Source organism: Megascapheus bottae, chromosome 7 (genome assembly GCF_031878675.1).
Source record: "Megascapheus bottae isolate mThoBot1 chromosome 7, mThoBot2.hap1, whole genome shotgun sequence".
NCBI classification, from domain to species: domain Eukaryota; kingdom Metazoa; phylum Chordata; class Mammalia; order Rodentia; family Geomyidae; genus Megascapheus; species Megascapheus bottae.
Window position 1 is genome coordinate 34,146,225 of NC_143515.1, and position 72,089 is coordinate 34,218,313.

General features: G+C 42.2%; 1 long non-coding RNA gene across 1 annotated transcript; it reads right to left on the reverse strand.

Annotated features, from left to right (window-relative positions):
- Positions 1-1,664: 1,664 nt before the first annotated feature.
- Positions 1,665-11,263, reverse strand: LOC150060594 (uncharacterized). Its single transcript, XR_016536135.1, has 2 exons — positions 11,083-11,263; positions 1,665-1,775 (listed from the first exon to the last, which is right to left on the reverse strand). It is a non-coding gene; the product is annotated as an uncharacterized LOC150060594 (long non-coding RNA).
- Between the last annotated feature and the right edge of the window lie 60,826 nt (positions 11,264-72,089).

Genomic DNA, 72,089 nt, shown 5'->3' on the forward strand with positions numbered 1-72,089 from the left:
AACGTATCAGCATCTCTGTTTTATAGGTGATGAAACTGAGACTCAGAAGTGAAGTGATTCACTCAAGTTCACGCGGTCTTCCTCGCCCGATGCAATTCTCATGGGTAGCTATTGAGCATCACTATGTACAAACACCTTGCCTGTGTCTTGAAGGGTCGAGAGCCATAGCCAGCCTTGCCTATCTAGCCTCCCTAGCCCATGTCCACTGGGCATGCTCCCTGGAGAGCCACTAATTGTGCTTCTGGATACCTGAGACAGTAACTCTGTCTCCAGTACAGGGAAGGGTTCTGAGATGTGGACAGTCGTCTGGAAAGAGTTGGCCACCATGACACAAAGAGCTTAGTGACAAGGCTCAGGGAACAGGCTTGGCCCTCTGAGCTTGAATCCTGAACCACCTCCCCACCCCCACACCACTTTCTAGCTGTGTAACTCAGAGCATGTGACTCTCTGTCCTCTCTCACATGGGGGAGATCTCCCGCTTATTCTGGCAGTATTAGCACAGGCTCAAATGATTGAATCTCAGAGGACTCGGTATACCTTTAAAACTCAGTATCTGTCTTGTGTCTCCCAGAATAGACACATTGCCATCTGGGTACCCTTGGACAAGGTGTCCACCTTTCTGAGCCTTTAGATCCCCTTCTGAGAGGTGACCAGAATTTATGAAGGCAACAGATGTTCCTAAAGTTTCCTCAAGAGTCCATTGCCACTTTTAACTTTTTAAAAATCCTTTCCTGCATAGTCTTAACAGAGAGGACAATAGAATGGTGGCTGGGATAAGGAGTAGCCTTGAATTCAAGGAAAAGAGAGCCAGGTAGGAGAAGTTGGTTCAAGGCCCTTGAGTCAATTTCTAGAAGGAAATCGCGTTCATGCATGATGCACAATGGTGGAGTCTCAGGCCCAAGTGTTCAGAGGCTTCTGCAGCTGGAATGTAGTAAGGGTGAGTCACTAGCAGAAAAAAAAAATGGGAAAACGAATGTTCCCTTTGTCCTCCTCCCTGCCTCATGTGCAGGGATGTTGAGCAGGATCAAAGCCGTCCACGCCTCCTGATGTTGGTACAAGAGGGGAAAGGGCTGCTGTGGGACGGACTCATCGGAGGACTTGCACACCTATGCATGCACACGCTCTCCCCACCACCTGGCAATAGCTTTAATGAGCCCCTTGCAAAGCTTCAGCCCTTTAAACAGGATCCTATCCATCCACGTCAGGAAGAAAGCATTAATAAGTTGCCCTGGGCACTTGGTAATGATTGTGAGCAACTGTGAGCCAGGGTACAGCAGGGCACTGCAACTTGAAAGGGGACATTTCCCAAAGGGAGGTGATAGGTCTTGATAATTGTTATAATAACAGCTCAGCGGGCCTGGGTTGGCTCCTTTCATCCCGTGAAGTCATAAATGGTTTTCTCCACCAGAGAAAGGACAGGGCCTCCACCCACCACAAACACCCTCTTGCCTGTACTTACCCAGCTGGGATCTGCCCAGCTGGGATGTTGGAGCTCAGGAAATTTCAGGATCGTTAAAACAGGTGAGCTAATCCTGCCTGTGTGCATCTTTCTCCCAGGATGGGAGTGGAAATTCCACAGGGCTTCAGGAATTCTCTGCCAGGAAGTCAGTCCCAATGTTTTGGCCATTTCCCTTCATTGTCCTGCACACAAAAAAGAGTCTATAGTGTAGTTAATGCTTTATTTGCTGTGTGGGTGACGAGCAAATTTACGGCTGACGTATTTCACTCTTGCAAATGCATTACCACTGGGGAAGTTGACAGTCCTGTGTGGAGCCCTGAAACGTCAGAAAAAGAGTTGTTTTATCTAACAAAGCCAGCAGCTAAAGAGCACTCAGAGTCCAACAGCAGACTTTGCGGATCTGATTGGACCCAATATTGGTTGACAACTTTTGTCCTTTACCTATTTGCATTGTCTTTTCTTTTCCTTTGTCTCTTCCTCCTCCTCCTCCTCCTCCTCATTGTCCTCCTCCTCCTCCTTCTTTGTCATCATCATCATCATTGTCATTGTCATCATCTTGTGCCAGTATAGGGCCTTGAACACAGGGTGCTGCTGTCCCTTAGCTTTTTCACTCAAGGCTAGTGCTCTACCACTTTAGCCACGCCTCCACTTCTGCTTTTTGGTGGTTAATTGGAGATAAGAGTCTCATGGATTTTTTTTTTCCCACAAGCTGGCTTTGAACCTTTATCCTCAAATCTAAGCCTTCTGAGTAACTAAAACTACAGGTGAGAGTCACCTTTGTTAAAGTGTTCAAGAATCTCATAGAAGCATCTTTAGCTTTTAGGATAGTTTCACACTTTCCCTCCAGGATGTCCTACCCTCACCTTAGGTCAAGCTTCTAGGCTTTTTTCTGCAGCCATGTCATATTTGTATTTTTCCCCTTAGGCTAACTATGAGGGATGTATCCTAGCGATCAAAGCCCACAAGGAGGGAATGCTAGCAGGACAGTCTCATTCTTCCAGCCCAGTATCTGTAGTCCTGTTTCCTTAGACACAGCCTTAGGATAAGAGCAGCCAACCCAAACTTCATTAGGAGTGAGTGCGTCTTCCTGGGTCACAGCTGCTAGGTCATGTGACTGTTTCTCCAGCACAACCATATGCAGTCACTGTGGCCCAAGGACTGTGCTCCCTGCCTTAGTTCCTTCTTTCTGTACCAAAATTCTGGAAATAGTGTACTTTATGAGGAGTAGGAAGCCCATTCCACTCCTGGTTTTGGATTCTTCTTGCTGGCAGGGACTTCACAGAGCACTGAGATAGCACAGGTAACACATGGTAAGAGGGGCACATGCAAGAGAAAGAGCCAAACTGGCATTGATAACAGACCTACTCTTGACGTAACTCACTTGTCTACTCATCCATGAGTGTATGCATCCATTCATGGGGGCCGAACCCTCCAACCCTCATGACTGTGACCTAATCACCTCCTAAAGGCCTCACCCAATTCCATCCCCTAATGCTTCATGATGGGGATTACATTTCAACAGGATTTTGGGTTGGGACATTCGAATCATGGCTCCATGGCCCCACGGCCAATGAGTGGCCATGGCTTATGAAGGATCCAGTGCAAAGGGATGTGCCAACTCTTGTCAATCCTTAAAGGCTCAGATCACATGCCACTTCCAACCAGGAAGCCATCTGGGGTCACTTTGGTCCATATGACACCCTGGATTCCTCTGGTCCTAGGTGTGACTGGAAGTAGGCCCAAGCCTGATTAGGGCTTACCCCGTGCTCTCATCCCATTCTCCAGAGATGAGTCTGGCCAGCACAGGAAGCATTTTGAAGAAGTCTGTTCAGAGACCAAGACCCTGTTGTAGCTTAGAGTCCTTCCCAATGGAAGCCTGAAATGATGCTTCAAGAAGGGTCCTCAGACGTTGTTTGAACTTGGTATAGGATGTTCAAAGACTTCCAGGCCAAGATTTGGGACAGATAGAAGCAACTGGGTTCTCTTACTGCTGGCTTGGGAGGTTAAATGCCAAAAGAAAGCTACTTGAGAAATGCCAGTGTTTTTGTAAAGTCTTCTCCATGACTAACACATCCCCACTGTGTCTCTTAATTCTCGTTGGGTCTCTTGTTTGCCTCTTGTTTGTCTCTTGGTCTCAGTCTTCCCTACTTTGGGCTTAAGGCAGGACTGCAGAAAGACTTGCACTAACAGTTCTTCCATATCAACCAGATAAATATGTAGGCATAGCTTTGAAGAAAGAGTTACTACCAACTACCCTAACCAAGACCCAGATCTGTGCATCACCACAGCACGTATTGCTTCATTGACTCACAGCTTCTCATTGTCCAGGTCCAGACTGGAAAATTCCTGTCAGCCTCAGCCAAAAACTTATTAATAATATTATTAATAATAATTATTTGATGCTACTAGAGTTTGAACTCAGGGGCTCATGTCTGTTAGTCAGGCTCTCTACCATTTGAGCCATTCTTATAGTCCTTTTGGTGCTTTAGTTATTATTTTAGATAGAGTCTTGAGCTTTTCCCTGGGTTGGTTTTAGACTTCAATTATCCTATCTATACCTCTGGAGTAGCTAGGATTTCAGGCATAAAACACCACATTTAGTGTATTTGTAGACATAGGATTTTGATAACTTTCCCCCAAGCTGTCCTCAAACCAACTCCTGATTTCTCCCTCTGGAATAGCTGGGATCACAGGTATAAACTACCATGCTTGGCTATAATCTGATCTTGAAACAATAACCTTCCCCATATTTCTGGATCTTACTGAAGTGAAACACTCCACCCAGAGATTATCTTGCATCTGTGATTATCTATATTATGAAGCCAAAGAAGAAAATAGTTGCCTCCCAGAAGATGGACATCAGCAGGTCCAACAGAACAGAAATAACTCTGTTCTTCCTCTTGGCAGGGCAGAGAATCCAGCTGGCAGTGTTCTCAGCCCCCTGCCACTGAAGCCAAAGCTTCCACCTCCCAGGTAGCCATGGGTAGTGAAGGAACCACGAGAGGCAATGGAGCGGAGTGGTCAGATGGTAGGCCTCAGCACCACTAACTTGAAGGTCAAAGATCAGGATGGGGGTGTCTAGGTCAAGAGGGTCACAGTCAGGGAGGACCCCTGTTCCCAGATCCAAGCATCTCATCTCTGCTTCCTGGATTGGGCACACCTTGCCTCTCGCTCTGGGGATCATCCTTCTGCCTGGGGAGTTTTCGCACACAATGGTTGGCAGACTCTGGCTTTTATTTTCATCACTGTTTTAAAGGTGAATGGCATTTGTCACATTCCTTCCTGGCTGGCTTTGATGTGGGGTGATTTCCCACTCCCTAATGACAGGTGAGAAGCTGGCCAGTTAACACCCAGCACCTCTAGGCGGTTGTGCTATCCCCACTGGATCTGGTTCCCACAGCTGCTGCTTGTTTTGAGTATCTATTTTGGGGGGGGGAACCTTAATTAAGATCCTCTTTAATGATGGAGAAGAAGCTCTCCAGCGATTACCTCCACACGTTTACAGCTCTCCCAGGCTCCTTCCCTGTCCCTCCTCCTCCACTCCCACATGGAGCTCTGCAGAGGAGGAAGCATGTTGGGAGGGCTTTGGGCTCCAGGCAGAGAACCTGTAGGCAGATCTCCCCGCGATGCTTAAGTTACTGTAATGAATCACGTGCAGGAACATTGTAAAGCCTAAACAAATTGTAAAATTACAGTGTAGCACAGAGCCTGGCACACACAAGTAGCTCAGTGTTTGATGAGTAAAGTGAAAACAAAGATTTAGTGTATAGGTGTTTAGTATTAAACAAGAAATGCTGATGCTGAGACACTTGAAATGCATTCACTTGCAGCAACCAGAACTCTCAGAGCTAAGCATGTATATATTCATCATTCCAGAGAGGCCTGGCTTGATCATAATGGGTCAAGGACACCACAGTGGACAAAGCTCTGCTCCAAGCCCTGCCATCCTTGCTTCTGCTGAAATTCTGCCCTGGCTCCATGTTTCTTTTTTGGACTCTTACTTTCTTGTCTGCAAAACACTATGCAATGGCATAGTTGAGTAGACAGCAGCAATGAGAGCTTTAAACAGTCAAGCTGGGCACTGGTGGCTCACATTTGTAATCCTAGAGACTCAAGGGGGCTAAGATTTGAAGACTGAAGTTCAAAGCCAGCCCAGGTGGGAAAGTCCATGAATTCTTATCTCCAACTACTTCAAAGCCAGAAGTGGAACTGTGGCTCAAGTGGTGGAGTGCGAGTAAAAACAAAAACAAAGCTAAAGGATAGCATCTAGGCTCTGAGTTCAAGCCCCGGTACTGGCATTTACAACAAAAGGGAAATCATTCAAGGTTAACTCAAGTTCAAATTTTCCTTCTGAAGGAAGAAAGGGCTGTACCTTCAGGGTAAAAGGGCCTTGGTCTGGGTTGCAGCCACATGAGACATGTGGCGGGTTTCCATCTGTCCACAGTTCTCCCTGGCCCCAGGAATCCTGATGTTCCTCCTGTTTTCTTCAAGACAACCTTCCTTCCTCTACCTCCAACTGCAATCCAACATTCACTGCTGTTCATTTTATCTCTCCAAGGTTTCTCACTTCACCAAGCCACAGCTTATCTCTCCAAGTACAGTCTTCCTGCTTCATGAAGGAAGCACTGGAATTCTAGAAAAAATGTTGAGGCCAGGAAGCCCCATAGCTCAGCTGGTCAACCTCTTTCTGATAAAGGCTGAGCTTGGGCTCTCCAAGGCTAAGAAAATGGCTTAAGGTTACCCATATGCTAACTGAGGTTCTATGGAAGATTTGCCAGTGTCCAATCCTATCCTCTTTCCAGAAAACCTCATGGCGGTACTTCACAGGATGGCTTAGACCTTCAGAAGGTAGAGAGTGCCACACAGCCTTCACCTAGAGATTCTGATGGCCAGTCCTGGTCATGAAGTGGCACTCTACAGAGCTGTTCTCCCTGAATCTCAGTGTCCTCACTTTTAAACAAGAGAGTTACAATGGGGAAAACATTGGAGTCCTTTGACAGAGTTGTTTCCTGGAAATACAGAGGGTAGCAGAGTTCCAGAGGTCCCCTCTAGCCCCTGTACTTGTGCCTCACAGATAGACCGGAGTACCATTTGCTCTATTTATCTTTTGTCAGGCTGACTCTTCCTAGATTAACTAGTTAGATTTAGGAACAGGAACAGGTAGGATACAGACTGGAAGCCTGAAATCTGGGTTTTGCTCCCTTTCTGGACACTCACTGAGATCCAGCAGTGGGAAAACTATTGGACATTCTGAGTCTGTTTTCTTGTTTGTAAAATTGAGATAATAATTAGCCTCCAGCGATCCACGTCCTTGTGGTTGAGAGAGGCAGATAAGTGTCAGCCTGCCCTGCTGACATAAAGGGCTATTATGACTAACCCCAAAGATCAAGTAAAAGGATGAGAACACTGAGAGGGGAAGCCAGCACAAAGTGTACATGGCCAAGGAGGCTAGAAAGAATGGGACTGAGCTTTCGGGGGGTTAAGGTGAGGTGTGGGGTTGGGAGACCTGAGAGGCAGACCAAGGATGCTCTTTGGAGTAGGGGCTGAGTAGGTAGCAAGGAACTTCTTTGGAACTTAAGTGCTTTGTACTTCAGTGGCTGAATATGATACAAGTCCTTTAGTCTGTATCAAGAAGAAATTGACAGTCTAGCACCTGACACTCAGGCTTGTCATCCTAGCTACTCCAGAAGCTGAGATCTGAGGATCATAGCTCTAACCCAGCCCGTGGAGATGAATCTTAAGGGCTCATATCTTGAACTAACCAGAAAAAAGCCAGTGAGGGTGTGTCTCAAGATTTAGAATGCCAGCCTTGAGCAGAAAAAGCTAAGCAAGTGTGCTAGGCCTTGAGTTCAACTCCTACTATTTGCACAAAAGAAGGAAAGGAAAATTATGTACATATTAAAGAGCTGTCAACCTATTTATTTAACTTAGCCCTTAGGAGCAAAGATCTTAATTTCAAAAGGGGTTGGCAGTGCTTTACAATTTAAGTGTTCTTTGCCTCCATGATATATATATATATATATATATACATATATATATATGTATGTATTTTGTCTGGCTTCTTCCCAGTTCCTCTGAGGAGGGGTGCTTTGTTATCTTGGAGACTTTCAACACCCCTGCAAGGCACAGAGGCAGGCGAGGCAGCTGGGATCCTTATCAGGGGTGGGGAACAGGGTTAGGGAGGGGCCATGCCAGCTTGGCTCCATGTCCCACAGGCCTGCAGTCTAGATTTTCTGGGGCAGCTTGATTTCAATACTTAGTCTCAGTACATAGCTGGCTCTACCATCTCATGATTGCCAGAAAGATGGACTTTAGATCAAGTACTTTATCGGCAAAGTCATGAGTTTTTGGCAGCTGTCTCTTGGCTTATAATCATGGTTAATCATGTCATGCTGGCCTCCTCACAGTTAACTGGCAAGCATTTCACAGGTGGTTTATCTTGGAAGGTACAGCAGGAAGGAGACTTTGCTTACACTTAAAAAATAGGGAGGGGGGTAGGTAGGTGTTTGTATTTGCTTTAAAATGTTCCCAGGTTAAAGTCATGTGCGTGGTATTTCAATGGCCCATAGGTACCTTCTGAGGAGAACTTTGGTCCTGTTTGGTCATCTCCAGAGTGGAGTGTGTTCCTGTGAGGCCTCTTGGATTTTTACAAGAGAATGCCCAACACTGACTTGCTTGACATCTGGCAGTACCATTCTGGGCTTCTCCCCCAACACTCTTGTTACCTGGACTAGCTTTAGTTGGTGTGTTAGCCATGATAACTTATGGTCCCCCAGCACTCGACCTCTTCTAGAGTTAGAGGACGTTGCTTGGGATTCTACGGACCATACATACAGCTGGCATGAGGCCCCTGTCACTAGCTCCTCCATAACTACATTGTACATTAATCAGACTTCCCTGAACCTGGCTGAGAAATGTAAGAAACAAAGCTCATGGCTGCATGGCTGCCAAGAAGCAGTGAACAAGAGCTTGCCATCTTCTCCATTGTCTTTTCTGGGAGGGAGAAGGGGAGGTGGAGGAGGAGGTGGGGGCAGGGAGGGAGACATTAGGAATGTGTGTGTTTCTCCTGGACTAGTGGTTTGCTTTAATCTTGAGGATCCTGGGAATTGTGCAGCTGATCAGGTTTCATCTTGGCACTGGCTGTTAGAAATTTTAGAGCCAAATTTGTGGCCCACCCCTAACAAATGGATCAAAGTTTATGGTATGTTTATTTTGTATTAGTCCCATCCTTGGCTCTACTTTATGGCTTTACCCTTGCTTGTTCATTTTTTTTTAACTTTACTCTTTCTCACCTGCTTCTAATTTATGTCATCTTGCTGAATTTTATGCATCTTTGTAAGCTGCCTTAAATCCCTTTGTGAAACAAAGAGGTGTATGCACAGACAAACACACAAACACTCTATCTCATTACTAGACAACATCATCATAATTTTTGGCTTGGGAAATAAGTCTGCACAGCTCCTAATGTCCCCCAGGCTCTCTCTTCTATAAGACTAGCCAAGTAGATAAACTGTGTACAAAGCCAAGCATGGGAAGTATGGGAAGACACACAAGCAAATAAATAACTACAATGTGCATCAGTGTTGTTACGAAAAGGAGAGCAGGATTAGGACAGAGAGAGCCTGGTCAAGGAATAGCAATGAAAGGACACATTTGAGCAGGGCCCAAGCAAGAGCGGGACTTGGAATGTCTATGGCAGGAGAGTATCAGGCTAGGGAATGGGGTGACTTGGCAAAGCTTCTGCAGAGAATGGGGAGAGAAACTTAAAGCGGCCAGAGTGGCTGGAGCTTAGTGAGTGAATGGGAGAGTGGTAGGGGACAGGGAGCAGGGACTGGACTTGGTAAGACCTCACTGGCTGCAATCAAGATGTGGTATTACTTGCTGAGCCCTGCAATCCTAGCTACTCAAGAAGGTGCTGGGAATCACAGTTCAAAGCCAGCCCAGGCAGACAAATCCAAAAGACACTTCACTCTAATTAATCAGCAAAACATCCAAAGTAGAGGTGTGGTGCAAGTGATAGAGCATTAACTTAGAGTAAGCAAGAGCATGAGGTTCTGACTTTAAGCCCCAGTATTGGCATGTGTGCATGTGTACTGCGCGCACACACACACACACACACACACACACACACCCCTGATGTTTCTTATATGAAAGGCTTGATAGGTTTGGGTAAAGGCATGATGTGATTGGACTCCTGTACAATCACTGTGACCTTCAGGGGACAAAGATGAAATAAAATTGGGGGTCAGTAAGATACTACAGTAGTCCAAAGGGCAACCAGTTAAGAATTCCAACAATGATGACAGACAAAATGTAAGCAGTGGTCAGAATCTGGATCTTTCTCCATTATCACCCAGGAGAAATCTGTTCTGTCCATTCAAGTTGTCTGCACGCAATCTGTGCCTTTCATAACTCAGTTTGTACAGCCAGGCTGTTGCCCACACCTCCTCCCAAGTTAACTGCTCTGCATGACATGTGCCCATGGGTCCTTACCCTCTCACTTCCATGGCCCATTCTCCTGCACCTCTTCCCACTTGGCACAGAGTGTACCGTAGCCTTACAGACTTCCCTTGCATTGGAAAAATTTTAGTTTGGTGCTTCAGGCTTGTTTGGGTTCTACTCAGTCTCAGAAATGGCTCTATAATTTGCAGGGCTCAGTGCAAGATAAGAATGTAGGTTCTTAATCAGAAAGAACGACATTGCCCCATTTGTAAGAAAATGGAAAGACTTGGAAAAAATCATATTAAATGAAGTAAGCCAGACCCAAAAGGAACATAGGCTCAATGGTTTCTGTTATTTGTAATAATTAGTACAAACCTTAAACTCTCCCAGCAGAGGATTACAATAACTCAAACCCTAGATACATAAGGCCATATAGGATGAGGCCAAATTAATGGACCTTCAGGATATGAAAACAAGAGCTTAATTATGAGTGACTGTTGTTCTTAATATACTATGATTTTTCTCTCTTCTCTTGTGTTGCCCTTTGGTTAATCTCATACTGTTACAGTATCTGACTTTGTTATCTGGTATGTAATAGACGTGTTCATTTGAAATAGGGGGAAAAAGATGAGGGAGGGGGTAGGGAAGGGAAATGGGGACAAAAACATGAGAAGGGGTCTCAATGTGTGAGAAGTAATGCACCTTCTATCTGGTGAATAAAACTATAACCTCTCTATATATTAAAATAAAAAAAGAAAAAAAAGAATGTAGCTTCTTAGTAAAGTGATTATAGGAGAAGTAAAGATTGTGACAGTATTGTGTGAAGCTCAGCGTGGGGCCCTTCTGAGCAGGGGACCTTGCGTTCACACACCTATGAGTCCATCCTTGTTTACTCTACATGCTGGATATGCATGTTAGCATCAAAGACCACACACTGATAGTGCCCACATGCACATTCTTTCTGGCACCCCAGACCCAACTGTTAGCCTAACCTATTGACCTCGACACTTTGTCATTTTTGCAGACAACTTAAAAGCAATAAGTTCAAGCCTGAGCTCATACTCTTCTCCCAAACCTGCTTCTCCTCCTGTATTCTCTATCTTGATGAATAGCAACATAATCCTCAGAGTTGCCCAAACCAGAAACCCGTGAGTCATCCCTGACTCTTCCTGCTGCCTTACCCCCTCTATCCAGCAGGTCCTCAGGTTTCTGTGACTATAACTCCATTATCTCTGGAATCCATCTCCTCTTCTCAGCCTCTGGCCACTGCCTGAGTTCAGGGGTTCAGCAGCTTCTGCTTCCTGTAATGCAATGATCTTTTTACTTCTGGCTTTCCAGCGCCCATGCGCCCTTGTCTACTTGGTCACCACAGGAATATCTCTAGAACAGGAAACCCACTTATCTCATTTCTGTTTCTATAGCTCCCAAATTTGCAGAGTGAAGTTGCATTCTGGCATTGCACTCTGGTTCTTCATAATAGGGGCACTGCTAACCAATGTTTCCTGAGGTCAGCCCAAGTGACACCTTTTCCTGCCTGCAAATGAAGCCAAGAGTCCATTTAACTCTGTCTCCACCCTGACAGGCCACACAGTTTTTCAGCACATCCCTCTTCATATCCTGTTCTCCCTGTGCCTGCTGCTGCTGCTGCCCTGGTGGGCCTTGTTGCACTGTTGGGGTGTCTAGATTCAGGGTGCAACTTGAATTTCTTCTACTTTTCAAAAAGCCTGTAAAATGACTGCTAAAAACAAAGTTAGAAAGATCTATAGCAGCAGTGACAATGAGAGAAGGCTGCCATGAGGAAAAGAAAGTACTTGTAGAAGTTTCTGGAAGAATTTGAGATGGCTGATGGGATACAGATAATGGAGGAGGTAATGGCCAGTAAGGAGGAACTCTTGAAAGTGATGTGAGATCCTTCCCTACAAAATCTCAATGGACCCACATCTAGAAGCAAGGAAGAGATAACCAAGGGGGGAATATGGTGGGACGGGCCTAGTTGGCAAATTCAACATACGTGAACTGAAAACTGGGTCTCCTTTATTCTTGGTGAGAGAAGCAGACTCATTTTGAATTGGTTCTTACCAATGGACTAAAGCTTGGAGGAGGATAAGGATATACTCCTGTGAATTCTGGGCAGTACTGCAAGTAGGAAGGATGAAATTAATCTCTAGGGTAGTGAAAACCCCTCAGAACTCCAGTACCTATAGTTCCTCCTCTTGCTCCTCTCTTTCCTCCTCCTCTTCCTTCTTCACTTTGCTAAAGACACATAATGCACCTGGGGTATCCAAGTAGAAGCCACCTGTAAGGTACATCAGAAGCTGCTCAGGGGCTTACCCCTAGCCACTCATCCTAGAGGTTGGCCAAAGTGGTCTTAGTACCTAGACTACCATTAGAAAGTTCATGAGCTTTTCACTAAAAACTCTGACCTGATCTGACCCCAGCAAGGTCACTCTGGAAGGAAATACCGGAATAGTATGTGGCAAATCAGTCTCCACCCCAAGCCAACTGGGGCCTGGCAGCCATTGCTCACTAAGCTTTCCTAGAGGAAATGGTGATGGCCTAGAAAGATATTCATTCATCCATAAGACACAAAGAAAGACATTTCTACACAGAGATGTCAAATACCTGAAAGGAGAAAGCAGAGATACAAACTAGAAAATGAACCATAGAAATTGACCTAGGTAAAGGAAAGAACTAGGATATAATAGAATAGTCCCCAAAAATGTGTTAGCAGTGGGATTTTGAAATCTAATGAAAATGTTATGGAAAAATATAATAAGGAAAAAGGAAACACATCTGGGCAGTAAAAAATATGGAAAGAAAACAATCAAAAGCATATTAAAATATTCCTCATGTTTTGGAGGTAGAGTTTACATATAGATATACATATTTTGTTTAGGTTTACTTGCTAAAAGGAATAGTCAGTCAATAAAAGGATAATAAATAGTTGAATAGAAATAGCATGTAGGATTTTGAAACTATGAGAGAATAAGAGGAACAAAAACTTTATTCAGCAAAACTTAGGAAAAGGAAAATAGAATATTTTTTGATTGTTAATTTTTTCATTGTAATTCATAGAGGGGTTACAGTTATATTATCCAGATAAAAGGTGTATTTCTTCAGACACATTGATACCCCTTCTCATGTTTTTGTCCACTTTTCCCTCCCCACCCCCTCTCCTCATCTTGTTTTCCCCCTTCCCTTTCCTATTTCAAATAAACAAATAAACGTATATACAATATACCAGATAACAATGTAACATACTGTAACAATATGAGAACAACCAAGGGACAACAAAAGAGATTTTCATCTCTTTTGTTATTTCTATATTATTCTATATTATTTCTCATCTCTATGTTATTTCTCATAACATAGTACATTAAGAATAACAATCACACATTATATAGCTCTTATTTCCATATCCTGGAGGTTCTTTCTTGTAGCCTCATCCTATATGGCCTTATGTTTCTAGATTTTAAAAGAGCTATTATAATCCTCTGCTAGGAGAGTCCAAGGTTTGTACTAATTATTACAAATGAGGGAAACCATTGAGCCTATGTTCCTTTGGGTCTGGCTTACTTCACTTAATATTATTTTTTCCAAGTCTTTCCATTTCCTTACAAATGGGGTGATGTCATTTTTTTTCTGATGGCAGCATAGAATTTCATTGTGTATAAATACCACACATCTTGTTGATCCAATCATCTACCGAGGGACATCTGGGATGATTCTATATCTTGACTATGGTAGATAGTGCTGCAATGAACATTGTTGTGCTAGTGGCTTTAGTATGTTCTTGTTTCTGGACGATTGGGTAAATGTCAAGTGGTGGAATTGCTGGGCAATAGAGGAGCTCTATGTTTAGTCTTTCCATAGTGGTTGAACGAGATTACACTGCCACCAACAGTGTAGTAGTGATCCCTCCTAGGCACATTCCCATCAGCATCTTGTTATTAGAGGAAATAGAATATTTTAAAGCTATAGATAAAATATCAAGAATGAGATAAAATATAAATATGACAGAAATAAATGTGACCAAGGTAAATTTCTAAAGACAAAGAATTTTGGCTGTTTATAAAAGCCTAAATTCACAATTCAGAATTGTGCTGTCTATTTGAGAAACACATAAACAAAACTGGCACAAGATGTTCAAAATAATGATGCAGGTGTGTATGTATGTATAAAAGAAAAAGAGAATGAGAATTAGAAAAAATGATTTCAGAATAATTCAGGGCAAAATTCCAATGGTTTAAAAATTTATATTTGTAATTGAATTGACTAATGTATATCTATAAAAGTTATAACCAACTAAAATACAATATTATTGAAACTTTATATATTCAAGGAGGGATATAGAAAGACAGAAATAGCTAAAAATGTAAGAACTTAATGAAATCACAATTAATAGTGGAATATTTTAGCACAATTCTCCCACAATGGATCTGACATGCAAAAATACTTAGATAATACAGACACTGAGTTTGATTTAATATATACAATAAATCTTAATATTCAACACATGAGAAAAATTTCAAATACCTCTGAATTATTTGTAAAAATTAATCACGCATAGATATATAAACAACCTCATAAATTCCAAAATCCATCATAATTCAATAAAAATAGGAAAAATAAAATGGAAAAGTAACATGAGAATAGTCACTTGGAAACAACATTTGAAAATTACTTTCTACTTGAAAATTCATAACAATGAAAATAGAATATATCAAGAATTATGTGGTGAAACCAAAGCTATATTCAGAGTAGAATACATTGCTTTAATTAAATAATAAATACAAATGGAAAAGAGTTGATTGAGAATTTTACTCCAGGATCTATGAAAAAACAACCAACAAAAAATTCAAAGAAAGTAGAAGGAAGAAATTAGAATATATTCCTTATAGAAGGAAAACTAAAATCAACAAAGAAAATTTAAATGAAGCTGTGTAGACCTATGATGTCAATAAATATTTATTACATGTACACAATTTGCTCAGCTATTGCACAAAATAACAGAAAATATTCAGATGAAAAAATATATGTAATCCTTCTGGGTGTTGAGTTTATTTGAAAATAAATATTTTAAGAGATCAGCATCTTTCAAAACTGGCAAGAAAAAAGGAATAAAAAGAATGAGTAAGTCAGGGCTTGGTAGTAATCTTAGCAACTTGGGTGGCAGAGACCATGAGAATGTGATTCAAGGCTGCTAGGATTTGGAGTGAGGAGCCTCAGGGAGTAGAGGAAAGAGGCTCTCAAGACTCCATCTTAACCAGTGATGGGCACAGTGGTCCATCTCAGCTATGGGGGAAACTCAGTGGCTGGGCATCGTGGTGCTTGTTTGTCATCCCAGAGACATGGGGAAACACAAATAGAAGAATCATAGTCTAGGAAGGCCTTGGCATAAGTGAGATCATAACTCAAAAATAACCAGTGCAAAAGGGGGGTGAAAGTATGGTTTAAGGGGGTGTAGAGCCTGCCTAACAAGTGCAAGGCCCTGAACTCAATATCACCAAAGAATTAATAGGAAAGTAGTTATAACTAATTAGGTAAAAAATTTAAAGTTACTATTTATACATTTGTGTTGGTTAATGAATGGAGAAAGCAGATTTAAAATGGCCAGGGGAGAATGTGCAAAAGCAATAAAATATTTAGCACATGCGCGTGCACACACACACACACACACACACACACGCCTTTAGACTAGATGATTTATGACTTCTACCCTGTTTCCAAAGGGCAAATATTTCTTATCTGTCCTTAGAGATTATGTCCTCAGTAATTTATGCAAATCATTAGCCCTGATAGTAAAATCTAAAAGATAACACCAAACTGTAGGCTAATTTACAGAAGTATATAAATCCTGAGTAAATGACTGGCATTTCAGTATAACCATATATTAAAAGATAAAAACAAAACAAAAACATATGACTAGTATTTTAAGTCTGAGATTGGCTCAGTATTAGAAGTTCATGTGTTTAGGGTTGGTGAGGTAGCTCAGTGATTAAATATTTGGCATCTACAAGTCCCTGGGTTTATCCCCTGACACACCCCAAAATACCTTAATTTAGGTAATTATATTAAAAGAAAAAATATAATCACAAAAGATGCTAAAATATCACTTGGCAAAATTCAAATTTTGTCCCTTGTAAGAACTCTTCATTAGCCAGGAAAATGAGACCTTAGTGATATAGTATTATTTATCATAAAGTAACTTGAGCCATATCATTAGTGTGAAACACGAAGAACAGTACTCAGATGCTCAACATTGCGATTTCAGTTCATCATTGTCCAAAAGGTTCCAGCAAAGTAATGAGAACCAATAAGCACAGATAACACATGAAAAGGAGTTCAATCCTTAGTATTGGCACATAAGAAAAAAAATAAAAATAAAAAGAATCATGGTAACGTACATGCTTGACTACAAAATAATTAGTAACAATTATACAGGGAATGTTTGAGGCATAAAAACAAGTAAATTTTCTTAAAACATGTAGAAAAATATTTGGTTAAATAAAGAGACATACGTTTTTGGGTGAGTATATTTAATGGTGTAAAAATGACACTTCCCAAAATGTTGTTAATTTTGTTTAATTCCAATAAAAATGCTAAGGGGATTTTAACATTCTAGCATGGAAAATCAGTTCCACTTTTTGTAAAAAAGAATAATATTCATAGAGAGTTTTGTCTACAAGCTGTTAAAAATACTCGGAAGCCACAATAATGAAAATTGTTTAATAGAGATGAAGAACAGATGTTAATGGGAGAGAATAAAAAATAAAAAAGAAATAGGTGCATGTACATATGTATTGAAATGAAAAAGGGTTTAAAGGATGTAATCATATTAGCAAGGGGAGGATTGAAACTAAAGGGAGTTAGATTATTTGGATACATATTTGAGAAAGTAATGTTTATTACTTGGTACTATAAACAATAATTCAGACTAATTAATTAAATGTAAAGCATTCCACTGTATTGGGGAAAATTTACATAATCTTTTCAATTTGAAAACCTTCTAAGAATTACTTAAAATGTAACATTATAAAATAAGAGTCTGTTAAGTCTAATTTTATTAATAAGCTCTACAACCAAATTCCTACATAGAAGTAGAAGATAAATAAATACAAAACTGGTAATAATATTTTTGTATATAGGCCACTAATATCCCCAATATGTAAATATCATTTACAAAATATTGATAACTTATAGAAATAGGAGAGATTACAGAGTCGCTTATACAAACAATACATGTTAAGAAAAGATGCACTACAAATCAACAAGTTCAAATTCGAATATACACATATATTTGATAGAAAAACAATCCTACTATTGGTGTGGGTTCAGGAATAAACTGCTGTAAATCATTAAGAAAGATTAAGCGTCCAATGCTTATTCCTTTGCCCAGCAATTCTATCCCTTGAAACTTAACCTATGAAAATATTTACGTAAGTTTCCCAAACACATATTTAAAAGATACCTATTGTGGAATAGTTTGCAGTGAAAAATTAGAAACAACCTGAAGGCTCATGAGTTGGATGAAGACTGATTAAACTAATTGTGGTAAATTAAAACACCAAATCATACCAAATATGCATCAGGAGGTTGAAGAATGGTGAGGGAAAAATTCACACTCTAGTTTTGTAGCCCATAGGCTCCACATTATTGGGCTAGCAAGAAAAAATGGAGGTGGTTCAGGTTTAGTTCATTCATTGTATAGATGAGGAATCTGATGCACTGCTTATGCTTATACATCTTGTATCTGAAGTACTTGAGCAATAACTCTGGCTGCAAAGTTTTCGTCCTTCTGGATGGAAAATCTGAATCTGTAACCTGCTTATTATAAAGCAGCCAAAGAGAGGAAATGGTAGAGTCAGAAGAGGCAGAGTTTAATGTACTTAAAAAACACATTAGGATGGGGGAGGGAGGGAAATGGGTACCAAGACATGTGAAAGGGTATCAATGTATGTGAATTAATGCACCTTCTATCTGGCAAATATCATGTAACCCTTTTACTAATTACCATAAAAAAAGTTAAAAAAAAACAAAAAAAACCACATTAGGATTAACTGAAGATGGATGAATTAGTTGCCCTTTCTCCAAGGTGTGAGGTCAGGGCCTCTGATGGGAAGTGCTCTAGATCAAGGGGTTAATAAGGCTTCCAGTCATTGGGTCTCATGAGTCTGTGGTTCCACTCATTAGCCTCACTTCTATCCTTTGGAGAAACACAGATTCAGTCTTATGCTCCTCCCCTTTCATATCCACTGGCTTTGGAGGGAACTCTAATTCACTGAGTCTTTTTTTCCTCAGCCTCTACATTTCCAGTTTCTCTTGCCCCCTTTTGTGAAATGACTTCATATGTCTTCTTGACTCTTCCACCTTCAGTTCATCTTCCATTGGTCATTTTTGTTTTTAATCTCCAATCAAGGAATCAAGAAATCCAACTGACTAATTTTGTCTTGGTTTGGTCATTGTAGAATAGAATGAGGTTTTGACTTTTTGCTCTTGGAGAATACAGTCCCTACTTGTTAAGAGCTGAGCAGTTTCTTTTTCTTTCTTTTTTTTTTTTGCCAGTCCTGGGCTTAACTCAGGGCCTGAGCACTGTCCTTGGATTTTTCCCAAGGCTAGAGCTCTACCACTTGAGCCTCAGCACCACTTCCGGCTTTTTTCTAAGTATGTGGTACAAAGGAGTTGAACCCAGGTCTTCGTGCATGCTAGGCAAGCACTCTACCACTAGGCCAAACTCCTGGCCCGAGCTGAGCAGTTTCTTCTGCAGCAGTTTTCACAGTTAAGTCCAGTTAGACTCATGGAAGAAATGAATTATTGTCAAAATTATTTTCAGATTACATGCTGCACAACTCTAGGGGGCTCTATTTACAACATATTGTAGGTTTATATGTTTCTTCTGCTAATGTTCCAGCAGATGGCAGTAAAGTGTCTGAGGAAGGGGGTACTTTTTCTAAGTCATGTAAAGACTCAGGGGCTAGCTGTGCCCTGGCTCAGTTAACCCAAGCAATGGGTATTTTTAACAGGAACGTAACTGCCTGCATGGTGGACCCCCCCCCCATTATTCATCTTTCTCCTATTTTTTCTTAACAAACTCTAAGTTTTGTGCGATATTTATCCCTTTCCCATGTGACTTGGGGGAAGGTAATAGTTACTCCTTCAAGAGAAGATCTGAATTATTTCTCAATCTCAAACTATTGACTTCAGGGGCCCAGAATTTTTGTTGTTGTTGGGAAAGCTATTCTTGACAAATACATAGGGACAGAATTTTCCTAGCTGAGAACCAACCAATCTAATATAAGAAATTACTGCTAACTCACACTTAGACTTCCTGTATATTTGTATTTTTGATTTTAATATACCTGAAGAAGAAACATTTCACTACTCCCACTTACTTTTATTATTGCTGATTTTAACCCAAGTTACAATTGGTCAAAAGACCTTCTAATCCCAATTTTGTCATCTAAATTATTAGTTATTCTTTAAAATTTGGCATAGTTTAATTTAATACGCATATCATAAATACTTCTGTTAGAGGTGCTGAGTAAAAATATTGTAACAGTAACCTTTAGAAATGGTTGTTTAGCCAGTAATAAGGTCACCTGGTTTACTAAAAGCCAATTCATATTTTTCTGTCTTTTGAGAATCCCCATGAAATAGTTCATTAAAGCAAACAAAACAAAAACAAACCATGTGTCCCCTGATCTAGAAGTCAAATATCCAAGTGGAAATTCATAGGTTACATAGTGAGTGAGGTTTATTCCTTGAGAACCATGGTGATTCAATGTACCAAAACTCCCTGTCCATTAGTGCATTCTGGTCATCCTGGTAAGAGATGTCACACTAATCAGTTTGTAATTTCCCCAGGCCGTCCATCTTGCCTAAGTGAAAGACTTTAAACATGTGTCTTTGTATTTTCTGACCTACATCTAGATCTCTCTGACACTCAAGTATTATCAATAATGCCTTGGTAACCATATTGGTAATAATATTTGATGCTCTGAGGCTTGATTTAATTGAAAGTCATCTTTTAGGTCTGTTTAAATGAAAGGGACCTACTTACTCAACTAAATGCCACAGATTCAAAGGAGTGTCTACCAAACACACTGATGATGGATTTGGATTAAGAAATAGTCATAAAGAATTGTCAGACTCCATCTCAGCATCCAAAACAAATAGCCTGGATGTTTGGCAAATGAAGGGGAAAAAGAAGCCTTGGTATCCTCATGGGCACTAGAAGGGATGCCACCGGGACAGAAAAACAGAGGAGTTCATCTGACAGCCTTCAGGATTTTGAGATGTACTTCCTTTTCTTTTTTCCCTCACCGACCCCTCCCCTCCCTTATTCCTCTGCCTCCAATCAGAGAGACTTGGCTGATAGGGAACTATCAGTGCTGCTATGATTTAAATATTTTCCCCCCTCCAAATCAATGTTGAAATTTAATCCCCATTATGAGATATTAAAGAGGTGGATTCAAGTGAGACCTGTAAGAGGTGATTAAGGCTGTGCCCTCATGGATAATTTGCTTGTGTGATTAATGGATTAATGAATTAATGGCCTAATGGGTTATCTGAAGAGTGGGTCTGCTACAAAAGCCAGTTTGACTAGGTCTCTTAATTTACTCCCTCTCTATTGTCAGGTGATGCCTGGCACTGCCTTGAGACTCTGCCAAGCATTAAGGCCATAACCTGACATGACCTCTTGACCTTGGATAGGAACTGAGAGCAAAAATAGACTTCTTTACAACTTAGTCTGTGGTATTATAGTATGAGTAATAGAAAAAAAAGACCAGGACAGCAGGTAAATGATCTAGTAATAGCAAGGCCCACTGAACGACCAGATGTGATCATCTGCAACAGATGCTGGCACCAGGAAATGAGCCAGCACCAACAGAAAGAGCAAGATCAAGAGGACCCAAGTAGGAGCTGCATTAACCCCAGGTTTGGTGCAGAGGCTGGAAGGGAAAGGACTGCTGGTAGAAGCCACCATCAGGATGTTTCAGTCCCTTTGACTTCCTGTATCACAAAGGAATATGGACTTCTCAGTCTGTGCTATCTGCTGCAGGGAGGGAAAGGATCTGCAGTTACTCTCTGTTGTACACTTTGGCTCCTTACATGGCTCTCACAGATATCTCTTTTCTTCCTGGGGAAACCATTCACTTTTCTAAGTTTTACTCTTTTCTGGAAATCAAGATAGACCTTGTACAGAGTGCTTGCTGCCTCGTTAGCTTCTGTCAATCTTCAGTCATCTGCTCTGACACTTCCTCTGTATGTAGAGGCAGTGATGAGAAGAGAAAGGCAAGACATTTCAAGCGTGATTCTTTTTATTGTCAGGGTGATGTATAGAGGTTACATACATAAGGTAGTGAGTGCATTTCTTCTTGAACATTGTTATGTGCTCCCACGTTTTTCTCCCCCTTCCCTCCCTTGTGCCCCACAACCTCCACACCCTCCACACCACCCACCCTGACAAGTTGTAAAGTTCATTTTCAACATGATCTTTAAACCAAAAATAGATCCTGGTGTTTAGGTCGCCTGATGAGGAAGTTTGAGGCTGGTAGAGAACTATGCTTTCCAAGGTTCCACTGATTTCTTTTGTTGCTGGAAATTGGTTCCTGGATTCCTTCTTTGGCAATGGCCCTTTGGATTAAACAAAATAAGGCCAAAGGATTTCCAAAGAGTTAAGTTTCTCTGCATGACAATTTTAACAGACCATCCTGGTGCAGTGGGGAGGTGTGGAGTGAGTTGCACCTCTGCAAACAGATTTACTTCCTCTAAAGAAATGCCTCTTTCATAACTACTGGATTAGGCTGTCCTACAAGGTAGACCATTGCTTGTTCTTGGGAGGTGTTTCTCTGCTGTCTTTACATTTTGGGTCACGAATCTTGGAGGAGACTCTGAAGAAGCCACAAACTTGTGCCAACCTGGGCAACCTGGTGCAGGAAAGATGACAAAAACTGGCTTCAGCTTAGCGTGGGATCTTAATGGGTCACACATCACATGGTTTTGCTGTTAACTTTTTTCTGAGTTTCTTCTAGGTCCTATTCTAGATATTACTCTTGTGTCTGGTAAATACTTTCCAAGTATTTTCTGTTGATTATTTCTCCCACAATGCAGAAGCCTCTTAGTTTGATGTAATCTCATTTAAGCTATTTTTGCTTTTGTGTTTGTGCTTTTTGGGTTTTATCCACAAACATCTTTAATTTTACCAATGTATTGAAATATTTCTCTTATGTTTTATTCTAGGTTTTTGTTTTGTTTTTTAATTTTAGGTCTTCAATGTAGGTCTTTGATTCATTTTGAGTTGATCTTTATATTAGATGATGAGTAGGGAATAAAGTAGGGGATAAAATTTAAATCTTTTGTATATGATTATCCTGTTTTCTCATCATGATTTATTGTATATTTTTGATGCTTTTGTTAGCTATCAAGGTAGGTTTATATCTGGAGTATTTATATAATTCCTTCCATTGATCTATGTGTCTGTTTTGATGTCAGTACCAGGCTGTGTAGTTCTTATAGCTCTGCAGTATCTTAGAATCAGATATTGTGATGCTTCAATATTCATTATTTTGTTCATCATTTCTTTGACTAATTTGGGGTCTTCTATCCTCTGTGAACTGTAGTTCTACTTCTGCGAAGGTGTCAATGAATATAGCTTTTGTAGTGTGTGTGTGTGTGTGTGTGTGTGTGTGTGTGTGTGTGTGTGTGTGTGTGTGTGTATGTGCCAGTTCTGAGTTCTGGAGCTTTATCTCAGGACCTGTCTCTGAGGTTTTTTGCTTGAAGGATTTTTGCTCTCTCTACCAATTTACCAATTGAACCATTTCCAGCTTTTTTTCAGTAGTTAGTTCGATAAAGAATCTTGCGGTTTTTCCTGTCTGAGCTGCCTTTGAACCCTATGATCCTTAAATCTCGGCCTCTTGAATAGCTACAGTTACACACATGAGCTACTGGCTCCCAGTTGAATGTAATTTTTAAGTAGAGTTTAATATATGGTTAACATACGCCAACACCTACATATGCTGTTTTGTGACTGAGTCCTTAGAATCAAGAAATAGAGAAGTTCCAATTCTCCAGAAAGTTCCTTCCTAACCCCTTCCTGTCACTACTCCCAAGTTCTCACCAAGGAAATCCACTATTCCAATGCTCTCCCCATAATTTAGCTTTGCTTACTTTTGAAATTCATCTAAGGTGGAATCACACAGTCAATACTCTTTTACTCAACATGAATTTGTGAGTTCCATTCTTTGACTCTCTCTGCTCAGTAGATTTATATTATACAAACATGCCACCAGAAGGAAACCATGTACCCATTAAGCAGTCATTCTCCATTTTCATCTCCTTTCACCGCCTGCAACCACTAATGTGATTCTGTCTCCATGGATTTGCCTATGCTGGATATTTCAAATAAATAGAATTATACAATATATAGCTTTTGGGTCTGGCTTCTTTCACTTAGCATAATGCTTTCAAGGTTTATTCATGCTGTAGTATATATTTCTTTCTTCCTTTTTTGGTTAGGGAGTACTAGGGGTTGAACTCAGGGTCTTGCATTTGTTAGGCATTTGTGCTACCATTTGAGCCATGCCTCACTTCTCTTGCTCTTTAGTTCTATTTTTCTGATAGCATCTCATGCTTTTTTCTGGGCAGACTTCACACCTTAATCCTCCTATCTTTACCTTTCCCCCTCCAGTTATATGCCACCCTGCCCAGCTATGTTACTATTTTATTCCCTTTGATGTCTGAATATACCATGGTATGCATTTACCATTTTTTTGTTTATCCATTTGTTGAATGATGCTTATGTGAGTTATTCTACTTTTGACTATTATGAACAGTGCTGTTTTGAATCTTTGTTTAACCTGGTTTCAGTTGTTTGTGAATATACCAAACAGTGGTTGCTGGTTAATATGGCAACTCTATAACTCATTGAAGAACTGTGAAAGTGTTTTCCGTAGTAGCTGCACAACTTCTCATTTTCAGGATTAGTAAAAATGTTTTTCCTCCATTTCCTCACTTTGTTACATGACTTTTATGGTTATAGATATTTTAGTGGGTGTTAAATGATATCTCATTGTGGTTTTGTTTTCTCTCTTCATCATGACTAATGATGCTCAGCATAACTTACATATATTTATTGGTCATTTGTGTAACTTCCCTAGAGAAGATAAGATCTATTCTGATTTTTTGCTTGTTTATGAAATGATTTGATTTTTTGGATCATTGAATTGTGAGCATTTTTAATATGTTCTGAGTATTAGACTCTTACCAGATACATGACTTGCTAATATTTGTTCCTACTGTGTGTTCTTTTTATTTTTTCTCATTGCATCCTTTGACTCACAAAAGGCTTTAATTTTGTTCACTTATTTTTCTTATATTGCTAATGTGTTCATTAACTAATGTTGTTCAAAAAGAAATGTACTCATCACTTTTGCAAAATAAAATTTAAAAAGATTTTTACTGATATCTTCTAAGATTGCTATGGTTTTAACTTTTATATGGACTTTTCTCATCTATTTTGAATTAGGTTTTGTAAATGGGATAAATTGGTCATTTGATTTTTTTCAGACAAATGTCTAAGAGTAATTCAATGAAGGATTGACTTTTCAATTACTAATATTGTTGGCATTATAATCATTAGATACTCATAGACAAAACAAAGCAAAAACAAATTTCAACCTACCTATCACATCCATACTTTATTTTTTTTTTGCCAGTCCTGGGCTTAAGCTCAGGGCCTGAGCACTGTCCTTGGACTTTCTCAAGGCTAGAGCTCTACCACTTGAGCCTCAGCACCATTTTCTGCTTTTTTTCTATGTATGTGGTACCGAGGAATCGAACCCGGGTCTTCGTGCATGCTAGGCAAGCACTCTACCACTAGGCCAAACTCCCGGCCCCTCACATCCATACTTTAATCAAAAGCAATGAAAATATTGTGGAGACAATATCACCATTCAGAGATGTTTTTAGCTCAAATGGCAGAGGTGGAGAAAGGGTCATTCCCTTTTCATCCATGTCATAGAGTTCCCCTGAGGTTTGGGAGCCTATGAACCTATGAACCTTGGTGACAGTGATAACTTATTTATTTATTTTGGTGCTGGTCCAGGGACCTGAACTCAGGGCTTGGGGACCATTCCAGAGCTGCTTTTTTTTTTGCTCAAGGCTGGTGCTCTACCATTTGAGTCACAGCTCCATTTCCGTATTTTTTTTTAATCAGAGTTTCATGGACTGGAGTTCTTGCATTTCTTATTGTTTATAAATCCCTTTTGGTGAGGGCTCCAGGACAATGCTCATAGATGAAGAAGAAATTTAGTTTCCAACAACAGCTGCTATGATGAAAGATGTTAGGGCTTTTCTTGTTGTTCAAAATCATATTGGTTCTCTGGTTTTCTAGGAGATGCAGTGATTAAGTCTGAACATAAGTGTTTCCTTTGCCCAGTTGGCAGCTTCTTTTCTGTTCACTCATTTTCAGAAACCAGAGATCATTTAGGGAACCCCGGCTTTGGAATCAGATAGATATGCTTGGCTTCACCTCAATCAGTCAAGCTTTTGCTGGGCAATTATATGAGCTCACTGAGCCTCAGTCTCCTTCAGTTCTTTGCATCCAATTGGCTGGATCTTAGGCCTATGTCCACATTAGCTACAAGAAAATCTGGGGAATCAGGTCTTTATCCTAAGTGGCTATGTGTCCAGATGATCACTGAGAATCTATTAGTATAGAGAACAAGAAAATTAATAGGAGTCAACTTGACTTGCTTCTAGTATTCATGCATTTTCTTATTACTCTTAGCTTGTAGACAAAATTTCTAAGCACAATGGGAGTTATTTGGGGGATAAATGAAATCAAATGGTCTTGGTATTGTTAAAAATATAGATGCCAAACAATGTTAGAAAACATAAAGCTACAAAATGAGAAATAAAAGCAAAAAAGAGTCTTGTATGAACTGATAAAAATTTTCCAGCAGGAGATGTGTCTATAAATCAAAAGTCTTCTCAAGACTTACATTCTGCCAATCAGTAACTCCATTCTTTGGAATTAATTACAAGGAAATAAAAAATAATACAAGTGTCCTTAACGGTAAGTCCTGCACATTATTTATAATAGTAAAGTATAGTCAAAATAATTAACAATGGTTAACAATTATACTATGATATATGAATGAGGAAATGCAGATATTAAGTTAGTTTTTGAAAAAAGAAAAATTAAATGAAAACTATTAAAGCTGTAGAAATAACATGCATCTTCAACGAAACATGCATAGAAAAATATGAACAAGGTTCATGTGACTAATGAATTACAGATAATCTTTGCATTTTTCTCTGCTTTTCTGTACTTTCCAAATGTATGTACATACTTTGTGTTAGTACTGGGGCTTGTTGTCTCTTAGCTCTTTTGCTCAAAGCTGGTGCTCTACCACTTAAACCATAGCTCCACTTCCAGCATTTTCCTGGTTAATTAGAGATAACAAACCTTGATCCTCAGATCTCAGCCTCCTGAGTAGCCACGATTGCCAGAGTGAGAAAACATTGCCTGATATCCAAAGGATGCTGTGCATTTCTTAAAGAGAACCAAAATTCTTAAAGGCACAAGCTGCCTAAGAAGGAAGTCATTTTCACAGAACTATGTAGTGTTCTGGGCACTGGAGCAGATAAGGTTTTCCTACCTGTTATCCCTCCACACCCGATGCCCCCTGCAGAAAGGAAAAACTAAACATATTTCTGAACTCCCACATGCCACCCTGTGCAGCACTTTTACACCGGATATGCGTGGGTTTCTTGCCAAACATCAAGCAGTTCTCTAGCGGACACCAGCAGGGTGTCCTATAATTTAATTTAATTCTGGGACTATCTATGTGGTGATAGAATCAGCTCCCACAGGTTAACAGCCCAGTCTCATAACACTACCCCCACTCCAGATGCCAATCATGAGCCCTAGGTTGTGACTGGTGCCTCTGACCTACCTACTACAGATAATGCTGCTGACGACCTCTTTTGGGGATTTGATTAATTGGTTAATGGCGCACAGAACTCAAGGAGCCATTTATTATACATTTATTACACTTGCCCATTTATTATAAAAAATGTAAAAGACATAAATAACAGTCAGATGAAAAAGATGAAAGAGAAAGATTTGTATGAAGGTGTGCAAGGCTATGTGTCCTTTTGAAGTTCACCACCTTCCAGGACCTCTCCTTGTTCAACAATCCAGCAGCTCTTTAACCCTATCCTTGTGGGCCTTCATTAAGTGGTTTGTAGTGGTGAAATCATTCCAGAGCTTGAGTACATCATTGGTGGTCAGCTTAACCCTTGGTGTCCCTCCTCCCCCATACACTAGAGGATGGAAGTCCAGGACCATGAATTCCACTTGGTCTTTCTCATGACTACCTTCATTGTGGCTTTCTGCAATCACTCATTACATAAAAGATGCTCTTTATGGTAGGAGGGAATGATACTGGGATTTGAACTCAGAACCTCCCTTGAGCTTACTAGGCGGGTGTTCTACCATGTGAGCCACACTTCCAGCCTTCTCTTTGGCTGGGTATTATTATTTTTGTTTCTTTCCCCCCATTATTACTTTTAAGTAGCTGTACAAAATAGTTTCAACTCAACATGTATCACCTGGTCAGTGTCTCCCTTTCTCTCATTAGCCTCATCTGTCTCAGGCCATGCAGGTTATCTCTTTCCAGTTCCACATAATGTATATGTTTAGGACTGTGTTTGTCCACCCTTCCTGTTGTGATTTTGAGGTAGCGTCTAATAAGTTTTTCTGCCTGGGCTGTCATGATTCTTCCCATCCCAGCTTCTCAAGGCTCTAGACTTATAGGTCTGAGCTACTGATACCAGCCCCCACCCCAAATAGTCTTATTAATTCACATATTCCATTTCAGGAGCCCTGTGTACTAAGATGTATGGACAAAGGTCACAACCCTTCTAGGAAAAATCATTCTTATCCTGAAGGAGATTTTGTGCTTCCTTGGTACAGTTTGGCTTGGGACTTTAGTTGCTGGGATAAATCCCCAGGAAAAGCATTTTGGGGAAGGGAAGGTAGTGAGGAGAGCACAGGAGAATCCTGGGGAGCCACTGGAGTCACTGACAGTGGGTCTCAGAGCAAAGGGGATAGCAGAGGCATCACAGCGGGTCACTAACACATGGTAGGAGCCATTGCCAGTGGTGCATAGCAAGTCACAGCATATTTAGAGCTACGGAGGGACTAACAGCAGGAACAGATTCAGGGGAGCATATACAACACCCCTCAATGGAGTGAGTCATGTCTAAGAGTTGAGTCTTAGGATGCAATGGCTAGGGCTTTGTATATCAAGGTTTATTATATATTTTTCACTAATCTCTAAGCTACTTTTATTCTAGCATATTCTTTTTAGGACACTAATGGCAGCTTTAATTATTTTAATTATAAAAACACATTTTAATGTCTATTAGTACAAGTTCATTTTGTGTTTTATTTTTAAAAAGATACACTCAAAGCTTTAGTTAAAGGCAAGTTAATAGTTCTAAATGCTTTCATTGGGAAAAAAGGAAAACTTAAAATAAGTTTAAAAACTACTAATTCAGAAAGGCAAATATTAGTAGGCAGTGATTTTAAAGTCTGATGATAAAGTAGCAGTCCTAAAGAAGAAGGCATGATACAGCCAGGTAAGGTGGTTCATGCTTGTAATTCTAGCACTCAGAAGGTAGAGACTGGAAAACTTAGTTACAGACCCCCCTGGGCTGTATACTGAAACTCTATCTCAAAAACAACCATACAGTTACAGTGTGATTTATATATATATATATATATATATTAATGGAATTAATAGTTCTATAAATGTAGAAATATTTTGTCAATCAATTTATAATAAAGAAGGCTGGCTAATTTAGTGGAGAAATGGGTGGTCTTGCAATAAATAATGCTGGATCAACTAAATATTCACATGGTAAAACATCCTCAACACATCAATCCTTACCTCACACCATAAAACAGTTACTCAAAATGGAGCAGGGACTCTAAGTATAAAATCTAACACTATAAAATTCCTGAGTAAATCATGTCCGTGATTTTGTAGTAAGCTTGTATTTTTTAAGTAGATGTGAAAACATGAACTATAAAAGGAAAAAAATGAGCAGAGCAAGGTGGATCACATCTGTAATCCTATCAATTGACGGAAGACCAGAGAACTGGGAGTTCGAGATTAACCTCGGCTAAATAGTGACTATGAGGGTAGCTTGGGAGAATACAAACTAATGTAGCCACTGTGAAAAGCAGTATGGAGATTTCTTTAAAAATAAGAAAAAGAATACACCTACCATTTGATCCTGCCATACTACTTTTTGGCATATATAAGAAGGAATATAAATCAATCTACAAATATATGCCTGAGTATTCTTGTTTATTTCATTTCTATTCACCATAGCCAAATTATGAAATCATGAGTTGCCTAACAACTGATTAATGGATAAAGAAAATACACACACATGTATTACCTTTCTGTTTCTTCTATCTGTCTTTGTCTCTGTCTCCGTCTCTCTTTCTTACACACACACACACACACACACACACACACACACACACACACACACACACACCATGGAATCTTATTCAGCCATAAAGCAAAATGAAAATTTGTTATTTGCAGAAAATGTTTGAGACCGGAGATCATTGTGTTGAGTTAGACAAGTCAAATTCAAAACCCCATATATTGCAAACTCTCACTTATTTGTTAAATCTAGATCTGAAACAACAATAAAATAACAACAGTGATGATAATGGTGATGAGGGGGACATGAGACGTGAACCTTATCTTTTTTTAAATGCTTCATCTCTTAGTCCTATCACACTGGCAACATCTGAATTTCGGAAAAGACATATTCAAACCATAGTACTAGTCCTGTCAAAACGTGATTCAAGCTTCTTAGTCTTAAGAGTTCCTGCTGTGTTCTTAAACGGTCTTAGCTGTTGACTCCTCTCCCAGTTTATTCAGGCTCTCTGACTACCCATCTCCCAATCCAGGCAAATTCTTTAAATTTCTCTATTCTTGAAGAACCCTTTCTGGTGGTTCCCTAGGCATAGCTCATGAAGTTGTTTTTTTAAACAGACTTTATGCACTCTATTTTTCTTTTTTACTTTTGAATTTATTTTTTAATTTATATTGTCTTCAGTTTGTTGTACAAATGAGATACCATGGAACAAAGCAATTTATAAATACAATGCATCTTGTACAGTGTTAAACCTTTCAGAAGCATTCTCACCACTCTTTGATATACTCCTTTGATTATTTTTTCTTAATTTTTTGGGATATCCAATGAATTATTGACTAACCAACTTCTCCCTTTCATTCTTCTACCCCTGTGGTCTTGCATGCCCCTCCTCCCTCACTTCTTTTTTTAAAATAATTTTTATTGTGGTTAATAGAAGGGTTACATTATATTCACCAGATAGAAGGTGCATAACTTCACAAACATTGACACCTTTTCTCATGACATGGTCCCCATTTCCCTCCCACCTTCCCCCCACTTATCTTGATTTCCCCCCTTCCCTATCCAATTTCAAATAACCAATTAAGCACATATAAAATATATCAGATAACAAGGTGAAAAATTGTAACAATATGAGATAACCAAGGGATGGCAAAAGAGATGAGCGATAACATAGTACATTAAGGACAACAGTCATTATATGGCTTTTGTTTCCTTATCCTGGAGGTCCTTACATTTAGTGTCATACTATTTGGCCTAATGTCTCTAGATTTTGTTCTATTGTAAATTTCTGCTAGGAGAGCCCAAGGTTTCTACTGATTATGATAAATGAGGGAGACTATTGAGCCTATGATCCTTTGGGTCTGACTTACTTCACTTAATAAGATTTTTTTCTAAGTCTTTCCATTTCCTTACAAATGGGGCAATGTCATTCTTTCTGACAGCAGCATAGAATTCCATTATGTATAAATACCACATCTTGTTGAGCCACTCATAAACTGAGGGACATCTGGGTTGATTCCATATCTTTGCTATGGTAAATAGTGCTGCAATGAACATTGTTGTGCTAGTGGGTTTAGTATGTCCTTGTTTCTGGATGGTTGGGTAAATGCCAAGTAGAGGAATTGGTGGGTCATAGGGGAGTTCTATGTTTAGTCTTTCAAGGCACTGCCATACTGCTTTCCATAGTGGTTGAACAAGTTTGCACTCCCACCAACAGTGTAGTAGTGATCCTTCCTGGCCACATCCCCTCCAGCATCTGTTGTTATTAGTTTTCCTGATCCTGGCCATTCTAACTGGAGTGAGGTGGAATCTTAGAGTTGTTTTGATTTGCATTTCTTTTGTGGCCAGAGTTATTGAGCATTTCTTCATGTGTCTATAGGCCATTCTTATTTCTTCTTCAGAGAAGACTCTCTTTAAGTCTTTGGCCATCTTTTGATGGGATGGTTGTTACTTTGGAGATTAGTTTTGAAGTGATTCAATTTTTTGAGCTGTTGATATATTTTAGATATGAGGCCTTTGTCTGTTGTATGGTTAGTGAAGATTTTCTCCCATTCTGTAGGCTTCCTAATTAATTTACTAGCTATGTCCTTTGCCATACAGAAGCTCTGCAGTTTAATGCAGTCCTACTTACCCAGCTTTTCTCTGATTTGTTGTGTTTCTTGGTCCTTGTTGAGAAAGTTTCGACCTGTGCCAAGGAGGCCTAGAGTGTCTCCTATTCCTTCTTGTAAAGTTTTCAGTGTGTCGGCTTTTACCTCCAGGTCTTTGATCCATTTGGAGTTAATTCTAGTGCAGGGTGACAAAGAAGGATCCAACTTTAGTTTTCTGCAGGTGCTTAACCAGTTCTGCCAGCACCACTTGTTGAAGAGGCTGTCTTTCTTCCATTCCATATTTTTGGCTCCCTTGTCAAAGGTTAGGTAGCCATAAGTCTGTGGTTTAATATCTGGGTCCTCAGTTCTATTCTATTGCTCTTCAGGCCTGTTCTTGTGCCAGTACCAAGCTGTTTTGATTATTATTGCACTGTAATAGAGTCTAAAGTTTGGTATTGAAATTTTTCTTAAAAAAAAAAACAAAAACCATTTTTGTTTGGCCACAATTAAAGCCTTCACTATGCAGAGATTCTGGTGTGAGTTTTTTGTTTGTTTTTTTTTTAATGATATGGTTAGAAAACTTCTTATAGGAAGACTTTTTTTCTCTTTCCAGATTAGGGGTCAGGTAGTTGTACTACTTGGCATTCCTGATTTTATGTCAACTTATTCCAAGAACCTGACTTATTGTTGATTTTTCTCTCTTCTTCTCTCCCAGTCAACTTCCCTAATCCTTTTTTATTCTTCTTTTCTGCTTTTTCATCCTTTGTATATAGATACTTCTGTTGCCAGATTCTGCTCTTAAAACTCATTTAACTTGTATCCTGAGCCTTCCCTCATTCATCTCTCATGTTGCATCCTTATTCCTCAAGGCTAAGGCTTATAGGAATGTGTTCAAAGCTTCTGATGGGTACATGGGAAAGACTGTTGTTTGTTTCTGCCAAGCACCTTTTCACTATCCCTCTCTTCCAGTAAAAAGTAATTTTTAGGCCAAAGACGTGATATTTTCTGGATCATAGCAGTTTGGCCAGGTATGGGGATAAGAGCTGGCCAAAACCCCTTTCCCATTTCAGCCAGACTATACGAAGAGTCTGTCCGACTCTGTCCACCATCATCTGTGAAAGCCAATTGTGCAACTCAGGAAAGAAATAGTCCAGATGATTTTTGTTTCCCTTGATCCAGCCTTTAGATCCTTTAATCTGTCTGGGTCTCAATTTTCTCATCTATAAAAAAGGGGAGAGGGGAGGACTTGGATTAGATAGGGCTCAAAGTTCCTTTCAGCTCTAGCATATTATGGTTTTGTAATTCTAAATTCTATACCCTCAAGTGGATCTGTGAGAGTTCTGGATGTATCTCTTGCTTGCTTGCTATTTCCAGTTCATGTCCTTCTGTTATCTCAAGTGTAACAACTCTGAAAGCAGACATCATTTCTCCTCACTGCACTGTCTTTTTGTTTCTACTCTTGGGTCTTCTGGTTTTGCAGGCACAAAGATTCAAATGTTTGGGATATTTAACTGCTTATATAATTTTATAGCACACCATTAAGTATTCACCAATTGGCATTAGTTCTGTCTTGAAAAATTCTTGCAGTTTTTTGGGTTTGAAGTGCTACAATTTGTTAAGTTATATCTAGATTTGTCATATATTGCTCCTATATATCTATATTGATACGATTTTGCCAGTCCTGGGCCTTGAACTCAGGGCCAAAGCACTGTCCTTGGGCTTTCTGAAGGCTAGAGCTCAACCACTTCAGCCACAGCACCACTTCTGCTATTCTGGTGTTTAACTGGAGATAAGAATATCACAAACTTGCGTGCCAGGGCTGGCTTTGAACTGCAGTCCTCAGGTCTCAGCCTCCTGAGTAGCTGATTGCAGGCGTGAGCCACTGGCACCTGACCATATTGATATCTTTATCTATGCATGTACCTACAGCTATATCTGCATTTCTATGTCTATATGTACATTGATATCTATATCTATCTACACATCTCAAACCTCTGTCTCAAGTTCCAAGTTCACCTCTTCAAATACACATTAAAAATTTTACTTGGTTGTTACTTGGGCATCTCAAACTTACTGTTCTTCTTTCAATTCCTCCCTTTTGTATAACAAAAGAGTTTTATTATATACTTGATTTGCAAATCGATGCATGTTCCTGCTCTGCTCTAATTACCTCCTTGGAATTTTACCTTAGAAATGGTTCTCAGAGGGGCCGGGAGTTTGGCCTAGTGGTAGAGTGCTTGCCTAGCATGCATGAAGACCCGGGTTCAATTCCTCGGTACCCCACATACATAGCAAAAAGCTGGAAGTGGTGCTGAGGCTCAAGTTCAAGTGGTAGAGCTCTAGCCTTGAGAAAGTCCAAGGATAGTGCTCAAGCCCTGAGCCCAAGCCCAGGACTGGCAAAAAAAAAAAAAAAAAAAAAAAAAGAAATGGTTCTCAGAGTTTTCCTACCTCTATTGGAACTGGTTCACCTTTCTCATTTCAGAAGTTTTAGTCCATTTTTGTTGCTTATAACATAATACCTATGACCAGGAAATGTATTAAGCTTCGTTTATTTAGCTCTTGGTTCTGGAAACTGGGGAGTCCAAAGGCACAGTGCCAGTATCTGTATGGCATCTGACGGGAACAATCCTGCTACTTAATAACATAGTGGAGGGCATCATGGGGTGAGACGGAATAAGCTTTCCAGAAAGATATTATTATTCTTAAAAATACTCTCTGGCCCATGCATCTGTTAGTCCATAGATGTATCAATCTACTAATGAGGGTCATGAACTAATCACTTCCAAATAACATTAATATAAATTGGGGGTTAATTTTCCGACAGATAAAATCTAGTGGTCATCTTGAAGTAACACACATTTTGCTATCTCACACTAAATTATGACAATAGTTTCTTAATAACTCTCCTTCCTATGAGTCTCAGTCCACCCTGCATATTCTTTATATTGATGTTAACATTTTTTCCAGAACATTAAGCCAACTGAAGTCTGTAGAGGCTGGTAGCTTTAAAGACTCATCCTTTTCCCACATGGATGAAATCAAGATGTTTAAATCAATCTGAGGTTGTTAAAATGGATCAAAGGAAGGTATTCTAAGAGGCACAGGAAGGTTATAGAAGTTACTTCAAATGATTCCACCTAATGCTACCAAGAGAATTCTCTGAAAGGCATAGATACAGTAACACACAAGCAAAGATGGGGAGTGACACACCTAAAGAAAACCACCTTTCAGAATGAAAAGCTTAAATATTGTTTTCTAGTGATAGAATCAAATTCCTCTTTCATTTTCACCTCTCTCCACCCTTCCATCATTGAGACTCTAAGTTTTAGTCATCTAGAATTTCAAACAGATATTGTAATTTTCTACGAGAATGTCTCAGATTCCAAATCCAGAGTTTGGTCCTCCATGGCAGATGTGTGGTCTGCTCTTTCTCCTTTATTCAGTATCTTAGTGATGACTTCCTCTCACCAAGCTGAGAGTTACTCCAAGGTTTATAATCACCTACCCTTTGTTCCCTGGCCAGAATACTCAGGATTAAACTTCTCTTGACAAGAACTTCAAGGACTGAGCTGGGGCTCACTTGAAGAGGAAGGCACCAGTCCAGTGAAGGGAGACCTGATTCAGTTTTACACCAGAGTTTGGGGGAAATTTTCAGCTGAGAACAAAGGGGTTCTTTGCTTTATTTTATCTTCTGAGTTTATATTCCTTTTGGGAAATCTGGGGAAGCTTGTCATTGATAATAGGGTTTGGGGCCCACAACTGGGCCATTTATGGCTCTATAAATGTCCATCAGTACTCTGCTCTGATACAGCTCAACCTACCCTACGATTACTTTTGTCATATAAAACAGGAATTAAGAAGAAATGAGAACATGTTTTCTGGCAGATGGTATCTGAGAACAGATGACAGAAAGATGACAGGTCAGTCAACTCCTACTGAAAGGAAAGTTTTGGCTTTCCCTGGCTAGGACAGATATTCATTCTTGGAAGAATAGAACAAATGTAGTTAGGGGAAAATGAGAGTATAAAAATAGGACTGGGTGGTAAGAGGGCAATTTATTGCTTTTGGGAAAAAAAAGTTTAATGGTTTTTTTTTTTAATGTTGAAGAACAGCATGATATTGAAATGCACAAAGAAGAAAATCAGAGTTCTGCTAGCTAGAGACAAACATGTGTTAATGAAATTAAATCATTACACCCCACGCCTAAATTCTAAGGTTCAGCCACTGGACTCTATTTGCCAAATAAAAAGACCTGCTGAAGGACAAGTAAAAATGTCTTCCATGCAGCCTTGAGAAGACAGCACTACAGTCCACCTTCAGATCTCTTCAGGTATAGACATTCATCTTAGGTTAAACAGAATTTGGAGTAGGGGGGAAAACTGGGTGAGAAGGTGTGATATTTAGAGTTCTAGGTCATAGGCGGGTTCAGAAGCGAAGGTGGCCCATAGTCCATTGTCTCGGTATTGGTCAGGTAGGACCTTTTTAACAGTAGAAGTGATTGAAACTGGCTAGGCCTTTTCCAGATTCCAAGATGACTGTTCTTTTTTTCTGGAGCAGTTTTACCTTTTGCCACAAGAGGATAAGAAGGCACTGCCTGTCTGAGGGATGATTTGCCTTTTGTCACATGACGATTATTGGTAAATATTGTGTCTCCTGGAGTCCATTACAAAGTGACTGCAGGGAAGAATGGCTCAGATCAAAGGGTACAGATGCAAAATGGGGGGACTGGTGACCAGCGTTTATTCTGCTTTTAGTTAATTCATGGGCCCAGAAAAAGAAGCTTTTAAGTTGTCTCTTACATCTAGTTCCTTCTACCCTTCCCTCTTTCTTCTGTTGATTTTATAAATTGTGATTTTTACTACACACAGAAGTTTGTAGTCTGCTTTTTCCATGAACATTATAGGATAATTGCATCTTGTACTTTACTGAGTGGCCCTTGTAAACCTTTACTAATTCTATGAATGCTTGTCAAGTACCTACAATGCCCCAGGCGTGGGTTCTTTCTGTATGCCCATACTATTAAGAGAGGCATATAAGCCAGCTTTCAGGTATCCAGGAGTAAGATAAGGCCCAAGACAAGGAAATTAAGGATCTGAGGGAGTATGAAAGAAGGCCAGGTTTGTGTGTGTGTGTGTGTGTGTGTGTGTGTGTGTGTGTGTGTGTATGCCTGCCTGTATCATAGAAGCTCCTGAAGGTGGAGAGATATGAGCTGAGTTCTGCAGCTAAGAATTAACCAGGAAATGAATGTCAAAGAATAGGGAGTTTTGAGATCAGGAAGAAAGCTTGAACCTAAAAACCTAAAGGAAGTTCTGCCTCTGGAGGATTTCCCAGGTGAGCCTGGGAGAAAGGCAGGTACTGTAAGATGAGGCAGGAGAGGAAGTTTGTGTGGGAGGGAGACTCATGACAGGTCCTGTCAGTACACAGGTCTTGCAAAGACTTCTGCATTAATGCCTTCGAGGTCACAGGGAACAGAAAGTTTTTTTTTTTTAAAAAAGGAGTAACAAGATTAGGTCTGCATTTTACTACAGCTTAGTCTGTGCTGTGAAGCACACATTGAAGGGGTGAGGATAGTTTCAGAGATGGGTCAGAAAGCTGCTGTAATCCAGATGAGAACTGATGGAGCTCTGAACCCTTCTCTTTTTTCATCCTTAGCTCCCATCAGATGTTCTTCATCGTCGTTCCTCAGGGGATGTCTGGCTTCAGGGAGATTAGTTTAATGACTTCTTCTTATCTTCCAGTTTTGTGTGTAATGTCTCACATATTTCCTATTCCTTAATATCCACAGTGTCTCTCCTTCCTAATTTAACCCTGATCATTGTAGACTCCTTGGTCTCTAGTCATACTGATCCATTCCTTTCTTGGTCTTTAACCCAGGGGAATAATCTTATTTTGCCATATTATTGTATATCATCACCACTATGTTGTGGGTTTCCTCAAAGCAGACACTCGATCTGTTTTGTTTTGGAGAACAGAAGAGAACCTATCAGTGTGTTCAATCTGTTGGCGAATGAGTGAATGGATGCTAAAGTTAATGAATGGGAGAGATCCTTGGCCTGTAGATGACTTTTCAGTCATTGAAGCCATAGAATTGGTGAGATCATCCAGGGAGAAGGCAAGACTAGGAGAGACAAAGGAGCGAAAAATAGAATTCTGAAAGGGACACAAGCAAAAACAAGAAGACATAACCTGAAAGTAAGAATCAACTTTGGCTCTGCTGAGCTAAGACAGGCAGGGAAAAACAGTACTTCAGGATGAAGGGACAAGACCATGTGATGTTGAAACTAGAGTTAGCAATAAGGAGACATCCTTGTAGAGAGCTGTTTTAGGACAGTGGTGAGAATATGGTTGATCACTCTAGGGCTCATGTGCTGGAAGCTAAGAGTGGTGTAAACTGGGTGCAATGCTACGCTCCTGTAAACCCAGGACTTTGAGGCTGAGAAGGCAGATTGTGAGGTCCAGGCTAGTGTGAATTATGGAAGAAGAGCCTATCTCAAAGAAAAGGCAAGAGGTGGGGGTATTCTCAGAGGTAAGGCTTCATGCCAGGCGATGAGGTCATGGGAGCCTCATTCTCCAAAGGGATTATTGCTCATCTCCAAGAGTAAACTAGTTCCCAAGACAGCACATTGTCATAAAAAGGACCTAGCCTAATCCCTCACTCCTCCTGGCTTCTTGACTTGCCATGTAAATTTGTCCACATATGTTCCTTGGCATTATGATATTTCCCATGAGGCCCTCATCAGAGACTGAATATGGGGTCACCTAATGTTGGAGTTTTAGCTTTCAAAACTGTGATCTAACTAAACTTTTTCCTTTTAGAAAGGACCCAGCCTCAGGTTTTTCTGTTATAGGCAATAAAATGTGAGTTCATACAATGAAGAATCTAAGAGGAGGAAGGAAGGCAGCCAGCGAGTATGTGTACTTCGGGGGAAGTTGGCCCTGGGTAGAAGGGAGTAGTTTGGCTGCAGCTGGGGCTGCTTAGCTTTCAAATGTCAGGCACTTGAGCATCACACATGCTGATGGAGGGAGAAAATAGTCAGAGGCTGAATAAATGAGGAGGAGTGCTGAGAAAGCAGAAAGGGATGACTGTGATTCTGGGAGGACAGCACTCCAAAGGGGAGGTGAAACAGACGACATCACCATGACAATCAGAGGGGTTGAGGTCACAATGGACTATGCGTAGGGGGTCTTCTGCATGGGGACAGGAGATCCAGGGACTTCCAGTCCACCACTTCTCCCTCCCTGGGAGGTGGATGATAAAGCTATGTGCTCAGTGTTGGGGAGTGGGGCATAAGTATTTCCAGTTTAGCCATACCCCATTAGTTCATTCCTATTAAGAGGTCATTGGAGCTGCTGTTTGGGCCCCGCATGCTGCTAGTAACCCTAAGAATGTCCCGAAAGTGTTAATTCCCATATGGAGTTTTTGACCAGGAGGACTTTCTTTTTCTTTCTTTAGGAAAAGACTACTTCTTAAACTGTTCTGAGCCTCCTCCCCTCCCTTCCTCTGGGAGCAGCTGAGAAGCCTGGTCCCTGCCCTTCCTTGCGTGGCTCAATCCCTAAAGAGGGCAGTATTTTCACAGGTGGGCCTTGCTTTTAAGAAGCCCCTTTATATGAAGACTCTGGCTTTTTAAACTGGGGCCAATAAAAGAATTTGCCAAGAGGGTCTTTGAAGTAACGACCTCTGTAGTTAGTGCCTTGAAACATATTTTTACATCTTGGAGGAGAGATTATGAGTTGGGGTAGGGGGGCACAGAACTGTGGGAGGCGAGAGACCCTGAGGGTGGCAGAGTCCTGGCTCCCATCCAGAGGCCCCACCAGAGAGATCAGGTTGGGGTCTGGAGAAATCAAGTTTATAGAGTTTTGTGTCTAAGTGTAGTTCTGGGGCAAAGCCAGGCCTGTCTGGATTTAGGACTATTGATTCACAAACCTAGGCCAGCTAGGCCTCAATGTCAGGTTCAGGTTGGTGGAAGCTATGTAGAGTAACCTATTCCCCTGATTCCGGTGAGGTTGAGCAGAGTGTGGGTAGAGTGTGGGTAGCAAGAGGCAATTATGGAGGATGGGCTAGAGGGAAGCCATCCCATGTGATGTTTTAAAAATTACTTCCCCATTCATTTGTTCACTCAGTCATTCCTTCCTTCCAGTCTTCAATGAACAGTGGACTCTTGGCAGAGGGTTGAGTCACAAATGAAATAGGCCTGGTCTCTGTCCTCACAGAGCCTATGTTCTGACAGGGGGCCAGAAACAAATATGAAAGACAGTGTGATTCCGAACTACGGAAGGGTGACGAGAGAAAGGACAGCAATGAGACTGTGCATCCAGGTCTTGGATCCGCTTGTGGTGTCATCTCTTAATCTAGATGTGCACTTCCACTCCTCCCCCACCCAGATGATAGGTGCCTGAATTCCTAGAAGCAGATGGGACAGGGGACTCAAATACTAGATTTCCAGATCTGCCAGACCTGTCCCATATACTGGGGACACTCTTTGAATCCTGAATCTCTTTGAACCCTCAGCTACCTTCGACCCTGCCCCCCACCCTTTGAACCCTCAAGGTCTCTGTGACCCTGCCCCCTACCCATTACCCATTTAAACCCCTTCACAAACCATTCACCATTCACCGCCATTCGGCATGACTCAAGTCCCCAGACTCTCCTCAAGTCACCATGGTCTTTGCCTCCAACTCCATTGACGTTGATCTGATCTGTCTGCTGAATTTTTTTTTGCTCTTTTCTTTATTCTAATACAGTCATGACTCGGTTTCCAGGCAGTTACTATGGGGGTATTGCAAGAATCTAGGCTGAGGGAAGTCTAGAAGGTTAGGCTCTACTTAAATCATTTCTCCTGAGGGAGAATGTTCTTAAGAAGAACACAAGGCAAGATGTGGTTCAAGTAGTTTTCTTTCCTATTTGCTGGAAAAGTAAGAATACTTTGTGTTAATTTTTGTTCTATGATTTAATGCTCACTGTGAGAACTTGGTTTGAGGTCCTGAAGGTGCAACTCGCTATTCTAAATACATCCCAATCAAATAAAGAATTTCAAAATTTTAAAAATACTTTGAACTAAATGGAAATGAAAACACAACTTACCCAATCTGGTAGGGTGTAGCGAAAGCAATGCTTGAAGGCAAGTTTAGAATAGTGAACACAAATATTAGAAAATAAAATAGATCTATAATCATCATCTAACACTCCCTCTTAAAAAACTTAGAAGAGGGGCCTGGAGTTTGCCCTAGTGGTAGAGTGCTTGCCTAGCATGCACAAAGACCCAGGGTTCGATTCCTCGATACTACATACATAGAAAAGCTGAAAGTAGTGCTGTGGCTCAAGTGGCAGGGCCCTAGCCTTGAGAAAAAAGCCCAAGGACAATGTTCAGGCCTTGAGTTCAAGCCTTAGAACTGGCAAAATAAACATAATAATTTTTAAAAAACAACAGAAATCAATGAAATTGAAAACAGGAAGTCAAAATGTAAAGATTGATAAAACTAAAAGGTAGTTGTTTGAAATGATTAGTAAATATGGATAAGGACCCAGACAGGCTAAGAAAAAAAGAAAAGAAAAAATTACTACTGTCAGAACTTACCAGTAGTAGAAAACATCACTATAGAGTCTATGAATATAAAAATTATACTAAAGGAATGGTATGAACAGTCTATATCTACAAATTGAATCCTAATAAGTTCTTGAAAGACAATTTGCAAAATCTTATACAAGAAGGAGTACATTATACTAAAAGTCCTATACCTAGTAAAGACAGGGAATCAATAATTAACCTGTCTAAACATAAAACACCAGTTACAGATGAGTTTCCTAATGCATTTTATCAAGCATTTGAGGAAAAAATTATATAAATTATACAATCTGTTTCAGAAGATAGCAACAGAAAAATACTTTCTAATTTAATCTATTCTTCTGGTATTACCCAAATACCAAAACAAAACAGTTTTAAGAAAACTATAGACAGGGGTCAGGAGAGTGGCCTAGTGGTAGAGTGCTAGCATGCACAAAACCCTGCGTTTGCTTCCTCAGTACCACATACACAGATAAAGCCAGAAGTTGTGGTGTGGCTCAAGCAGAAGGGCGATAGCCTTGAGAAAGCCCAAGGAAAGTGCACAGACCCTCAGTCCAAGCCCCAGGACTGGCGAGAAAGAAAGAAAAGAAAAAACTACAGATGAATATATTTCATTAACTAACGTAAACAAAAATTTCAACAAAAATCCAACAACATATAAAAATAATTACATGCCATAACCAAGTGAGATTTACCATAGTTATGCAAGTTTGAATCAACATTTGGAAAGCAAATAAATGATCCATTTGTCATAAAAACATATCAATATATGCAAAATTTTGTTAAAATTCAATATCTTTTCATGAAAGATTCTCAGTAAACTAAAATAGGAGAGACTTTCTTCAGTTTGATAAAACCATCTATAAAAAATAAAATTTCCAGTTTACATTGGATCTAATGATTAGATCCAATTTTCACTTAGATAAGGAACAGGCAAGGATATCCCCTCCTATAACTCAGTTTTGACATCATATTAGAAGACCTAGCTAAGGAAATAAATGGTACATGGATTGGTAAGAAATAAACTATCTTCATTCCCAGGTGGCATGATTTCTACATACAAAAATTAAATAAATCAATAAATACATAAAATTACAGAACTAATAAACAATCACAGCAAGTTTTCAGGGTACAAGGTTAATATATGAATGTTAATTGCTTTCCTTATATCATCAATAAACACATTTGAAATTAGAAGTACAATTTCATTTATAGTAACACAAAAATGAAATAGGTGTAATTGGCAAAAATAGTTACAAAAATCTATCTGGGGGAAGGTATACAACTGAAGAAAAGCAAAAGCTAAATAAATGAAGAGACATTCCATATTTATGGATATGATGACAATACCATCAAGATTTCCATGCTCTTCAACTTGATCAATAGATCCACTGCAATCCCAATGAGAATCCCAGTAAGCATCTTATGTAGGTATTGAAAAGGTGATTCTAAAGTGTTTATGGCAGGGAAAAGGATATAAAACCAAGTGTTTATGGTGAGAAAGGGGGACATAATGTTGAAGAACAAAACTGAACATCTGATATCACCCAGCTTCAGAGCTCACTATTATAAATGGCTAACAATCTAGATAGTGTGATGTTGGTGAAAAAAGTCAGCAAATAGATGAACGGGGTGGATTAGAGAGCCTACGAATTGCCTTATAATAGAATTACTTAGGCCTCATCTGGACAAAGTAAAAGCAATGCAGTGTTTGATTTTCATTGGAACAACAGTACATCTACATGCAAAAATAGATCTAGACACAGAGCTCAAACTCTTTACAAAAATAAACTCAACATGGGTATTAGATTTAAGTATAAAATGCAAAACAAGAAGGTAAAATGAGCATAGATGACCTTGGATAGGTGCTCCTAGGTGACCTTGGGTATGTGATGACACTTTAGACACAACAGCAAAGGTACAAACCATAAAAGAAATAAATGATAAACTTTCATTAAAATAAAAATCGTCTATTCTGAAAGACAATGTTAAGAGAATTTGAAGTCAAGCTTACAGACTGGGAGAAAACATATGCAAATGACACATTTGAAAATAAATCTCACCTTTCAAAATATACCAAGAGCAATTAAACGCAACAATAAGAAAAAGACAACTCAGTTAAAAAAATAGGCTAAAACCCAACAAATGCCTCTCTAATAAAGCTATTCAGATGGCAAACAAGTGTATGAATAATTTACCTGGGAAATGCATATTACAAATCAAAATGAGATACGACGATGACACACCTTTAGAATGGCTAAAATCCAGGGCACTGGTGACACCAAATGTAAGCAAGGATTTGGAGCAACAGGAATACATACTCATTACTGGTGGGAATGCAAAACAGTACAGGCACTTGGAAGGCCAATTGGCAGGGGCTCACAAAGATAAACATACATTTACCATGCAATACAGCAAGCACACTCCTTGGTATCTTCCCAAAGGAGTTAGACATGTCCACACAGAAGCTTTACACATGGTTGTTTACAACAGCTTTGCTCAGAATCACCCAAATCTGGAAGCAACTAAGATAGTCTAGCTAAGTGAAAAAATAAAAAAAACCACAGACATCCAAGCAATGGAATATTATACAGTGCTAAAAAGAAACACAATATCAAATGAGGTAAAAACATGGAGGAGTTTTACATGCATATTTTTTTAGTCGGTCATGGGACTTGAACTCTGGGCCTGCGCGGTGTCCCTAAGCTCTTCAGGTCAAGGCTACCACCCTACTCCTTGAGCCACAGTGCCACTTCCTTTATACTCATATTTTGCACAGTCAAAATGATAGAGACAGTGAAAAGATCATTGGTTGCCCAAGCAAGGAATAGGGAGATGAATGAGAAGAGCACAGAACAGTTTTAGAGTGGTGAAAATGCTCTTTATGATACTATAATGGTGATAACATATTATTACAAGTTTTTCCAAACCCATAGAATGCCTAATATTAAGAATAGTCTTGATTTAAATCATGGATTCTGGTGGTCATGGTGTGTCTACTGAGGGTCATTGATTGCAAGACAATGAATGTGTATGGCTAGGGGTTAACTGGGAAATTTCTATACCTTCCTCTCGATTCTGTGTGAACCTAACCCTGCTCTTTAAAATGTCTTTTTTTTTTTAAAGAGAATTGGAAGTAAAACTCAATTCCTGCCATCTGTGTATTACTTTAAGGCTTAAAAAGCAGTTTTATAGACTTAAGCTCTTCTCAAGAAGTTTGTATTATCCACTTAGGAGAAGAAAAAGGTTCCAAGAAGTTAAATGACCTACCTAAATCCACAACCAGTAAGTGGGGAAGGGGTTCCTAGCCTTTGGTCTTCTTTCCTTTGTCTTCATACTGACAAGAGAGTAAAGTAAATGATAGGACAAGAAAACCATGGGTGGAGATTGATGAGGCACAAAGGGTCCCATAGGGATAAGGAACAGAGGCTCCAACTGGCATGTTTGGCAGGGCTGGATTTTTGTTTGTTTGTCTTTTTTCCCCCCTTGGCCAGTGAGTAGTTAAAAAAAAAAATTCGGTTCAGCAAGTGTTGGAACTAGCTAGTAGAACATTTTGAATGCCAAACTAAGGAGGAGATCCCCTGAAGGCTTTGGAGCAGAGGTGTAACCCAGACAAATATCGGAAATCTTGTTCTATGCTGGAATGCAAGATGGGTGGGAGGAAGTGGAGGGATAAGTGACAGGGCCAACAATCCTGAAATGGATCTGGTCTATGTGATTATGGAGGTATCAGAAGCTGAGGGCAAGAGTAGAGGCCTGGGCATTTCTAGAAGAGCCCTAGTGAGACTTGTCCGATGTGTGTGTGTGTGTGTGTGTGTGTGTGTGTGTGTGTGTGTGTGTGTGTGTGTGTATGGCAGTGGCTATGTGCTTGGATTGCCACATTTTTTTGGTCTTAGATTGTGGGAGAAGATGACGTGTGGATCACTTTGGCCAGGCTGAGGTTGAGGTATTGAGAGGCTACTCAGCTGGGAAAAATAAGAGTATTGGTAAGGGACTTCAGGAACACTGAAGGGAGGAGCGTAAGGTGATTAATTGGCCAATTAATCATTCATTACTTGGTCATTCCATAAGAAAATTTTTGTCCATAAACACCCATTGTTCCCAGACAAAAACTATAACCCCATCTATTAGATTCCAGCCTATCATTCCTGACATTCACTTGACACTTGACTGCCAGTAATGATAGCATTAGTTCATCTTCATTCTTTACATTTTTGTTCCCTACTCTTGGCCCACTCTGGGTGGGAAGATACAAAGCAAACAACTTCTCACTTTCCACCTTACTTGCCTCCTCAGCCTCCCTAAGGTTCTCTTAAAACCTGCAGGAAAGCTACAGGGTTGACTACAGTCCTGTTCTCACCCATACTTTGTTCACGTGCTTTGCCCTTCTTGTGCTCTGGCGGGAATGCTTGCCCTTTTTCTAGGCCTAACTCAGCTTTCTCAGGTGGGCAGCCAAAATTTCTTGGAGGTTGATCATCACAAACTGATGTAAACCTATCTATTTCCAGGGCCCTCTCTGAGTTTCCTCTTCTCCAAGAGCTCTCCTTTGGTGATGCTTCAGCCCGCTACCCTCATGAGGCCAGCAATGTGTTGCTTCTGCATAACATAGATTATTTGGATTGCATGTGGCATTTATCTCACAAGCTAGAACTTGGTTTGCTTCTTCGTGCTTTTGATGGTCCTTGTTTAGTTTCAGCAGGTAGGCCAAGCTAGTAGGATATTCCAGTGTCTATACTTTATTAAAACACCTCAGGGACTTCAAAGAGTACCTATTTATTTCTTACTCATTCTATATGCCCATGGTAGCTTGGCATGGTAACCTAACATCTTTCAACTTCACCCTCAGGAGGGGGTTTTCCAGTAGAACTTTCTGGATGGTCTATGTCTGTGTGGTACACTAGAGGAGCCACATAAGACTATTAAGAAATTAAAATGTGGCTAATGTGACCAAGGACTATAATTTCAAATTTTATTTAATGTCATGAGACTAAGTAGCCACATATGTCTGGTTGCTACTACATTAGACAGTGCAGTTCTGTAATATGACGTTGCATTGCTCAACCCCCAGGTGTTGGGGAGGAGACAGAGTAGAGAGATCTTCTCACCTCCTATACTTTGCTCTGCTAAAAAGAAATCATTGACCAAAACTCATCACCAGGGCTGGGAGTGTAGCCTATTGGTAGATTGTTTGCCTAGCATCCATGAAGCCCTGGGTTTGATTCCTCAATACCACATATACAGAAAAAGCTGCAAGTGGTGCTGTGGCTCATGTGGTAGAGCTCTAGCCTTGAGAAAAGCCCAAGAACAGAGCCCAGGCCCTGAATTCAAGCCCCAGGAAATGTAGGGAAGTAGAATGATACTCAGCAAGAAATTATTTTGCCATAGAATTTTTCTGAGGCCAAGATGAGATGCAAGAGCTGTTGGGGCAGATGGAGATATCCAGCTGAAGCAGGACTGGAGAGGAAGGACTGGGGCAGAGCAGAGGAATTGGAGATGAGAGATACTAAACTCTAATGATTAGTGATAATAGAGATATGGACACAGGCATAGAAGCGGCAAGAAGCCTAGTCATCACCACACAGCAAGGTTGGACCCAGAATCCTGAGGTTCTGGCTCAGAACAGTGAGAAGACAATATGCAGTACAATATTCCCCTGAGGGGAAAACAACCCTGGTTGGAAATATCTAGTCTTTCCTTCTGAGTCCCTGGGAAGGGAAGAGCTAGAAGCTGCCAAAGATCTGTTCTTGGAGACCTTGGAAGGGAAGAACCCCATAAGGCTTTCAGTTTTCAAATGGCCTTGGCTCTTCCTCACTCCTGAGGTGAGTCACCAGTTGCCTCGGGTTGAACTGCAGGGCAAGAACCCAACATGAGGTCAGCTGGGCCCGCCCGACCCCAACTTGGGGGAGTTCAGGGAGTTTCTCAAGGCCAGTGAGGAAGGGGGTCAGGTCAGAGCTGCTGCCAAGCTCCAGGCATCCCAAGAGAGTGAAGGTGGTTGGTGGGGGCTACTGGAGTCTTGAGAGATATCAAGGTAACCTCAGAAGTGATTCCATGAGACAGAGAAAGTGAGGAACACAGGACCCTCTGGGAAGCTCTCTGCCAAATTGTGAATCGTGCCCAACTACCCAACCTCAGAAGGGCTCTCTACAGTGCTCAGATTATCCTCACCATCTTCACTGTTGTGCCTGCTCTTGCTATGTTTATTTTCCCTAGATACTCACATACAGCAGGCTGTGTCCCCTCCGGATTTAAATCCTCACTGCTTCAGAACTCATTTCTGTTTTCCTCTCATGTTCCCAGGCCAGAAGACAAAGCACCAGCTAATAGATGAAGACCAAAATAAGCCAGGGAAAATTTTGATCTGCTTGTGGAGGTGGGAGGCAGGAGCCTCAGTCCTCTTGTGAAGTTTTAGAAAAGATTTTACTGTAGGATTTCAGAAAGGCGAGAAGATCTCTAGGGTTTCATATAGAATTTGATTCACAAAACTATTAACAGCTACCATCTTTTAAAGAGCCAAACGCTTTTAAGATCTGGCACTGAAGCAGAATTAGGCCTGTTTGTAGATTCCCTAGGCTTTAGGGAACCCCAGGTTGATGGGACTATGCCAGTTCCCAGTCTACTCAGACCAGAAGAAAGTAGGCATAAAATGGAAAGTGACTAGAGAAAGAGAAATTGGAATACGGTCTGTCAGCCCTCCCCACTCTGAGAGAGAGGGTGTTCTAGTTGTGGTCAGGCACAGACATCGTTCAGTCTTGAAACCTTCTATTCTAATAGTCTCGTGTCCTATAGATTTGAAAACCTAGTAAAGGGATTTGCTCTTCCATCCAAGAATCCAGGGTGCATTCCAGAGGCAAAGTCTCTTCTTTTACCCTGCTCAGGGCTGAACCTTTTCCTACCATCCAAACTGACTTTTCCCTCTATGGAAGAAGAGACTTCCAGGGATTTACAGGTGTCTCTGATAAAGGTGGGACAAGCCAACCCTTCTAGTCCTCTTTAGCAGGACTGCCTGCAGGCTGTCATGCTTAAAGAAGTTGAGAATCTCAGTTCCGGTGCTGAGGTGTAAGTGTGAGTGAGGGGCGAGCCTTCGGTTGGCCCTAGCCTTTGGTTCTACCCAGCTGAAGACCCTGACACACAGGCAAGCCATGCTTGCTGTATCTTTCCAATCCCCAGGCTACAAAATTGGGGAAACACAGCAAATGGACACTTTAAGCTGCAAAGCTGTAGGGTCATTTGCTATGGCAGTCCTGGTAACCCTACTTTGGCCTCAGGGCCACCTGGCATTGTCTCTACAAAATGCACTGCAATGGGAATTAGTTAATGAGACAGGCAATTCCTGCTCAAGGATTTTTTCCCCATTAAACTCTGTGTTCTGGGAGAGCAGAGGATACTTTCAGGGCTGTCATTGTCTTCCCAGGGCCAGGGAGATGGTCAATGAATATTTAATGAATGACTGATCCTAACCCTGTCCTCAGGTTGACCCCTACACTTGCCCTCAGAATGACTCTGGCCCTGGATGCTGACTGACTCTAGCTCTGGCGGGGGACCAACCCCTAATTCTGGCACCAACACCCTAACCCTGGCCACCACCTGATACAGCTTCTCACTCTGGTGTCTGAGTTCTATAAGCCTAGCTTTGGATTGACCCCAATTTTGACCTCTGAATGACCCCTGACTTGGACCTCAGGATGAGTCTTAGCACACTGGGCAGGGTTATCATCCCCATCTTTTCCTGCCTCATTTTCCCCTCTCCCCAACACCTCTCCACCCCAGGCCTTGCCTATATCTGAGTCGCCTGAACCCCAATACCTTCACATTCACTCTCCTGGTTCTCCAAGAACACATACACTCCTGGCTCCTGCTGTTTCTCCCCATCTTGCTTAAATGTCATTGCCTTCAAGATCAGCTAATTTAAATAAAAGCACTTTAGAAAGGTTGTTAACAGTTCTGTACTCTATACTTGTAATCAGTATATATGTGAGCATGTGTATGTATGTTATTGTATTTGATGTTTTCCTTTCCCCTGTAAACTCTTTCCATGAATACAGGTCCTAACACCCTCAAGAAAATTAATCACTGTGATGTGAACGGGCACCACATCTTCCAAGGGCCTTCTCTGGGGCCTCTGCCACGCTCCTCAGTTCACATTCTCTCTCCCAAACCTCTTGTATCAAGCTCAACCCAGGGCCTGATTATTTACATCTGAACTTCTCCCTACCAGGCAGCCTCCTTGAGGCCCGAGCCCAGCCTCTTGCTGCCATAGCTCTAGCACGCACAGGCCCGGGTGGCTCAATAAAAGCAGATTGAACTGTTGAACTGAACTGATTTTTCTCTTCCCAGCCTCCTCTCTGGCCTCAGCTCTCCCTGATTCATGAGCCGGGCCATCAGGCCCAGTGCTTCAAACAGAGAAGAAACAAATGAAGGAGCTGAGAAATCGGCAGTAGGAGACAGCAAAGACATTCATCTCCTCCTGCCCTCCTGTCCTCAGCACCATTCTCCTGAGAGTCTCAGGCAGTCAAAAGTTCAGGCTCCACGTTTTCTGGAAGAGGGAGGGGAATCTGTGTGTGGGGGATTAAAAAAAAAAGTCCCCAAACTCAAATCACGCACACAGAACAACAAGCCATAAAACAGAACACCGATGGGAGAAGAAGGAGTCACATGGTGGGAATCTGTGGACTTCAGGGGAGGGGGAGGCAGCTCTTGAGAAAATGCAGCCTCCTCAATGGGAACCAGATGGGCTGCATGTTCTTAAATAGAATCCCAGACTTGCAGTGTTGGGCGGGAGCTGGCCTGGGGTGCTCTCCTCTTGGCCCCTTGGTGTGCAGAGGGGAAATGGAGGCAAAGGGAGGAGGTGACAGGCCCCACGGCTGCAGCTCAGCTAGAGGCTTCCAGACCCCAGGCTCCTGGCCCTGGGTCAGCATTCCACTCACTCTGCCACGTTGTCTCTCAGCTCTTTGCCAGTATCTCCAAATGAGAAGCATATTGACAAACAGCACTGTCATTCCTCCTCCCCGCCCCCCCCCCACCCTGTTCTGTGCTTTCTTTCAATTCTTTCTCTTTGGAGTATAATTTTAGAAGTGCCAGGAAGTCTTTGCTCTTCTGAAAGTCCCATTCTACACTCCTGTCCCATGATGGTACCTGGGATAGTAGTGCTTCGTAATCTATGCAAAGGAACAGGATAATGGGCTAGGGGCTTTACAGCCAGCCCCAAATAATCCCCAATACTTCCTTAAATAGTCCCAATACTCTGTGGCAGAGGGAATGGCCTGTCAGTTCTGCAATCCAAGGGACAGGATGCAAAGATAAGATATTGTCATCTTGCTTTTTATTAGCTACCAAGGTTTGGCAACTCAAAGACCCTTGTACCAACCTTGTGACAAACTATGAACTTGAACAATGCATGAAGCTAACCCTTAAAAGATCAGGATGACTTCTTGAAACACTGGAAATGAGCAGCCTCCTTCTCTTGCTATTGCCTACCACTTCTCCTGCAGAAGCAATTTTGTGTAAATATGAACTTGATCATGACTCTCCCCCCCCCCGGCCCCACCCAAAAAAAATGCCTCCTCCCAGGTAAAAGCATCACTGTTTGCCTTCCAGCTCCTCAAGAAACAGATGTTCATGGTGAGTTCTGCAGATGCAGCAGCTGTGGACAGTAGACTTGTCCCAACAGCACGAAGGGATGCATACACCACAAAGACTTTAGTGTAGACCACAGCCCTGCCTCCCTCTGAGCTTTCTTGAGGCCTGCCCTGGCAAGAGGAGAGGAGTTCCTTGGACTTTTCCAGAGCTTGATGAAGGAACATGTTGCTTGTCTGGGCCTCTGATGTGTCTGTGTCTCCTATCAGGATAGATTATGAAAAATTAGGCAATTCCTTTTGAAACCTGTTCCCTTCTAAAGTGGCAATTCTTCCTTTTCAATCTCTTTGGGGTTAGCATGGTCTCTAACAGCCCATTGCTCAATCTTTTAACCAGTGGTGGCTGATATCTTACAGTGTGCACCTGACTGTAAGGGTGAACGAGAACTACAGAGAGGTCACAGGGAAGGGAGCGTTTCCTTGTCAGAGGAGGAGCCAGTGCAGAAATGCCTGGTGGGGGGTGGAAGTGGGGGGAGTTAGTTGCCTTATGGGCCCAGCAGAGAGATAAAGATTGGAGCAGGGGCCATCTCAGAAAGAGAGTCTGGAAGGCCAGGCAACAAGGTGAGAATTATCCTAAAAATGATAGGGAGCCACTTCAGCAGGGAAGAATGTGTCTGCTTTACAGTTTTGAAGTACCACTTGGGTAGAGTGATTTAAAACGGAGTGAGTAGAACAGAACATCCAAAATGGAGTCTGCCACAGGATCCAGGAAGGAGAATGTGCTCAGGACAGGACATCCATTCCCTGTGAAGAAGTATATGGACTCGAGTGTGTGCTGGAAGAAGAGTTGACCAAACATCACAACAGATTGGATGAAACCAAAAGTGTCCTATTAGATAAGCAAGTGATTAGAAGGGACATTCACGGGGATAGGAAGCTGGCCTCCTTCCCGAATGCTCCATCCTCGACTGTGTCAACCCATGACTCCGGCAAGTGAAGAACGTGTTGTGGCCTCTCTCTGCTCCCTTCCTTGCAAAGCAGATGGAGAAAGAAGGAAGGAGGCCAAACCTCCGGGGCTGCGATCACACTTTCCACTTTTAGCACAGCAGTTGGGATCGTGTGGCCTTGCCATTCCTTGCCTCCCACTCCTGGTCTTAGCTCTGAGCTAAATCGGATCCAGTATGCCGAGTTTGATTTGCTAAATGTCTGCTGTGGTCTGGTCACGTAAAGAACACTAACGCTTTGTGGGAACACAAGCATACATGGCCCCACCTTTGTGGCCTAAGGAAGGCCAAGGGCAGAGGGAGAAGAAAGGTCACACTAATTTCCCAGAGAAGATGGGGGCCTTGACTTGGTGTGAAGGACAAGTATGGTTGAATAGAAATGGAAGAGAAGGGTCTTTCATAGACACTGATAGGATACTTTCGTAGACAGAGATGAAGGAAGAGGAAAAGTAGGAGAGGGAGGGGAAGGAGGGGGAGAGAACCATGAGAGCTGTTATTGTTGAATATGAAATGTCTTCAGTAAGTTCATCTGTTAAGCAATTGGTCAGCAATTGGTGGTGCTACTGTGGGAGGTCATGAACCTTGTAGATGTGGATTTCACCTAGGGGAAGTAGGTCACTGTGTTGAGTAGGGGGAGAGGGAAGGTGTCTTTGGGGATTGTATATTGTCTAAGCCCCATTGCTGTGGCTGTCTGCTACCATGATGTGAGCTTCTGTCCTCTCCATTGTCATAGACTGACATCTCTGAATCCATGAGCCAAAATACATCTTTCCTCCCCTTACGTTGCTTATGTCAGGTAGTTTGTTGTACTATTGAAAAGTCTAAATTACATACACACGGTGGAGACTTGTTTGAGCTTAAATAGTAGGAATTAGAAGCAGAGGTAGAAGTTCCAATGAACTTCTGAGTCAGGAGAAAGTTAGCTCTAGCTCTCCAACACACACACTTCACCATTCTGGGTGTGGTGAGATATCTCCTTTCCTGATGAAGTGAAAGATGTCATTTTTTGTCTCCAGCCCTTCCTCACCAGCCCATACCTTTAAGGCAGGTATATGATCATCTTTTCTCTATTCTTCTAGAAAATTCTAATGCCTTTTAAAGTTTAAGCTTCTGACCAGCAGTATCAGTACTACCTGGAAACTTAATTCTTGAGCCTCAATACAGATCTACTAAATCAGAAAATCAAGGGGTAAGCCCTGGAACTGGGTTCTCACACATCTTCTAGAGAACCTGATTGCATGCTCATGTTTGAGAACCATACTTTTCTGTGACAGAACTTCTCCAGAATATTAACTCTGCTGATCTGTGAGTATAAGTTTTGTATGCTTTCCTATATCCTTCTTTAATTCATTTCTTCGGTGTTCAAGAGCCAGGTTCAGTACAAGCTCCACTAAAATTCCAATAAAATTCTGTCTTAAAAATCCTAAAATTTAAGTGGAAGCATAAAATATACCAAGTATCCAAAGCAATCTAGAGCCAAATAAACAAATAAATGAAACTAACAATGTAGGAGATTTTTACAATACCCCATCTGAAGTTATAGCACAGAGCCATAACAACAGAAACAGTATGGCACTAGCAGCAGAACAGACACACAAATCAAAGGGATAGAAGAAAGGACTGACACATGATTTCTGACAAAGGGGACATTGCAGAAAGTCTCAACAACTGTTGCTGGGAAAAAAACTAGATATCCACAAGGACAGAATGAAATTTGATACTTCTTACTCTGTAAAAAAGGCAACTCAAAATATATCAAGACCTAAATGCAATATCTGAAATTTCAAAAACAGAGAGGAAACACTTAAAGATATAGGCATAGGCAATGGCTTTCAAAGTAAGACCTCAATAGCTAAGGAAATAACAATATCAACAAAGAAGATTATATCAAACCAAAAAGTTTCTGCACAGCAAAAGAAAGAATCAACAGACTGAAGTGACACTCTACATATGAGAGAAAAAATATTTGATCTTATGGGGATTTAATTTCCAGAATGTATAATAAACTCAAAAATTATATAAACCAAAAGAATAACACAATCAATAAATGCACAAATGAACTGAACAGACAATGTTTAAATAAAGAAATGCAAATGGGAAAGAAATACATTAAAAATGTTCAACATCTTTAGCTATCAGGAAAATGCAAATGTAAACTACATTCCCATTCTATTTCACTCAGAATGACTACCATCATGAAAACAAATGTTGGCAAGAATGTAGAGAAATGAAGTTCTTGTAAACTATAAGTAGAGATATAAATTAGTTCAACCACTGTGAGAATCAGTATGGAGGTTACTCAATGAAAAGTAAAATGGGGGGGGGGGCAGGAGTTTGGCCTAGTGGTAGAGTGCTTGCTTAGCATACATAAAGACCTGGATTCAATTCCTCAGTACCACATAATACATAGAAAAAACAAGCCAGACCTGGTGCTGTGGCTCAAGTGGGAGAGCTATAGCCTTGAGAAAGCCCAAGGACAGTGCTCAGGCCCTGAGTTCAAGGCCTAGGACTGGCCCCCCCCCCCAAAAAGAAAGCAAAATAGGGCCTTCCACATGACCACTATGGGATTCAGTATGGAAGTTACTAAAAAAAAGTAAAAAGGAACCTCTGTCTGTCTTCCTATTGCTAGGTATATATCTAAAATAATTGAAAGAGATAGCTGCATACTGTATTTATGGCAGCAGTATTCACAATATCCAAACCATATATTCAGTCTAGATTTCCATCAATAGATGAATGAATAAAGAAAACATGGATTATATATATCCATATTTAATAAAGAAATTGTTTGGAAGAAAATAGAGAGAAGCAGAAACCATCAAATTAAGTAAAAGAATCAAGACTCAGAAAGACAAATAGCACATGTTTTCTCTCATATGTAGAACCTTAAATACACATGCACACACGCACGCACACATGCACACACACACACACACACACACACACACACACACACACAAATTAGAAGTACTCTTATAGAATAGGAAGGGAACCAGTGGTGGAGGAGGGGAAAAGTATGGATAATGACAGAAGTAAATGCAACCAAAGAACTTTATATGCATGTATGAAGATGTCATAACAAAACCTACTCTTGTGTACAAGTATTATATACTAAAGAAAGAAAGTAAAACCTCCCAGCTAGTGAGAAGTCTTGCCTACTGCTTTCCCGGAGAGAAAGCTCCTATGGGGGCCCCTCCAGGGTCCGACCCTGCCTCCTCCCCAGAAGTCATTTCCGTCCATATGGATTCTTTAGCTCTTTAGGTTTATTGCCCACTTCCACTAGGCCTGTGAAGACCATGTGGCAGCATCTGGTTCTCTTGTCTCCCCTCCACCCCATTTTGGCCTGGACTGCCACATCCATGAAATGTCCTCAGGAGGAGCCAGTGTAGTCAACAGAGAACATTCCAAAACAGGACACTACATGGTTGGCATCATTAGGAGAGGAGAGAGGTTCCTCAACATTCCCTTTTCAGTTTTGTTAATCTAGCTCTCTGTCTCTTGGTCTCCCACCCCCCCCCTCTCTCCCCAACTCTCTACATCAGATCTCTGTCTCCAGGTTGGCACACTCATGCTTGGTTCCTTCGGGTTACAGGTAAAAGCCTGATGTGCATTCAGATATAACATCAGTTTTCTGGAAAGGAGATAGGGTCCAAACCCATTGGATGAGCTGGCAGAGGAGGCTGTGTGCATGTGAGCATGTATGTCTCCATGGAAGCTGATGGTGACACCAGAAAGACTAGAGATTGTCTCTCAAAATCCACGCCAGTACACTGTATGGCTCTTATGCAGTAGGGATAGGTTAGCTTTTCTGGATCTTGACTCACTAATGCAAAAAATTGGAACAATAGAGGGTCTGACCCCCCCCCTCAAGAACATAGTATCATAGGAACTAATGCTTAAAATATAATTAAAAATATTGATGGCTGACAAGTATCAATAGTGTATGACTATAATTATAGTACTCCAGAGACTGAGATCTGAGGATCATGGCTTGAAGCCAGTCTGGATAGAAAAACCTATGAGATCCTTATCCCTGATAAACTACTTAAAAAAAGAGGTGCTGGTTTGCCAGATTTTTGGCTAATGGTACACCCTTCTATAGAAGTAAAGTTTGCCTTGAGAAAAAAATAAAAGAAAGAAAGCTAAAAGTGGAGCTATGGTTCGAATGGTAGAGTATTAGCCTTGAACAAAAATGATCGAGGCCTTGAGTTCAAGCCCTAGGACTGGCACACACACACACACACACACACACACACACACACACACACACAAATGATGGGTAGAGAAAGCAAGACTTCCATTAGTAGTCATCACTACTTCCTTGAAGGTGAAAACTGTTGTTTCCCATGTTTTCTATTCCCCAAAGCACCTGGTATACCCCATGACAGGTGGTCAATCAATATTTGTTGAATGGATGAAACAGAAGACAGAGTCTCTGTCTCCGAGGAATTGGAGCTCTAGCTGGGGGATAGGGGACGGGATGAGAAACACACAATGGAGGAAACTTTAGAAGAGAAGGGAGAGGCCCTTGTTAGCTCAGACACCTCTAATTTAGAATTTGTGATGCTTTTACAAGGCCAGAGAGGAATTGGACCCTGCTGATGGAACATGTGCTGAACAAACTCCTAGTGGGAGCAAGAGAATAATAGCAGGAGCTATTGGCCTCCGGGCATGGTGTTCCAGATGGCAGAGCAAACACTGTGCCCTTTGGCAACACCCTGTTGCACGGGAGCAGTTAGCATGCCAATCACAAGTGAACTCTGACCTGGTCTCAGAAGCAGCCAGTGCCTTCCTTTGACCACACTTGGTTAATGACTGTCCTGGGTGACTTCATGTATTTAAGGAACATAAAATTTTATTTTGTTAAGACTAAACCATTGCTAGTCTCCATCTGCCTCAGGCAGCCCAGATCCATTCAGTTTCCTAATAGAGCCAGCAACACAGAGTAGGCACCCAGTTCTCCCTGATCAACCCACAATAGGAATGTGGACCTTCTCTATGGTAGTCAAGGAAACTGTAGCCGAAAGCTGCTTTGAAGAACACTGGACCAGTCACTGCCTCTTCTCAGCACACGGTAGCCATCCCCAAAGGAGGAGGTTGGACCAAATGAGCCTCAGGAAAGATGCCTGGTGTGTTGATAGTCTCCCAGTTCTTAGCCAAAGGCCATCCGAGCTCTGTAGTGATGAGGAAGCAGAATGGCTCCTCTGCTCATCACTGACTCCTCCTGCTCACTGCTCTGGCTAGAGGAGATGTAGGCTCCATAGACTGGAGTCAAAGGTGTCTAGCATTCTTTTCGACTCTTAGTCTCATATTGCATGAGGCAGAGTAGGTGTCCAGTTAAGCCTTGGCATCAGGGCAGGAGAGAGAAGGGAAGGCTAGATGGGAGATGGAAGGCTATGTCATCCAGTTTCTGCAGGCCAAGACCTCAGGAGGCCTTCAATGAGTCTTAGAAGGCCAGGCCCCAGGCACCTTTCTGTTCTGGGAAAGAGATATTCTAGTCTTCCTTTCATGAAGCAGACCCTCTCTTGGCCTCAAGTCAGGGAAGAAAGAAGGGCAAGAGAAAGTAGAGGAAGAACAGAGGGCCAAAAGTCTCAAGGTAGTCTTGAGGAAAGATTAGTTCTGTCTCTGGATAACCCTTCTTCAGGGACTCTAGTCTTGGGCAGGAAACAGGTTTGGCTGAAATGATAGATTTCATCTCTCAGTTGCCTCCTGACAGGACATCTTCATTTAGTCAACAGCCTACAGGAATCTCTGAGGAGTTCTGGCATAAATGGCTTTTTGTGGCTTTCTCTTCCTTCTTCTCTCCTATCTGTTCTTCCTCTCCTCTTCCCCTAGAGGCTTGGCTGTCACTCTGGTCAACTTCATGCTGCTGGCTTCATGCCAGGGGAGCAGCATGGCCTAATGGCTGCAAAGGGGTCTTACAGCCTGGCACCTGGCTTTCCCCACAGAAACTCTTTGGGTATAAGGAGACCAAGTGTTCTGTGTCCTCTCCCACCTGGCTTCCAGCACTTCCTGGTGTGGGGCAGGATGGGGCTGTGGCTAGTGCACACTGGCCTTTCACACATCTGGAATGGAAGGTGCATCCCTTCTTAGGAAGGGACATCACAATTCTATTTTGTGGCTTAATTGGTGGACACTTCACATGGTTTTTCAACTAGTTTCCTAAGCCAAGTATAAAACCACTAGAGAACTATAGTAAAGCAGAGAGCAAGAGAGGATGTTGAACACCCAGAAATGTGAAGGCAAGACATGACCTCCCAGGTAGGGTTCATGCAGGGAATGGGTTTTACGCTGGGCCTGGAAGGGCAAGTCCATTTGGCTGGAGATGAGATTTTTCTGGGCCCAGGAAAATGCGTGAGCATTGGTGGGAATGATGAGCGCAGGGAACAGAGGACAGTGCAGGAGAGCGCAATGGGGTAGTGGGGAAGGCAAGATGGGAGGCTGGAGTTGCCAGCTCCAGCAAGGATGGACCATAACCAAGCACCCAATGGCTGATCTGAAGCCCCTCATTAAAATGGGCTAAGTCTCTGAGAGACATAGAAGCGATGCTTCAATCCCCAAAGGCTGTGAGAAAAAGGGTAGAAAGATCAGAACTGGACATTTTTGAAAAAAGAAATCAGAAATACTAGCTTGGGAAGCAATGAGAGCCCTAGGGAGACCTCTCTGCCCAGAAATTTCACAGATAACTGAAGTCCAACAAACCTCTGAGTCCCCACATGGCCTAAGTGACTGCATGAGACATTGCCACTATGTCTTTATTTACGACTCACCCAGCCCCGAGACACTACAATAACTGTGGTGCTGAACACATGACTGAGGAGGTCCCAGAACAGGAAAGGGTAGAAGCAGAGTTTTGAACCCAGGCCTGCCAAATTCCAAACCCTTACTCTTCCCTCCAGCTTTGCTCTGTAACTGAACTGGCTTCTTTGTCTCTAGACCAGTGAGCTGACTGGAGTCCTGATTCAGGGAAGGTATACTACATACTCGGGGCCCTGAAGGAGTGCTGGCATTGCTGGGCCAACATACTCCTTAGTGGTCGGTGCTGCTGAGTATCAGTGACTGTCCAGGCAGAGGAGACTGTGCTTTCTACCCTATACGTAACCCCCTTCTACTGTCGGTTGAACTGCTTTAAAGAGGTTCTGGTCCTATCTCATCACCTACTTTTATCTCTCCTCACCCAGCTTCACACTCATTTCCTCTTAGCAGCAAAGTGGGGCAGTTATGAGAACCAAGCAATGTAATGTGTGCTCCGAGGATTTCTAAGTGTATTTCCTAATTCTTGGGAGTGCCATCATCTGCAATGTCCTTCCTAGCTTCTGTTTCCCTATAGACATCCTGCTTAGCCCCATGTAAATGCCCCATCCTCCTCAGCAGAATCTGTTTTCTCTGATAAGGCTGACAGTTCCTCAGTGACTCTAATACATGATTGATATGGTCCGATTGCACAATCATTGGTGAATATATCATCTCCTTGGTTTGCTCCTCTTTGGCTTTGGAGAGGACAACTCTCAGCAGATCTGTCTACCTACTTCCCTTCTCCTTCATGAACAAAAGGAAACACTAGTCCCAACGGCCTCAGGGTCTTCCTGCTCCTTAGTCTTATCCTGAACCTGCCTTCTTGCCTCTGAGACTGGCTGCCTATGTTTACCATGTCTACTTTTGGTTCTGAAAATTGAACCCAGAGTCTAGGGCATGCGAAGCAAGCACTGTAGCACCAAGCTGGTCTCCTGGTCCCCATCCCCATTATTACTCTGTATTTTACTGGCTCTCCACCTAACAACGTAGTTAACTCCATTTCTCTAGAAGTGTATTTCTCCTTTGATATGTAGTCTTTGTTTAAGACGGATGTTCACAACACTTCCAGTGATTCTGCTCAACTTAGCTCTCAAAAGATTTGTCCTGCACGTGGCTGAACCCTTTTCCCTGACCCTGTGTTGGACTGTCCTTCTACCATCTCTGCCTGTCCTTAGCTCTTGCTATGTGAACTATTCCAGATGACACACAGTCATACTGAACCACTGATAGGAATTGAAAGTTAAAATCAAAACTGTTTATATTCATGTGTTGGCAGATAATGAGGTGTTGTCCCAGCCTGCCTTGACTATCTTCTAGCTAAGGGGATCTGAGCAATAGGTGACTCAGGCTTGGCCCTGAGAACCTCCTGGCTAATCTGCTCCCTGGCTGAATATGAAGGGTCGAGCAGAGAACTCTGGAACCCTCGGAGTGGACCCATTGCAGGCCCAGGGATCATGCTAAGAGGCATCAGCAATACAGGTATTTGGCTATATCAGAGAGAGAAATAAACTTATATTCCACTTGGAATCTGTTTATTACCACATTTAGCCTATTCTGCCTGATTAAGACAGCCCCAAGAGTACTATCCACTATATGCTTGTACATATATAACAGGTACATAAAAATAAATAGCTAAAGAAATCAAGATGAAGAAACGCAGGTTAGAGAGGTTAGATGAAGTCAGAAGTGAAAAGAAGGAGACAAGGTCTTGTAAATCATACAAATATCAACCAGAGGAAAAAAAATGTTACAATGGAGAAAAAAGTAAAAAGACATTGAACAGCTAACTGGCAAATGAGTTCACCTTAAGGCCAATAAATATAGGAAAAGATACCCCTTGGTAATTAAGGAAATTCAAATTTAAGAAATGATGAGATACTACTCAAAATTTTTCAGGTTGGCAACAGTAAACATCATGATGACACTCAGTGTTGAAGACGATAGGGAGAAATAGGAACTCTGTGGACAGCCTGGTGGAAGTAGACATTGCTACAACTTTCTGTAAATACAAAATACTTTACTATGAGAAGTTAAGGATAAAAATTCCCTCCACTGGCTAGTCTGCAGATACTCTCACACATTTGCACAAATGATAGACAAGGGGGTGCTGTTTTGGCTAAAGTCTTCCAGTTATTGAAGCAAAGAGAAACAGGTACTTCTATGTTTTCAATACCCATATAATACTCATAAAAGGCAGGCCAGTGGCTCTGGCTTCTTGGCTATGAGATCAGAGGAAATTTTCTCCTGTGAACTGCTTTTGGGAGCAATATATACTTTCATAGATCTTAGGCAACATTTCCTCATTAAATAGTAAATTTCATTCAACTTATATCAATTCACATATATAGTTACACAAAATATACTATTGATTATAGGGATGAATTGCAAGCTGAAGACCAAACAACTGTTCAGTAAGAGCAATTGTAGGAGAGTTCAAAGTCATGTGGTTCGTGCTTGAGCTCTCAAATGACTTAGGATGGCCTGGTTTGATTCAGGGATGAAAAATTTCATATTGTCAGAAAACTCCCCTCCCATGATGACTATTTCTCAAACCCAGTTTTTCAATAGAGCTGAGTAGCAAAGAGTTCAGGTTACAAATTCAGGCATGCAACCAGAGTAAAAAAAAATGTCTTCTGTTGTTGATTTAAGGCATTGCCACGAGCTCTGGTAATTATAAAGAGCCCTCACCCAGAGCATGTCTGGATAGATGGCCTAATCCCTAGATGGATGGAGAGAATAAAGGTGAAGTAAGGAGAAATTAAATTAACAATTGCACAGAGATGCAATTGTGGGATTGGTTCCTACTCCCACAATTTGATAGGAGCTTTTTAGAAACTAAAGAGAAAATGTAAACATGCACATGGCATTCTATTGTACATTGCTTCTCTATTAAAAACAATTCAGGTTCAGAGTGCAGTTGACTTTAGTTCAGAAAGGCCAAAGCCCTTAATGCACAATTTGGATGTTTTCATGGTCTCCACAGAGTAGTGAACACTTTCACATCCCTTAGTTCAGTCATGGCAAAAGTTGCATGGCAGAACCAAATGCTTCAAACCCCAGAAAGTAAGAAATCACCTGTCTTATTGGAAAAGGGGATCCTCAGAGTGAAGAGGCGGCCACCAAGTTTCTCAGGACACACCTGAGTGACACTAAAACTACATAATTGGTCTAGAAAGTCATTTCTGTCTAGGAGTCAAAAGGCCAAGACCATGTGGCTTTTACTGGGAAGAGAGTAGTAGGTTTTCCCCTGCTGTTTCAGTTGGGTGGAATGGAGTGACAGGAGTCAATAAGAGTCACTGTCATCTCAAATTTGTAGTTGGAAAAGTGGAATCTACTACTTCTTGCTAAGCATGCAGAGAGCCAGTTGGTATGTCTAATTCTTAGAGACCAGAGCAGTGAACCCTTCAATGGGAACCTGAAACAGAGCTTGGGATTCGGCCTGTAGTATTCACCCAGGTAGGAAATGAAATACACAATGTGCAGGAAGTTTAGCCTCCCGCTTAAGGCAAAAATTTCCAGAGCTCTGATAGCAAAGAAGCCCTTCAGTACTTTCCAGCTCCTGAAGGCAATCTGTAACCAATGACATCGCCAAGTGTGAAGGATGTTACTGGACTTTATCCAGATGTCCTTTGCAAGTCCTGTGTCCTGTGTTTATCTCTCAGCTTCTATGAGTTTTAATCCTAAGACTTTGCACCTTTGAAGGCTGTTTTGGGGTCCTTGGGACTGTTTTACTCAGCTATTAGATATCTATGCAAGAGTTTTCATCTTCCTGGATTCACTAAAGCTAAGTGCTATTTGGTGAAGAAATAAGGAAACTCAATTTCTCTGCTCTTGAGTTCCCTGCAGGAGCAGTCTGACAGGGCTTTATTAAAATCTTACGCTTATTCTGTATCCCTATCCTGATCCCCCATGCATATTCCCCTTCATTTTGTCTTTTATGGAAGTATGCAATTGATAAATCGTTTGCATGTCAATCTGTCAGGCCACAGGTTCATTAAGGATTCTCTGGGACTAATGCAGAATGAAGGAGTAGTCTAGGGCTTGGCACTATCTTTTCTTTCTTTGGCCCATCACCATGCTGGGGTCAAAGACAGGAGGATCCTAGGGTCTTTATGTACCACCAGTTCTTCATGTTGAAGCCAAGGACATCTTGTGACTTGCAACTGGGCGTTTGGTCTTTTGAGAACTGAATGGTTTGCTAAGTGACCAATATGCAATGCAGCCTGGCAGCCGGACTTCCTCTGCTGCACTCCTCAGGGGCTACCCTGCTCAGCCTGCCAGGGGAGTTTTGGCTTCCCAGAGAACCTCATAAAACAGGAAGTTTATAGTCAATCTCTGTTGTTCAGAGCAGGGCAGTTAGACTGAGAGTGATCCCATCCCCTGAAATGCAATGTCACCACAGGAAAAGCACCTCAGGAGCAAGGCAGCAGCTATCACTCTCTCTTCACCCTCAGGACATAGTATTGTCCTCACCCCTTCAGCATTTTTCACAACTACCTGGCCAGACCTGTCAGGTCACCTAAGACAGCCCAAGAATGCCTATGGGCAGAGGGAAGCTGGAGGGTGAAAGGGCTTCCTTCTGAGCCTTCTAGATTTGTCCAGGTCACAGATAAGGCAATTATTGCATCATCAAAGACTTCAGCCCTTTGGCTGAACTGTGAGCCCATTTCCCATCAATACATGACAGAGGCGCTGTTGAGCAACAGTGTGTAGGATGGATCAGATGCCCCCACCCCAGTCACAATGAATTTCCCAGAGGTGTGGCCCTGGCCAGAAGTCTTCCAAAGGTAATGAGGACTCCTAGTCTAGGCATCTATGACAAAGGAATCAGCATTCCTCACATGAAGGTCACTGCTGATTTGAGTGGTAGCCTGGGCTGTGCTATGTACACAGGAAGCTCAAAAGGCTCACTTGTTGGATCCTTGGCCTGAAGAGTGCTCTCTGACAACAGAAGAAAAACAGACATCCATTAAACCTGGCCCTGCCAGCTGCATCAGGAGACCCAAAGTTCTCCAGTAGTGGTCCAGTAGCCAGACTCCAGCAGATCTCTTAGTCAGTGGTAGCAGCCTTCATGTCCAGGGTTCTCACAGTATCAGCTTGGAGGAAAAAGGTGGGACTTGGATTCAATATGCAGCTCCCCCACATTTTCAGAGTGTTTTTAACCTGCCTACTCCTCATTGTTCCACATCTGGGCTCATCCCTTATTTTCATCTCTGGAGCTGCCTACCCTCCCATCGCCAAGGAAAACATGCTTCCAAGCTCTCCAAGACTCCAGATGCCTTTTGCTCTGAGAACCAGCCCTCTATGCCTTCTCCAAGGCCCTCTTCCAACACCACATATTGTCACTACCCTGGGTTAGCTACTCTTCAGCCTGTCTCTCAGTCTGTTCCAGCTGCTTTAACAAAATTCCATGAACTGAGTAGATTATAAACAACAGAAATTTCTTGCAATTCTGGAGGCTAAGAAATCCAAGATCAAGGCACTGGCACAATTAGGTGTCTGGTGAGGCCTGCTTTTTCATTCATCAGTGAGATCTCATTGTCCTCATGATGAAAAGGCAAGGAATCTCTCTGGGGTCTTTTTAATAAGGGGATCAAGTCCATTCATAAAGGCTCTCTCCCCATGACTCAGTCACCTCTCAGAAGACCCACCTCCAAAATCGTCACATAAGGGTTTAGGATTTCAGCAAATGGCTTTTAAGAGGACACAATGGTCTATAAACATGGTCCCGACTCTAATCCCATTCCCCAAGTTCTGCTTCAGGATTTGCTACAAGTTCCTTGTTCCTTCTCTGATACACAGGCCTCTGTGTAATCCTTGCCAGCTGTGAGGCCTGACCTCTACTCTGTCACCTCATGCTACCAAAAGGATTCCTGCCAAGTACAGCCAGATCCTGCTCAGTTACTACTGATGCTGCAATCATACTCTTCAGTGAAATGTCACTCAATAGTAGACACTGTTATCCTGTTGACACTTCTTACTCTCCCCTCTTCCCTCAGTAGAGGACCCCCAGTTCCTTGCGGACTGTATATTTCTGTTTCTGCCAGGCTCAGCCTTCAGCTTTCTCTTCTCCACACACTCCCTCTGGATAAGCATGCTCTTCTCTGGTTGTGATCCTGTTGGACATCTCCCCCAAGGTGTGTCAAAGACTTAACTAATTCACTAGCTCCACATGGAACCTATCTTTCTCTGCTGTTCCCCCACACCTGCTCTTCTTCAGATAAATGCATCTTTTGTACTCATCTAGCTACTTGTCACCAAAGCTCCCTATTGTAGCAAATGGTATTACGAGTCACTAAGCTGTATAAGCCCTTGACCTAGAAGCCAAATCCTTCCCTTCCACTCTATTCTTCTTCAAGGCTGATTTTTTTTTAGTTTTCTACATAGCACTTGTCACGTTTGCCCTTTCTCTCTGTGACCTATGGTTGAGTTTGGTCAGATCTCATCATTTCCTTCCAGCTCTCATCAGAATGCTTTTGCCTTTCGTGGCCAGGAGTAGATGCCTATTTGCTGAGATATAATAGGTCATGGGCCAGGAGGCCCTGAATCATGGCTTCACTGGGATGAAGGTCCCTTGATCATCTAGAACATGCTCGTGCCTATGACAACACTAAGTCACATCCTGATGTGCTTGTCTGGTGGACAGAAGAGGGGAGATTTTAAGTCCATGCTCTTCCTCCTTGAGCTTGGATGGGAGCGGGAAATCTCTTCTCTGCACACCTACTCACAGATATCCTGCATTTGTCAGTCTCTTTGATAAAGTTCTCCATCCCAGCTAGTCTGTATTTTCCATACTGTTATGTTATAAAATCCTGAACAATCCTTTTTCAACTACCCAGGACTCAGCTTGCTTCCAAACATGCAATGTTTGAAGGAAGGAATCCAGACGAACAATTGGTTTATATTGGGGAAAATATTCTGCTCCTAAAGCCCTCTAAGTAGCTGTGAAGGCAAATGAGTTCCTAGAAATTCTGCACTCCTCTGTGCACAGAGGAACAAGGACTACCCACCCGCAAAGATGAAGAAATAGCAGTTTACCAACGGCCGCTCCTAGCCTCCCAGAGCATACAGGTTATAAGTTCTTTGAGAACAGTATCTTATTTGCACCTCATCCCCCCCTCTCTGTGTGGTGTGTGTACACATGCACATTGGGGGTCCAGATATAGAGGCAAGACCAGCATTTCCTTGGACAATCTATAGACAAAGGGGTGCTCTATGGACCCCATTGAGGATTCTGGGAAGCAGGGTCCTTAGAGAGAACTGAGCCCAATGGACTTGGGAAGCCAAGCATGGTGGCCTGGGGGAGGGGAGAAGCTAGAGGGGGAGAGGCATGCAGACTTTCAGAGAATGTAAATTTTACCCCCGGCTACTTTCTCTGGGATTTATTTCTCAGTGAACTTGAGACTTTGCCTAATTACGTTTGGGTCTTTTTCAAAGCACATAAATTGCATCCAGTTCTTCTGCCTCCTTCTTAGGAATAAATTGTCCCTGTGTGAGGAGGGATCTGGGGGAGAGAGTGAGACTTTATTAATTCGACACAGAACTCTGTTCCCTTGTCCTCCCCTCTGCCCCTCGTTGAATAATAAAATAATGAAGATTTGACTTGGACCAGGATGTGTGGATAAATATATTGGTGACATGAATGGAAATGGATTTATTACATAAACAGGAGACTTCATCAATTTAAACCTGGCCTCCTTTCAATGGGCATAAATTACATTGTCTTTTCCTACCAGTTGCTGCTTTTTTTTTTTAGAAATTGAATTTATCGGAATTGAGATTTCACTAATATATTTCATGGAACCTTGTGCTTCCTCTTTTGGCCCAACTCATTAAAGACGGGTTTCTTTCCAGCTACCCTCTAGTCTCCCACCTAATTCCCACTCAGAGCTATGAGGCCTACTGGCCTGCGGAGCGTGGGGGTGGGGTGGATCTGGGCTGCATCCACTCAGGCCTGAGAGAAGCTTGTGCTCTGCTCTCTCTAAAGCTTTGCACCCCACCTTAGGAATGTGCTACAATGGGATATCAGCCCTAGAAGCAAAAGATAGTCCCTTGCCAGTGCATGAGAACTGAGGGATGACCCAGGGCAGGATCCTGCTGCCATGTCTAGGAGGAGACTCAGCACTTGGCCAGGAGTTTGAGGTGAGGAGGGGTACAGAGAAAACTAGAAATTTACATCAAACACCAGCAGCACAATGCCTTTGGTATAAGAATGGGTGTCTTTGGAGTCCAGTGTCCAGTTTGGGCAATTCTTCCCCTTCTTCGTTCCCTGTTCCTCCTGTTTTCTCATAGCAAACTGCAGGTCTGGATGAGCGCTGTGACTACACTTGGTTGGACCAGGAAAGATGGTTGAAATTGCCTTGTCATGGAAGAATTGGCCGTGGGACATCCTATGTCTTTACTGGTATGTCAAGATCACTTCCAGCCTGAGGTGTCCATGTAGAGAGTAAGAGTCTCCAAGAGCTCTACCACTCTGCGGGAATGGTTCTCAAACCTGCTCAGCACTGAAAGCCTTGAATATCCTCATTCATTTCAAGCAGCAAGAAACTCAATATGCCCTCAGGGCTGTGCTTTCTTAGAGAACCTGAAAAGGAGGTTCCTCCTCCTAGAGGAAATTGGGGTGCAATGAGAGTTCTGTTCACATGGACTTCTCAACACCCCAGAATCTCCCACACTGGACCAGGAGGGGCTGTGTCCTCAGCAACACTGGCCTTACGGGGCCCAGGCCAGGGAGATGACCGGAGGGAAGAGACAGCTCCCACCCAAACATCATCCTCATCTCTCACCCCACCCATTTCACCAGCCCAGGGCTGGCAGGGGCCCATCATGGCTCTGCAAGCTGTCATTCACCAGGCCTGCCGTCTGCCACAGGTGTTTCTAATAAGGGTTCCTTCAGGCTTGCTTCACCCAGGAGGATGTTTACAAGAAGGTCTGATGAGAAATTGTCTCCAAATGCTGTCTTATAAGCAAGACATTAAGAAGGGAGGGGCTGGGGGGTGCCTGAGGCTATAAGCAAGCAGGACTGTGGAATGAGGCCTGGTTAGAGCTCCCTCCAAACCCCCATCCCTGCCTCCCTTCTTGGCGAAGACTGGCAAGCTGGGGCCTGGGCAGATCTGGGCTCAAGGCCAAGGGTTGTGAGTGCCATGGGGGTTGGGTTTCAATAAACAAAAGCAATAATGTTGGAAGAACTTCTACGATGCAGAGTCTAGGACATCCAAAATTGCTACTCAAGCCCTACGGCTTTGCCTGTGACGCTGTGATGTGACTTCAGCCCTTCCGCTGCAGGTTTGGGGACAGGCAGTGTCCACTACTGTTGTGATGAACAAGGAATGCATCATTAGGAGTATCTTCTTGGCGAAGCCCAGAGAAAGAAGGAAGGTCCTCTATTCTCAAGGCTTCACAGAGAGAATTCTCCAGCATTGTTCTTCCTCTAGGGGAAGGCAGGGGTACAAAGAAGGAGCGAGGGACAAGTTTTTTTTTTTTCTGCAAGGGACAGATAATAGATATTCTTGAGTTTAAGCCCGACAAGTTTCATTTGAAACTACTCACCTCCACCATTGCAGTGCAAAGGCCACCAGAGCCCATCAGTAAATGAATGAGCATGAACTGGTTTGATCTCTAGACAGAAGCTTGGTAACCTTGATGGACACGTTCAAATGAATACCAGACACCAAATGTCTATTTCGCTGACTCTCATTTTCCTTCACTTAGAACATGGGCAGTCTAATGTCTCCCAGAGCCTACCCACTGTTCATGGACCCTCAGCCATATTGAGTCACCAAACACATCCAAACCAGTCACTAACCATTCCCAACTCAATCTCACTAGATCTGCAGCCTCCCTGACATCTGAAGGGACCAACAAGCTCATCCTCACAGATAGATCCTCACTAAGTTCAATGTACTTCCACTGTCCAGCACAACGAAGAGAGGCCAGCTGACCCCACACCTGCTCATACACACAGGGCATACTCATCAGAAAGCCAGCATCTCACAGCCGATGGGCAACAGAACAGGACAGTTATGTGCTTAGACTGCCATGAACCCCCACTGACCAGGGTGAGTCCAAAGGGATGCAAAGTTGGCATGAGAACATTGTACCAGAAGAAGAAGTTATACGTTGGAGACAAATTTGACATTCATGACAGAGGTGCAACAAAAAGAGGGTAGAAGCTGGGTCACTAGAAAGAGTTCTAGTGCCTTCCCTGAGTTTGAGGATAGGATGTAAAGGAGACCACTGGGCCCAGCAGTAGGCTTTGTTGGCCATCTGAAGTTAATGTTGCCTTTCTGATGACTAGTCTCTGTGTGTCCCCTGGCCCCTCTAGGTTGTGTTGGAGAGGAAAGGGGTATCTGCGAGGATGGCTTGTCTGTGCCTTTAGATGTGGGAGAGGCTGATGGCCACTTGGAAACAGAGTCAGAATCAGCTGGTAGCTTGGGCTCTGGGTTCCACACGGGTGGGGTTTAGGAGTCAGAGTGTGACTGCAAAGGAGAGAACAGATTATTGGAGCTAATGGAAAGGTTATGTGTGAGCAGTGAATGCCTTGCTTGAGATGAAGGATTCTGGACCTCTTAGAGAATGTGCAAGTTCTCTGAGGAAGACTCAGGGGACAACTTTACTTGACTATTTTGGGTAGAAACACTGGGACATTCAGCTGACCACCAAGTTGGACATTAGGGTGGTTTTGACTGAGGTCATCCTATCTTAGGATGGGGATGGGGCATGAATAGGCTTGAGGGTCAGTGGAACTTTTGAGAGAGGGTCACTCTGAAGATCGGTTTGGTGGATCATCCTCTGGCTGGGTCTGTGTATGGGGTTACAGTTACAGTGTTTCGGAATCAGAGTGCCTGGTCTTGTGGTGGCTGGGACTGAGGTCATTGTTTGGTTGAGGTTCATCGGGTAAGTGTTTAGCTTCAGACATGGCAGTAGCTTAAGTGGGTGGTGAGATTCTCTGTGAGGTTGAGAGATAGAAATGACAGGCAATGACTGGGATTGGGGTCAGTGTGTGGTTGGAAAGCTGGCAGTAAGTGCCCTTTGGGGTTTAGGGGAGCGGTCTTTGGAGTTGGGGTGGTTGGCCTGTGTTGTGGAACTAGCAAGCTCCTGTATGTTAGTGGCCAGGCTGTTGCCATGTGTGACTGAGTTGAAAGTTAAACATGTGGCTGGTAAAATGGTCCCACGTAGTGTGTCTTAGGTCAGTGTGTAGCAGGGATAAAACTGAGCTATCAGTGTGTGGCTGGAACTGGGGGACCAGTGTGATGTGAGATCACTTGTGATGGAAGAGTTGAGATAAGTTAGGCTTGCAGCCTGTGAGTGAACGCTCACTGGGTTACAAGGTTTGCAGGTCAGGATATAATCAGGTTTGAGCTGTTGGTGGATTAGTGTTGGTTGGTCAGTTCAGAGCTCAGTTAGAGAGGTCAGGGTGTGGATGAATTTGAGGGTGAGTAAGAAAGCTCGCAGAGGAAGGCAGCCTCAGACAGACACTCGCAAGCTGAGTCAGAACTACACAACAGCGTGGGTCATAGATCCACATTGTGAGGTTGAGGGGTCAAGGGAGAGAACAGGGTTTGGGGACAGTCAGCACCTTGTTTGGGGTGGGGAATTCTGAGCATAAGCTTCTGAGACTGAGAAGATGCCTAAGCCAGGAGGAGCCAGGGGTGAATCTTATTGAATATTCAAGTCTACTTGGTTATTTGGGGAAATACAAGGTGACTGCCCACACTCCTCCATACTCCTGACTGTGCATGTGCTGAGCCTTCTGCAGCACCCTGGCTGTCAAATGGTGGGAGCTCGTTCAGACTGTCCCCAGCGATTGCCCAACAACAATTATGGACAGGAAGTGGGGAATAAGTGCCTCAGAATCAGACCCTTAACAGGCTCCAAACCCTTCTCCATCAGCAGTATCCGTGCATAACATACAATAGTCTGTGCTTACAGTGTACTCTGGGTGGGCTTTCTTCATCTCTCCTCTCCTCTGTGGCGTTTCCTGGGATCACAGCCCAAGTAAACGGACTTGCCCTCACATCCTGTCTCAGCTCGGCTTCTGGGGGAACCCAACCTAAGAGAAACATTTTTATAATACAGCCAGCAAAGATATATAGTGAAGTGTGACTTCCACATGACTTCTCAAGATAAAGCACAAAGCTTGATAGAGACCATGCCTCTAACAGTGGAGTAGCCCTCTCTCTATTAGGGGCTCTAATTTGGGAACATCAGCTGGAGGCCCCTGGGTAAGGGCGATGCAGTGTAGCTTTTAGAAGTCAGCTCCAGGACCAGACTGGAGCAGGAGTTTGGAAGGGCAAATTGAAGCTTCTGCACATATCTGTGCACTTGGCTTTGGGAGATCGGCATGTGAACAAGGGTGCTGCTACAAGACAGATGCTGAGATTTGGGTTCCTTGTATTCATTCTTCTGTTGGAGGGTCAGGGAGGGATCGAACTGGCCTGATTTTAGGGTTCAATTATATTGGGAGGTAGCTGATGTCCTAATGGCCCTGGAAGGATCAATATGCCAATCCGGTACAGAGAGTGGCCAAGTTGTGTCCACGTTTGTAGTCATGGGGATAGTTAGGACAGGCTTATCACAGGGGTGGTAGAAATGCCCAACATCAACAACTGCCATGCATTTCCTTGCTGGGAGGACTGGGTAATTGGTCTGGTGGTCAATGCGTTGGTGAATTTGGGGACCCGTATTTCAAGAAGTTTTAATGAGGACCAGGATTTATCCAAGCTGCTGTAAATGTTGCCGTCAATTCATATAGTACCTTCTGATAGTGGTTTTCTCTTTCTTTTTCCTTCCTTCTTTCCTTTCTTCCCTCCTTCCTTCCTTCCTTCCTTCCTTCCTTCCTTCCTTCCTTCTTTCCTTTCCTCTCTCTCTCCCTCCCCACTTTCTTTTTTTTCTTCCCTTCTTCCTTTCCTTCTTCTATTTTCTTTGACTGGTTGCACTCGGGCTTGAACTCAGGGCCTCTGTGCTGTTTCCTAGCTTTTTGGAACAAGGCTGCCACTTTACCACTTAAGCCACAGCTCCACTTCTGGCTCTTGGGTGGTTAACTGAACTTAGATCTTCAGATCTCGGCCTCCTGAGTGGCAAGGATTACAGGCATGAGCCACTGATTGTCGACTGGGAAAACAGTCCCATCCCTGGTCTAGATACGATGCTTGAAGCACAGATGGATTTTAGCTCCCGAGCTGTTCTCTTTCTCTAGGCAGTGAAAAATACATAGCCAACTTGGGGGTAGTCTGGGTCTCCACGCAAGATGTGCCTATATCATCTGCCTCCTCTGCAATCGTGTTGCCTAGCTGTCCTGGCTTTCTAGGAGAAGGCTGGGCAGGTTTTTGCAGCTTGAGCCTCTGCACCCTGTGCAGCTTGGGATCTGGCTTCCTGAAGCAAGGGTCAGGGTCAGGGTTCGAGTCCTGGCCACGTCGTATATGTGTCAGAATGAGCAATGCCTTTTTAGGTCACATATACTTTGGACTTCAACACTGCTTTATGTAGGCCGTAAAATTAATAGGTGGGAACTAGATTTATGGGCCCCGCTGGGCTGTTCTTTGCTTGTTAGGTTAAACACACTGATTTCCTGGTACAAAAGTGCTTGTTAAAATAATCTCCCCCAGCATGTTCAGAAGGGACTTATCTGTCTTGCTGGGAGGATGGGGAGAAGGCCACGGCACCCCATCTCTACCTCCCCTGCTGGCCCACCT